General features: G+C 44.3%; 1 long non-coding RNA gene across 2 annotated transcripts; it reads right to left on the bottom strand.

The window, feature by feature from the left end:
• Positions 1 to 38,865: 38,865 nt before the first annotated feature.
• Positions 38,866 to 56,319, bottom strand: LOC140209571 (uncharacterized). 2 transcript variants are annotated; one of them, XR_011889019.1, is made up of 4 exons: positions 56,157 to 56,319; positions 48,632 to 48,734; positions 40,339 to 40,496; positions 38,866 to 39,102 (listed from the first exon to the last, which is right to left on the bottom strand). It is a non-coding gene; the product is annotated as an uncharacterized lncRNA (long non-coding RNA). The 2 variants fall into 2 exon arrangements; XR_011889020.1 differs by lacking the exon at positions 56,157 to 56,319 and adding an exon at positions 49,492 to 49,589.
• Between the last annotated feature and the right edge of the window lie 15,770 nt (positions 56,320 to 72,089).

Genomic DNA, 72,089 nt, shown 5'->3' with positions numbered 1-72,089 from the left:
TCCAGTATGGCATCCTACCCCGAATCCCATGGCCGTTACTGGTATATGACAACTGTGGAGTTGCTGGAGAGAAAGGTCAGTAGCTACTTTCGAAGGTGGCTGGGCCTACCTCGTAGTCTGAGCAGCGCAGCACTGTACGGAAGGTGCAATAAGCTGCAAATTCCCTTCAGCAGCCTGGACGAGGAGTTCCGGGTTTCCTGCACAAGAGATGTGCTGCAGTACAGGGATTCCAAAGACCCTAAAGTGGCAGCAGCAGGCATCCAGGTACGGATGGGCAGGAAGTGGAAGGCACAGGAAGGGCTGGTGGTACGCTGAGACACAGGGCTCTGGTGAGGACAGTGCCAACTGGGCAAGCGGGGCTGAGCTCCATTTCACAACCTCGCTATGACAAGGCCAAAGGCAAGGACAGACGCCAACTAGTCCTGGAGGAAGCGCGGCCTGGCGTTGAAGAGGAGAGGAATAGGAGGGTGGTGGGCATGCAGCAGCAGGGAGCATGGACAAGGTGGGAAGGTGCGCTGGAGCAGAAAATCTCCTGGTCTGACATCTGGCAGGCAGAACCCCAGTGCATTAGATTTATGAACCAGGCTGTCTATGATGTCTCGCCAAGCCCTGCAAACCTCCATGTCTGGGGCAAGAGCAATGCACCAGCACGTCCTCTCTGTCCAAGAAGAGGAGCACTGAGGCACATCCTTAGCAGCTGCCCTAAAGCCTTGGGGGAAGGTCGCTAACGGTGGTGTCATGACCAGGTGCTGAAGGCGGTGGCAGAGAGCATTGCGATAGCCATGACCACCGGCAAACAGAGTGGTCAGAGGAAGAACATCTCCTTTGTCAGAGCCAGAGCACAGTCCCCACATCAGCCCAGACCAGCATCATCATCAGGCCTGCTTAGCACCGCAGCAGACTGGCTGCTTCAAGCTGACCTGGGGAGGCAGCTGAAGTTTCCCGACCAAATAGCAACAGCTTCACTGAGGCCAGATGTAGTCCTTTCTTCAGTGCCCTCGAAGCAGGTTGTCCTCATTGAATTGAACCTCCCCTGGGAGGACCGCATTGAGGAGACAAATGAGCGGAAGCGGGCCAGGTACCAGGAGCTGGTGGAGCAGTGCTGGAGGCAGGGCTGGGAGGCTCGCTGCGAGCCCATCGAAGTCGAGTGCAGGGGTTTTCAGGCTGCTCACTCTGCAGAGTCGACACCCTACTTGGCATCACTGGGCTGGCAAGAGGAGAGCTACAGGACCATCATAGAGAGCCTCCAGATGGCTGTGGATCAGGAGGGGTGATCAGTGGGCCAGTGCTGCTGGGACACAAGCTGGGGTCTGATCAACCCCGGCTGGGCCGTCTGGGCGAGGGGGTCTGATGTTGAAAGACCCGAAACACCCCACGACCCCAGGTTACATCAGTGATGATGTGCCCCAGCACATCGGCAGCGTGTACCTCAGGATCACTACACAGAATGTAAATCACGTTTCTCTTTGCAATCATTTGCTTTAAGCACCACGTACGTTAATTTGAAATCTATCAAAGCTCATTTTCAATAAATTAGTTCTCTCACCAGCATAGCTTCAATGGATGCACAGTTCAAAGCTAATTTCTCCATTGTAGAGCAACACTTACTGGGAGCAAGAAAGAGGACTGTGATTTTAAAATCTGATGAACAGCGAGCCAGCCTATTCCTGCAGAATTCAATTTGTGCTTCGATCCATTTTCATTAAAGTTCAAAGTACATTTATTATCAAAATATGTGTGCAGTATTAGGGGGAGCAGGATGGAGATACATCTTTACCAAAGGGGGTGTAAGGAGCTCCTTCTCTCCACGGGCAAGGAGTAGCACCTGCTCAGCCCCCGACCGGCATCATGAGAAGCCATGGGAGCCAGCGGTCACATGGCAGCTGGTGCATATCGCAAGTCCTGGTTATGTGACCACTTACCCCAGGCAGACAAGTATTGACAATGGCTGGGGTCACCCACCTTATAAAGACACTGCCTGGAAGACAGCAATGGCAAACCACTTCTGTAGTAAAATTTGCCGAGAACAGTCATGGTCATTGGAAAGACCATGATAGCCCACATCATACGACATGGCACATAATGAATGGACGTATAGAGTATACAACCTTGCGATTCGTCCTCTTGCAGGCAGCTATAAAAGGAAGAAACCAAATAGAACCCTCTTAAAGAACTCCCCCCCGACACACACACACAACAAGATCATCAGAGGTGCAGTAACAAAAGAACAAATCATGCAAACATCAAATAGTGAACAAATAGCAAACAGAGCGTTAAACATCAAACCACAGAATCCCCGAAAGTGAGACCACAACCATGAGCCACAGAGGTGAATGAAGCCGGTCCAGCCAACCGAAGGCCACAGCCACCAACTCAGTTGGTTCAGCACTGTGTCGATGATCGCTGGCCACAACCCTACACACCTAGCCCCATGCCGAAACATTTCGATCAAATAGTGAAGCATGAGGCTGAAGATAGCTAACAGCAGAGAAAGTCCGTGTTGTTGAACACCTAGTGTCCTCTGTATGTCTATAGAATGGAGTATGATACCACTAATTAACAGAATGGGTGCAGCAATGCTATTCTGAGCTCAAACAAGCTGAAAAGAGAATGCACTGCCCTCCCACTGGGAGTTTATTCACAAGTGCACTGCCCACTAGGGTTAGTGGAAGGATGTGGAGGCTTTGGAGAAGCTGTAAAGAGGTTCGCCAGGATGCTGCCTGGATCAGATGGTTTTAACTGTAAGATCTGAGGAGAAGTTGTACAAACTTGGATTGTTTAGTCTGAAGCATCAGAGGCTGAGGGGAAACCTAGGGAAAGTACAAGTATATGAAAGGAGAGAGGCATAGAGAGAGTAGATAGCCAGCAGCTTTTTTCCCAAGTAATATATAGTGCCAGAGGGCGTGCATTTAATAAGAGAAGGTGTAAGTTTAAAGAAAATGTGCTGGGCAGGATTTTCTCACAGAGTGCTAAGTGCCTGGAATGCATTGTCAGGGGCGGTGGGGGAGAGAGGGATACAATATACGGTTTAAGAGGCTGTTAAACAGGAATATGAATATGAAGAAAATGGAGGAATTGGTCATATGCAGGTAGAAAGGATTTAGTTTTATTTGACATTGTGCTTCTCACAGACTTCATCAGTAGAATGGTTAGTCCGTGTGTTGTACAGTTCCATCCTATTCTATTAGACAGTGCACTGCCCACTGCAGTTGAATGAGCTCAAACAAATTAATCTGCTCTGCTGACTGTATCTACTGTTGGATCTCAATCATAGATCAAAAAAGTATCCCTTTCACCATTGTTGAAGTTCCTGCCTATAAGCTAATCAGTTCAGTACTTTTGTGTATAGATCCCTGTGGGCAGACACTGTTAAATCACTGGGGAGGGATAACAATAGTTCTCAGTCACCCAGTAATTGCTTCTCGATGTCATCAGTATTAACACAAGCTAGAGAAAATTGCTTAGAGATTTATTGCACTGCCATTTTCAACATTTAGTGGTTTTCCAGGATATCATTGTTTTTACGTTGGCTTGAGTGGCCCAGTGGTCATTCCTGGGCCATTCCAGAAACACCCACACTGGTTCCATAAGAATTTTCAGGATAATCTCTTCAATGTACATTGCTGAGTGATATCCTTAACCCAGTTTTCATTCTGTCACTTTCTTCTGCCTTCAGGAGAATTTTAGACTATTTGCCCCTCTTGCAGTTGCTGAGGTGGAATATTCTGAGGGGGAGGGTATTGGAAAGAGCAAGAGGGAGATGAAATTTGATGAAGCAAGTCAGACAGCATCTATGAAAACAAATAAGCAGTTGATGATTTGGATCAATTTCACTGGTTCAATTTTATATCAGAGAATGTATACAGTATACAACCTGAAATTCTTACTCTTCGCAAACATCCACAAAACAGACAAATAAACAAAGAATGAATGACAGAAACATTAAACCTCAAAAGCTCCCCTCCACCCTCAAGCAGCAGCAAAAGCATTAACCCTTCCATCCCCCTCTCCCCACTTGTACCAGCAAAAGCAATGACTGCTCCCAACCCCACCAAGCAAGCAACAGGAAGGGCCCCAAAGAGACAATGACCTAGAGCCCATCAAAGAGCTACAGTCCATAAGCCAGCACTTTGGTGTTTCAGTCAGCCTCCCTTTCTCACTAGCGAGGGAGAGAGAAGTCACTCCTGCAACAAACAAGAGCGGGAGACCAGCAGTTCACTGTTTCGACTTTACAGTCTTTCGTGTTGCTTCTGCAAGTCCCCGACTCGTGGACCAACAGGCTCTCACCCACCATCGAGAGAGAGAGAGAGAGATCAATTGAGCACAGGGGCTATCTTCCGACAGCAACGCATGCCATCTGAGGAACCGGGTTTTCCACTCCATGGGGTCGCACCGCGAAGGCACATGTCTTCTAGGCTGCACCAGGAGATATCGAAAGGTCAGACTGAATGGCGAATCCAAGAATGAGGACACACCGCATGAGGAGAGCCGTAGTTTCAGGTGCAGCTGTAGATCACAGACTCTGACAGGACCCCAGCCCCCTTGAAAGCAAAAGAGGATCACAAGAAAAGAAGAATAAGCTGTTTCGCAGATGAACCGAAAGAAGTCGCCTGGGTCTGAAAAAACCTCTGGCACCATGTTTCCTAGCTCCTCTCACTCTTCTTCAGGATTGGAAAGGAAGGGGGAAGATGACAGAATAAAAAGGTTGAGGAAGGGAACGAGACTGGCCTGAAGGTGATAGGTGAAGTCAGGTGGGTAGGAAAGAAAAAGGGCTGCAGAGGAAGGAACCTGATAGGACCGGAGAGTGGGAAAGGAGAAAGGGAAGAAGGAGGGGATCGGGGGTGGGGGGGGTGGGAGATGATAGGCAGGTGAGAAGCAGGAAGGGACCAAAGTGGGGATAAGAAGAAGAGGGGAGCGGTAGGGATTTTTTTACTGGGAGAAGAAATTGATATTTATGCCATCGGGTTGGAGGCCACCCAGACAGAATATAAGGTGTTGTTCCTCCACCCCGAGGGTGGCCTCATCGTGGCAAACCATGAACTGATATGTCGGAATTGGAACTAAAATGTTTGGTTATTGAGAAGTTCCACTTTTGATGAAGCAGGTGTTTGACGAAGCGGTTCCCCAATTCACAACAGGTCTCACTAAAGTGGAGAAAACTGCAATGGGGCCTCTGGATACAGCATATGACCCCAGTAGGTTTACAGGTGAAGTGTTGCCTCACCTGGAAGAACTGCTTGGGGCCCTAAATGGAGGTGAAGGAGACATCGAAAAAGGGGAGGGAGAAATGGACCTAGTGAATTTAAGAGTAGGGTGGACGTTGGAGGCAAAGTTGATGAAATCAACAAGCACCACAAGGGTGTATGAAGCAGCACCACTGGTTCAATGGTTCATTTAATATCAGAAGGTGGATATAGTATACATCCTGAAATTCCTACTCTTCATGGATATCCACCAAACAAAAAAAAACCTGAAAGAATAAATGTCAGAAAAGTTAGAACCCCAAAGTCCCCGTCTCCCCTCCCATGCACAAGCTGCAGCAAAAGCATTAACCCTCCCCCCACTTGTTCCAGCAACCCGTTCCCCAACACACGAGCAATAGCAAAGCCCCCAAAGAGCTCATGATTTAGAGTCCATCAAGAAACAACAGTCCGTCCCAACACTTTGGTGTCTCTCACTAGCAAGGGACAGAGAGGTCACTCCTGCAACAAATGAGAGCAGGACACCATTGGGCTGCGCACCCCAGGCCACACAGTGAGTCCGAGAACTCGCTGGTAGAGAACCACAGCTTGAGCAGCACCCGCAGATCACGGACTCCGACAGGACTCCAGCCACCTTGAAAAATAAAGGACAAGAGAAAAGAAGAGTAAACTGTTTTGCAGGCGAACTGGAAGATGTCGCCTGGGTCTGCAAAACCTTTGGCACCAACATTTCTAGCCTTGCCTTGCAGTTGTCAATCTAGTGGAGAAAGAGTTGGGGAGCATTACTAAAGAGGGCTTGGAACATGGAACGTTCTACGTAGTTCGACAATATTTGATAAGTTGGCCTAACCACTGGAATAAGTTTAAATTGTATAACTGTGGCAAACTTTTTTGAGAGCATATGCCCGAATTGGTAATAATCTTCTAAAATATTCTCCAGCATACCATAGTAATTTTGAGCAGAAATTATCATTGATAAATGAATTAGTAACAATAATTATGGACTTTTTAATGAAAAATTATTCATCCTGTGCATTCGTTGTTTTGATATCAATAAAAGCATGAGACAGATTGAAATAAACGAAGCATTTTAGAAAACCTATTCAAAAATTATTAATATTAATCTTTAAAAGACAATTGGAAAATAACATCATTTCTAAGTAGTATAGTAATCGTACCTCATGTATAACATAAGAAACATTGATGTTCAGTATTGACTCACAAATGAAGAAAAACTCTTGGCAGAGCGAAGCCAATGTCAACGGGCCCAACCGTCTACTAGACAAAACTGATACACACATCAGCTCTGCGAGGATTTCAAAACATCCTGCAGTCTCCCAGATGGCCACAATCTGCACCAGGTGCGTCGAGCTGCAGCAGCTTAGGGACTGGGTTAGGGAACTGGAGATGCAGCTCGATGATCTTTGTCTGGTCAGGGAGAGTGAGGAAGTGATAGAGAGGAGTTACAGGCAGGTGGTCACACCGGGGACTTGGGAGACAGATAAGTGGGTTAACAGTCAGGAGAGGGAAGGGCAAGAGTCAGATACTAGAGGGTACCCCTGTGGCTGTCCAGCTTAGCGATAAGTACTCCTGTTTGAGTACTGTTGGGGGGGATGGCCTACCTGGGGGAGGCAACCGTGGCCATGCCTCTGGTACAGAGTCTGGCCCTGTTGCTCAGAAGGGTAGGGTAAGGAAGAGGGTGGCAGTAGTGATAGGGGACTCTATAGTTAGGGTGTCAGACAGGCGATTCTGTGGATGCAGGAAAGAAACACGGATGGTTGTCTGCCTCCCAGGTGCCAGGGTCCGGGATGTTTCTGACCACGTCCATGATATCCTGAAGTAGGAAGAAGAACAGCCAGAGGTCGTGGTATATATTGGTACCAACGACATAGGTAGGAAAAGGGAGGAGGTCCTGAAAACAGACTACAGAGAGTTAGGAAGGAAGTTGAGAAGCAGGACCTCAAAGGTAGTAATCTCGGGATTACTGCCTGTGCCACGTGACAGAGTATAGGAATAGAATGAGGTGGAGGATAAATGAGTGGCTGAGGGATTGAAGCAGGAGGCAGGGATTCAGATTTATGGATCATTGGGACCTCTTTTGTGGCAAACGTGACCTGTACAAAAAGGATGGGTTGCACTTGAATCCAAGGGGGACCAGTATCCTGTCTGGGAAGTTTGCTAAAGCTATTGGGGAGAGTTTAAAATAGAATTGCTGGGGGGGGGGGGGATGGGAACCAAACTGAGGAGATGGAGGAAGGGGAGGTTAGCTCACAAATGGGGAAAGCTTGGAGACAATACGAGAGGGAAGATAGGCAGGTGATAGAGAAGGGATACGCTCAGACCGATGGTTTCAGATGTGTCTATTTTAGTGCAATGAGTATTATGAACAAAGCAGATGAGCTTAGGCATGGATCAGTACTTAGGGCTATGATGTTGTGGCCATTACAGCGACTTGGATAGCTCAGGGGCAGGAATGGTTACTCAGAGTGCCAGGCTACAGATGTTTCAGAAAGGTTAAGGAGGGAGGCATAAGAAGTGGGAGTGTAGCACTGTTGATCAGAGATAGTGTCACGGCTGCAGAAAAGGAGGAAGTCATGGAGGGATTGTCTACGGAGTCTCTGTGGGTGGCAGTTAGGAACAGGAAGGAGTCAATAACTCTACTGGGTGTTTTTATAGACCACCAAATAGTAACTGGGACATCAAGGAGCTGATAGGGAGACAGATTCTGCAAAGGTGTAATAATAACAGGGTTGTCGGGATGGGAGATTTTAATTTCCCAAATATTGATTGGCATCTCCCTAGAGCAAGGTGATTAGACAGGGTGGAGTTTGTTAGGTGTGTTCAGGAAGGTTTCTTGGCACAATATGTAGATAAGCCTACAAGAGGAGAGACTGTCCTTGATCTGGTATTGGGAAATGAACCCAATCAGGTGTCAGGTCTCTCAGTGGGAGAGCATTTTGGAGATAGTGATCACAATTCTATCTCCCTTACTATAGCATTGGAGAGGGATAGGAACAGACAAGATAGGAAAGCGTTTAATTGGAGTAAGGGGAAATATGAGGCTATCAGGCAGGAATTAGGAAGCATAAATTGGGAACAGATGTTCTCAGGCAGAAATGTGGCAAATGTTCAGGGGATACTTGCATGAAGTTTTGCATAGGTACGTTCTAATGAGACAGGGAAAGGATGGTAGGGTACAGGAGCCATGGTGTACAAAGGCTGTTGAAAAGCTTACAAAAGGTTCCAAAATCTAGGTAATGACAGAGATCTAGAAGATTATAAGGCTAGGAGGAAGGAACTTAAGAATGAAATTAGGAGAGCCAGATGGGGCCATGAGAAGACCTTGGCAGGCTGGATTAAGGAAAACCCCAAGGCATTCTACAAGTATGTGAAGAGCAAGGGGAAAGGAGAATAGGACCAATCAAGAGTGACAGTGGAAGAGTGTGTATGGAACCGGAGGAGATAGCAGAGGTACTTAATGAATACTTTGCTTCAGTATTCACTACAGACAAGGATCTTGGCGATTGTAGGGATGACTTACAGCAGACTGAAAAACTTAAGCATATAGATATTAGGAAAGAGGATGTGCTGGAGCTTTTGGGAAGCATCAGGTTGGATAAGTCACTGGGACCGGATGAGATGTACCGCAGGTTACTGTGGGAGGTGAGGGATGAGATTGCTGAGCCTCTGGTGATAATCTTTGCATCATCAATGGGGATGGGAGAGGTTCTAGAGAATTGGAAGCTTGCAGATGTTGTTCCCTTATTCAAGAAAGGGAGTACAGATAGCCCAGTGAGTCTTACGTCAGTGGTTGGTGAGTTGATGGAGAAGATCCTTAGAGACAGGATTTATGAACATTTGGGGAGGCATAATATGATTAGGAATAGTCAACATGGCTTTGTCAAAGGCAGGCCATGCCTTAGGATCCTGATTGAATTTTTTGAGGATGTGACTAAACACATTGATGAAGGTAGAGCAGTAGATGTAGTGTATATGGATTTCAGCAAGGCATTTGATAAGATACCCCATGTAAGGTAATTGAGAAAGTAAGGTGGTATGGGATTGAAGGGAATATTGCTTTGTGGATCCAGAACTGGCTTGCCCACAGAAGGGAAAGTGTGGTTGTAGATGGGTCATATTCTGCATGGAGGTCGGTGACCAGTGGTGTGCCTCAGGGATCTGTTCTGGGACCCCTACTCTTTGTGATTTTTATAAATGACCTGGATGAGGAAGTGGAGGGATGGGTTAGTTTAATTTGCTCATGACACAAAAGTTGCGGTGTTATGGATAGTGTGGAGGACTGTCAGACGTTACAGCGGGACATCAATAGGATGCAAACCTGGGCTGAGAAGTGGCAGATAGAGTTCAACCCAGATAAGTGTGAGGTGGTTCATTTTGATAGGTCAAATATGATGGCCGAATATAGTATTAATGGTAAGACAGTTGGCAGTGTGGAGGATCCGAGGGATCTTGGGGTCCGTGTCCATAGGACACTCAAAGCTGCTGTGCAGGTTGACTCTGTGGTTAAGAAGGCATACGGTGCATTGGCGTTCACCAATCATGGGATTGAGTTTAGGAGCCGAGAGGAAATGTTGCAGCTATTTAGGACCCTGGTCAGACCCCACTTGGAGTACTGTGCTCAGTTCTGGTCACCTCACTACAGGAAGGATGTGGAAACTATAGAAAGGGTGCAGAGGAGATTTACAAGGATGTTTCCTGGATTGGGGAGCATGCCTTATGAGAATAGGTTGAGTGATCTCAGTCTTTTCTCCTTGGAGCGACGAAGGATGAGAGGTGACCTGATAGAGGTGTATAAGATGATGAGAGGCATTGATCGTGTGGATAGTCACAGGCTTTTTCCCAGGGCTGAAATGATTAACAGGAAAGGGCATAGTTTTAAGGTGTTTGGAAGTAGGTACAGAGGAGATGTTAGGGGTAATTTTTTACAGAGAGTGGTGAGTGCATGGAATGAGCTGCTGGTGACATTGGTGGAGGAGGATGCGATAGGGCCTTTGAAGAGACCCCTGTATAGGTACATGCAACTTAGAAAATTAGAGAGCTATGGGTAACTTTAGGTAATTTCTAAAGTAAGTACATGTCCTGCACAGCATTGTGGGCCGAAGGGCCTGTATTGCACTGTAGGTTTTTTTCTATGTTTTCTCATGTCAACCCTCTCGCTGGTGCCTGTGAGAACTCACACTGCTCCTGTGTAGAGAAATATTATTCACTACTTCAACAGGCAGTTAAGATACTCAGTATGTAACTGTTTTATTCTGGGTGGGGTTTAAAAAATTGAGGGGCAGATCTGCATGCCGTGTGCTAACAAAACAACACAGTTCATCACCTCAGGAAGGTCCAGGTTTATGTTTTATGTTTTTTTTTTAATTCTCATCTAAGTCAAAGTCAAATTATATTTATTACCAAAGTACATGTAATTACATAACCTTGAGATTCATGCTCCCACAGGTGGCCACGAAACAAAGAAACATCATGGATCCCGTTCAAAGAAAACATCAAACATCCAACCCATGAAAAAAGGAACAAATCGCGCAAAAAGCCAGCGAATAACACACAGATTATTAAACATCAAACCGTCAAGTCCTCAGAACTGTCTGGAAGTATTCGAGTTTCATTCGGTTTAGCGCTGTGTCGTTCGTTGACTGCAGGCCGCAGAGCCAATCTGTGCTGAAGTGCCCCAATAAAAGCGGGCAAAATAGCAGAAAGAGAGTAACCAGAAACCGGAAACACATGCAACATGAACGGCAGAGTCCTCCAAAGAGTGAATGCACAGCCATGGGTAGCACCAACGGAATCTTGCAGCATGACGAAGATTCCGGCAGCAGCAAGCGAGAGGGAGAAAGAGACTGGTAAAATGAAGACAGTCAGCGCTGAACACCTGCTCACTTTCCACTCTCGTCTTTGTCATTTTCAATCTTGGCTAACATTTTAATCGGTGAGGAGTAACGGAGCCAATCTTGAACAAATAAAAAGGTTCAATGCTTTTATGCTTAAATAGTTCTTCATTTCTCAGTAAATGGTCTGGAAATTTTACCCAGTTTCACAGTACGCATAAATTGTCAAAAATTTAACAATTAAGGAAATTATTTTCAGATTTTAACATCAATAAGACTAACAGGAATTTGAAGAAGATTCACAGTACAGGACCCTGTACCAGTGCACAAGATTGAAATAAGCTGCAGAAAGTTGTCACCTCATGGGCTCTAGCTTCTATAGTATCCAGGACATCTTCAAGGAGCGATGCCTCAGAAAGGCAGCGTCCATCATTCACGGCCACCATCACCCAGGACTTGCCCTACTCTTATTGCTACCATCAGGAAGGAGGTACAGAAGCCTGAAGGCACAGACTCAGTGATCAGGAACAGCTTCTTCCCCTCTGCCATCTAATTTCTGAATGGACACTGAACCCATGAACACTACCTTACTGCTTTTTGCACTACTCATTTAATTTAACTATTTACTATATATACTTACTTTAATGCACATTTTTGTCTACTATTATGTATTGCATTGAAAGAAATATCCCTGCCACAAAGACAACAAATTTCACAACATGTGCCAGGGATATTAAATGTGTTTCTGATTCTGAAGAGGTCTAGAAATATGTCAGCTGATCAGAAAGGAAGAGAAAGGAAAAGGGATGTACAGCCAACACACATCAAAGTTGCTGGTGAACACAGCAGGCCGGGCAGCATCTCTAGGAAGAGGTACAGTCGACGTTTCAGGCCAAGACCCTTCTTCAGGGACGTTGCAGCTTTTCTCTGGAATACGTGTTCCCAACTTTTTAATGCCATGGACCCCTACCATTGACTGAAGAACCCCAGTTCCAGATAAATGTCATTACGCTGGTCCAATAGGACAGGAAGGAACTTTGTGATGCCAATGGGTCAAGTTCCTTTGCGTGGTGAATGTGTTTGTAAATCAGCCAGTAATGTCTGAATGAGAATCTCATTTCCACATTAGAATATCTACAATCCAGGATCTCCTGCTCTGTGCTACAACGAGGCATCAGTGCCGTGCAAAAACTAATTAACACACATTACAAAATTAAACTTTGGCAACTACTTGAATCCAAAGGTGAATTCAGTTCACCAGGGAGGGGAAGAACTTTCAATAAAAGTACTAGAATTTATTTAAACTGCAATAAATACAACAGATTTTATAACCCAGTACAAGGTTACCAAGAATTTGAACATGATCTCTCATGGGATTTATGCTTTGAAAAGCGGTGTTGTAATATTTAATGTCCATTAATTTTCTTATTCATCAGGCTCACGGTTATTATGCAGAATTTTAAATCCTGAAGGATTTTTGCCACGTTATGTCTGTATTTCATTTTTTTTAATTTCCTACCTTTTTTAAGAATAAAGTAGAAGGGAGACCTAAGCAAGGGGTTCAATCCCAACAGTATTTTCCTGCACTCTTTGATAACAAGCAATCTTGCAACTCATTTTTCTTTCACAAATGGCTATCAGAGCCTTTTAATTCTTTTTGTTTTATTTAACCACCGACTTACAATAAGGAGTAATTTACAGAAACCAATTAACCTACCAGAACAGCCTTGGGAAGCAGCAGGAAGCTGAAGCATTCGGGGGAAACGACGCAGTCCGAGGGAAACGTGCAAACTCTTCTCCTGAAGACTGGATGGGCCCCATTGGCCATGAAGCAACAACAGACCCGCCGTGATCAAATCTAGAGAAAGCAAAGTAGATGGCTTTAGATCATCATCATCAGGTGCTGTGCCCAGTTTGAGCTTTGACTGCCATGGCCCACACACTCCTGTTTCGGGTCAAGTGGATCAATTCACTGGTATTCATTTCCAGTTCTCTGGCTGCTGACTCCATCATCATTTGTCTTTGTCTTCATTTGGGGAGAAGATGGCGGTGCGACAGCAGCGCGTGCGGCCTCTCTGGTGATGAATATCTGTTAAATGTCAAGTAGGGGACCGTGCACAATCCTGATTTGATGGAGACAGATGTGAGTGCACAGCGGAACATCTCGAAAACTTCTGAAATGTCTGCTTTGCTATCGCTGCTACTGTGTGGCAACTGAAGGCCTCGAAATCCTCGGCTTTGTGTGTTTCAGTGGCCGGGGAGAGGTCGATGGCGCTTGGCAGAGGATGGCACTCGGGAGGCTGTATCGGAGAGGCTGGTCGGAGGCTCGGAGTTTTCGGATGGATGGACTCAGGGTCGGCTGTGGTCGGCTGCTTCTGAGGTATCAGCAAGTTGACGGTGCCTGGAGGTTTATGGCAGGGAGTTTCTCCCTTTTGCTGCCACTATCAGGGACTCGGGAGTCGATCAACTCGGGGACTTTGAGACTATTTCTTTTACTGTGCCTATGAACTGTTCTTCATCAAATTATGGTATTGCTTTGCACTGCTGTAACTATATGTTATAATTATGTGGTTCTGTCAGTGTTAGTCTTTGGTCTGTCTTGTTTTCTGTGATATCATGCCGGGGAAACATTGTATCATTTCTTAATGCATATATGCATTTCTAAATGACAATAAAAGAGGACTGAGTGTTCTCATAATCTATCTATCTATCCTCTTGCTTTCTTCCCTTCAACTTTTCCCATAATTACCATGCATTCTAACTCCTCTTTCCTAATCACATGTCCAATGAAGTTACTTTGCCTTTTCATGATCTCATACATTATTTCTCTTTTTGTGTTTGCTCTGTTCATGACATCCTCGTCAGATATTTTTTTCATCCATGATATTCTTTACATCCTCCTCAAAAACCACACCTCTGCTGCTACAATTTGTTTCCTCATTTTACTAGATATTGTCCAACATTCTGAGCCATATAATATAACTGGATAAAAGTAACATTTCAGTACTCCTCACCGGTTGCAGTTTAGAGTCGTACCCTGGACTTTGGCTTTAGATACCCCATCTAAATCCAATGTGTGAAAATCAGAGCAATATTTAAAGTTTTTAAATTCGCTTGACTGCTTATCATTAAGAAGCAGCTAGAGCTGGACTGATACAATGTTCCCACTGATGGGTTAAGTGGGAGAGCTATCTTTTAGCCTGCTAACATGAGCTGAGTTTTTATCAAATTCAAGTTGAAGTTCAATTGAAGTTTATTGCCATCTGACAGTACATATATACAAACAAACAAAACAATGATCCTCTGGACCACAGTGTACCCACACAACATAGATATCACTTACATCACATCAACCAAAATATTACACTACAAATAAGTTAATAGAATATAATTCAAAATATATGTAGCAAATCCCGGCACAGGTAAACAGTAAACAGCTTGCTGTCCAAGTGATGAGACCTCGTTGGTGCCGGGTATTCATTAGTCTCACAGCCTGTGGGAAATAGTTGGTATCGAAGCTTAAGCGTAATGTTACTGTTAGTCACGTTTATGTCTAATTGATATGAGCTGACACAATGACCTGCCAAAGTCGAGTTGAAATGATTCATGCTGGTCTCTGATTACTTTCATTAGTTGACGAGTACAGGAAGAGTTTAACGTTCACAAGAAACTTGAGTCTATATGCAAAACTCCCTAAGTTCAGGGGTGTTTGGCTCTGGAACCTAAAATCACATTTCTCATTGCTTGTGCAACGCTGACCTCTCAGTGACGTATCTCAGCTACTTGTTTCTGCTTAAGCCTACCTCGGTACATTCGATAATAATAAATTGATTTACCAATTTAATACTTAAATAGACGAAGCTCTGGGTGAAACCTGTCATTTTTACAATTTCATTATTTAAAGGGAACAGTACCACCATAGTAAATTTATTTTAGTTTTATCACTATTTAAATTAACAGTGAACAAGATCTGCACCAAATTCAAAGTGAATGCAATTCAATTGTGCAAGTTCATGGTGGGAACATTACGAGTTAAATGTCTGATGATTAAATAAATTGCTTATTCTAGTGAGGCGAAGCTTTATTGCAGCAGATTGTATCAGTCCTATCTTTATTTTCTCTCATGGTTATAAAATGTCATCTCAAAAACCATTTGTGTTCCTTCTAAATGGAATCAATTCATTTTTCATCAAAATCCAATCATCATATCCTTTGAAATTCATGATCCTAACTCCCCGTGTCAGATGGCTCCTCCTTTAGACCTGATGAGCTGTGGATATCAGAATCAACTGCTGTGATGTGGATTTCTCAGGAATCAGTTTCTATCAGGAAGTTAGGAGCAGAATTGCTCTTCCAGGACACTGTAAATCAGTACTCAGATACTCCCCGTCATCACATTGACAGATGCCACTTTCCAGTTTTTAACCACTGTGTTTACCAGACAGTGTGTGTCGTAAATATTACCACAATTGATTATGACCACTACATCATGAGCACAAGATGATGAACTTCATTTGCAAAAAGCTTAATAATCTAAAGATTGGCATATGTTACTTTATTATTCATCGTTATGTGCCGTGTTGAGTGACGTGGGCAATCATGGTGACCATGATTGTTCTTGGCAAATTTTTCTACAGAAGAGGTTTGCCATTGTGTTCTCTTGGGCAGTGTCTTCACAAGACAGGTGACCCTTGTCTGCCCCGCATCAGAGTGGTCGCATAGCCAGGACTTGTGATATGCACCAGCTGTTCATACGACCATCCACCACCTGCTCCCATGGACTCACGTGACCCTGATCGGGGGCTAAGCAGGTGCTACACTTTGCCCAAGGGTGACCTGCAGGCTAGCGGAGGGAAGGAGCACCTTGCACCTCCTTTAGTAGAGATGTATCTCCACCTCGCTGCCCTATTTGCTACTTAAACTATTAAAAAATTAATTTTAATGACAATGTAGTTTACCAACCAAGAAAATTCAGTAATAATTCTGACTCTGTAGAATGCGCATATTTTCATTGATATTTAAATGTCTGCCTTAATGTTACAATATTTTTGTAAGACCAATTATATATGAAATGGCCATAGAAATGGGACCAATAAAGTTTCATTGAGATCTGCACTATTTCTCCCCCCACAGATGCTGCCTGTGCTGCTGAGTATTTGCAGCTTTTGCTGTTTTGTTTAAAATTTCATCTGCAACGTTTTGCTATCATTTCATTTTGTAGTTCTGAATAAAAAACTTACCCTTTCTATGCTCTATGTCCGAGTGGAGATACGTCTCTACCAAAGGAGGTGTATGGCGCTCCTTCCCTCCTCTAGCCTGCAGGTCACTCTTGGGCAAGGTGTTGAACCTGCTCAGCCTCCAGATCAGGGTCATGGGAAGCCATGGGAGCAGGTGGTGGCTGGTCATATGAGCAGCTAGTTCATATCACGTCCTGGTTATGTGGCCACTGACGCCAGGCAGACAACCTCTAAAGAGTATTGATAATGACTGGGGTCACCCATCTTGTAAGGACACTGCCCAGAAGGTGGCAATGGCAAACTACTCCTGTGGAAAAATTTGTCAAGAACAAATCATGGTCATGAAAAGAGTGTGATCGCCTACGTTATATGACATGGCACATAATGATAACAATATTGATGGACAGAGTAATAATTTTAAAAAGGAAATTCCATTGATGTATACTTACAACTGATTCTATAGATACCTTATAAGAATCTATACACTATAAGTTAATAGCAAACTAATTCGCTAATGCTCTTCCCTGTCACCATGGTAACACAAATAGATATAGTAATAATGAAGGCGCATGGGATGTTTGCCTTCGTCAGTCAGAGCCATAAGTACATAAGTCGCTATGTTATAAGACCATAAGATCATAAGATATAGGCTATTTGGCCCATCGAGTCTGCTACACCTTTTCATCATGGCTGATCTATTTTCTTTCTCAGCCCCAATCTCCTGCCTTCCCCCCTATCCCTTCATGACCTGACTAGTCAAGAATCTATCAACCTCTCCCTTAGATATACCCAATGACTTCGCCTCCACAGCCACCTGTGGCAACGAATTTTGAAGATTCACCACCCTTTGGCTAAAAAAATTCCTCCTCTTCTCGATTCCAAGTGGGTGCCCCTCTTGTCTTAGACCCCCCCCCCCACCAGAGGAAATATCCTCTCCACATCCACTCTATTGAGGCCTTTCAACATTCAATGGGTTTCAATGAGGTCACCTCTCATTCTTCAGAATTCCAGTAGGTAGAGGCTCAGAGCCATCAAATGTTCCTCATATGATAAGCCTTTCAGTCCCTGAATCATTTTCATGAACCTCTTTTGAACCCTCTCCAATGCCAGCATATCCTTTCTTAGACAAGGGGCCCAAGGCTGTTGCAGCTATCTATATCGAACTTCAGACAGGCACATTTGTGTGCGGTTCTGTTTGCCACACTCCAGGAAGAACCTGGGAGCTTTGGAGAAGATATAGAGGGAATATAGAGGGAATAGAGGGACGAAGGGTCTCGGCCCGAAACGTCGACTGTACCTCTTCCTAGAGATGCTGCCTGGCCTGCTGCATTCACCAGCAACTTTGACGTGTGTTGCTTGAATTTCCAGCATCTGCAGAATTCCTGTTGTAGAGGGAATATACCAGGGTTTTGTCTGGATGGCACTGTACCAGGTAAAGAGAGCAGTCGGACAAACTTGAGTTGTTCTTTATGTCTGGAAAGTCAGATAAGTTTATAAAATTATAAGAGGCAAAGACAGGAGAGACATCCAGTCTTTTTCCACATCATTTACTGGAAGCACAAGTTTAAGGAGAAAATTTAAAGGAGATGGTATGAGGCAAACTCTTTTTATACAGAGGTTGGCAAGTGCCTGGGGCATGCTGCCAGAGGAGATGGTACATAAATCATAGAACATAGAACAGCACTGGAGAAGGTTTCTCTCTGCACAATTTCTAAGCAGACCGTGATGTTAATTTAAACTAACATCTATATTCCTCCGTTCCCTGCCTGTTCATGTGCCTGCCGCATGACTCAAACACTTCTATCAGATCTGCATCCACTACCTTCACTGTTCATATGTCCAGTGGGATATTGGACAGATACCAGTAAATGGGAGTCACTCAGGAAGGCACCTCAGTTGGGCTGAAGGGCTGTTTCCTTGCTGTGTATCTCTGTGACTGAGGTTTTCACCCATACCATTTATATATATATCACAACAAAAGTCCCAGCATTGATTCCTGCAGAACAAAGCTCCAGTCAGTATAGCACACCTCCATCACTACTCTCTCTATTCAATGGCCAAGCCAGTTTGGAATTCAGTCTACCAATTCACCTGGATCCTATGTGAATTTGTCCACTCACCTTGAGGGACCTTATCAAATGTCTTACTACAGTCCACGCAAACATCCTTACTGGCCTTCTTCAATCATCTTCATCACCTCCTCATGAAAACCCAGTTACGTTTGTAAGACGTGACCTGTCCCTTACAATGCCATCTTATTTAGTAAGCCCTAATAAGGCTATGCTTTTCCCAGTAGATTTGTTCTCTAAGAGCCTTTGCTGATGTAGGGCTCACTGGCCTGTTCGAAGCAGTTCAACAGCAATGTTTAAAGGGCATTTTGACAGCCACCCTCCAAGAGGATCACAACCTTGTCGTAGGGTTTGGAGGCTTGTGTGCCCCAATGACACGGAGAGCTATGTTGGCTGGAGTCAAGGCCATGTGCTTTGGCTGTTGGTAGGGTCACCCATGCCAAACAGGTCAAAGGGCAGAGGCCAGACAAGGAGTGGTCCACCAGTCCTCCTGGTTCGGGGGTTCAGCTCAGGACTAGCAAATATTGTTATGGAAACAGCAACGAAGAATCCTTCTATATCTATGTGCGACAGTATGGGCAGACAGAGATGGAGGACCTTCATTGCTGCCCTAAATGCCAGCAAAGTAATGGGCAGTACGTAAGTAGACAGCCACATGAACAGGCAGGGGATGGATGGAGGGATTTCAATCATACTTGGTATATACATAGTGGAGGGCCTGTTACTGTATTGTCCTGTTCTGTGTCCTGATTTCCAAAGCTCGTTTTTGACTGAAGCATGATCATGACCATGACTTGCCCATGATATTTCATCGCTTGTGGATCGCATTCAAGATGTATTTTTACCAGAAGTGAAATACTCTGCCATACATTTGCTACTGCTCATAATTCAGCATTAACAGCATCTGCAAGGCTTCAGACGTTTATCAAGTGATCTAATCGACGCACCTTGTTGTTGAAGGGCATCAAGCTTCATGCTACTGTCATTCAATTAATACCTAGTTTCTTTGTTTATTCCTTCCATCTGGTTTGCATTGAAACACATCTGCAATATGTTCCAGATGATTATTAAGTACAGATTAAGCCGATACCTCAGATGATTCTCAACCATCTGAAGGCTAATTTCATCTCACTTTACATAATTTGAAGCATTTATCCAAGCCTCACTGTCCCTCCTGGAAGCATTTATGAATGTCGAGTAATTGACAAAGTTGGTGCAAACAAATTGAGAAATGCAATAATCATTCGAACTGCTTGAATCCTTCAGAGTGAGTTTCAAATTCATTTATTTATCACATGTACAGAGCATTGAAACATACCATGAAATGCCTTGTTTGTGCAAACAGCCAACACAACAAAACAGCCAGACCGGAGCAATGAGAAAGCAGGTGGTATGTCTGCTAGTCACCACTGCTGTCGGAGGAGGGCCACTCTACTCGATTGATCCCTCTCCCTCCTTCATTGAAGAGTGAAAGCCTGTCAGTCCTCAAGACAGGGGGGCTTGGAGAAGCAACGCGGAAGATTGTAACGTCAGAACAGTAAGTTGCTGTCTCCACTTTCATTGTAGCAGGAGTGACCTCTGTTTCCCTCGATGGAGAGATACAGCCTGCCTGAATACCAAAGTACTGGACTGTAGTTTTGATAGACTCTAGATCTCTGGGTCAGGGACTCTTTGGGGCTTCTGCTGTTGCTTGCATGGTGAGGAGGTCAGTTCTTCTGCTGACTGACGCTAGTGGAGGGGGAGATGCCGTTGCCTTTGCTGTTGCTTGTGCGAAGGGAGTTTGGAGCAGGGGTTTTGATGTTTCTATCATTCATTCTATGGGATTTCTTGTTTTGTGGATGTCTGTGAAGAGTACAAATTTCAGGTTGTATACTGTATACATACTCTGATATTAAATGAAACTTTAAACCTTTGAACCTAAGGATATACTGGAGATAATGGCAAATGTTGCCACACCGTTGGGTGCTCACTGTTAAATAATGAGGCAGTATAGTGATGTGCTACACATATTTAAGGCATCCATTAGTCTTGTGAGACCATGGATCTGCACCTGGAAAGTCTTCACTCTCCAGGGTGCAGGCCTGGGCAAGGTTGTATGGAAGACCAGCAGTTGTCCATGCTGCAAGTCTCCCCTCTCCACGACACCAATGTTGTCCAAGGGAAGGGCATTAGGACCCATACAGCTTGGCACCAGTGTTGTTGCAGAGCAATGTGTGATTAAGTGCCTTGCTCAAGAACACAACACGTTCCCTCGGCTGGGGATCGAACTCACGACCTGCAGGTCGCTAGTCCAATGCCTTAACCACTTGGCCATGTGCTACATACAGAGCTAGAAATAACAACACACAGTCTGTAAGTTGCTCTCAAGACTAGTTTATTCAAACTTCGCAGCACTAGCTTTTACGAAGTTCCGTTCCCGCCCTCTCTGGGCGGAAGCGACATCAGAGGTGCATTACAAAAGTCTCTCCCCGCGCGCGGGCTTTCTCCCCTTGCTGGTGAAGAAGAAGGCCCAGCGCCATTTTGGAGCTGGCCTCTCTGCCATTTTGTGAGCCAGTTCGCCTGCGTAGAAAGTGGGTCGCCACAGCAGAATCCATTAGGTAGATCCTGGCTGTCCAATTTTACTGAATTATTTAAAGAGGTAACAAAATATATTGATGTGGGCAGGGCAATAGTTGTGAATTATATGAACTTTAGAAAGAATTCAAAGTAAAATTCATTATCAGAGTACATGGCAGGAGGAGAAGATGGCAGCGCTACACGCGCTCGCAGCTCTCCAGTGAAATGATATTGTTTCTGTTAAATAGGGGCCGTGAATGATTCTGATTTGATGGAGACAGACGTGAAAGCACAGAGGAACATCTGGAGAAATTTCTGAAACGCCGGTTCACTGCTGTCATTACTGGGAGATCGAGAATCCTCCGGAGGGGAGGCCCCAAAATCCCCGGTTTTGCCTGCTGCTGGCGACCGAGGCTGAGGTCGAATCGTTTGGATAGAGATGGTCCTCGGCACTTGGCGTTGGAGGGCTGATCGGAGGCTTGAAATTTTCGGACAACTCAGAGTCGGACTGTGGTCGGGCATGGCAGGGAGAGTTTTCTTCCTTCTCCTGTTTGAGTGAGATGTGGGAGTTTCGAGAGACTTTGAACTTTTTTACTGTGCCATGGCCTGTTCATCATCAAGTTATGGTATTGTTGCACTGTTGTAACTATATGTTATAATTATGTGGTTTTGTTAGTTTTTCAGTTTTGGTCTGTCCTGTGTTTTTGTGATATCACACCGGAGGAATATTGTATCATTTCTTAAAGCATGCATTACTAAATGACAATAAAAGAGGACTGCGTGTCCTCATAATCTAATACGTCACAACATACAACACTGGGATCCTTTTTCTGCCAGCAAATCTGTAAACAGGATCAATAGACAACAAACTGTGCAAATGCTGATATAAATAAATAGCAATAAATAACGAGCATGAAATAATAAGATAAAAGAGTCTTTAAAACAACTTCCTATATTGGAGAACGGTTCAACACTGAGGCAAACTGGTTCCAAAATTTTCATTGCGAAAGGAGTGTTTATAGAAGGTTGATATTTGGATTCAGATACCTCTGAGAAGACATCTTTGTCAGAGTGGAAAACCCATCCCTGTACAGAGGGGATGGAGTACGATCCCACCTATCAGCTACTCACAATGCAGTCCTAACGTCTCTACCCCGGCATCTCCACAGCAGTTCACACCTCCATTCATGCAAAGATAGGACTAATGACCCTCTCATTACCTCTGTGAGTCTTAACCACCCTCATGTGATTGCTATATCATTAAACAATTCACTGAGTTTATAAACCAGAAAACTACCCACCATGGATTAGAACTGAAGAAGTTTCTTGGATGAGTGGTGAAGCATCTTTTAGGCAATAGAGCAAGTCCAGCTACCTTGATATACCTCTGAGAAGTGGTGTACCACAGGGATTTGCAATGTGCTCTTTGCTCTTTGTAATAAATGTGAAAGACTTGTACTTGGAAACAGAAGTGGGAGGCAAATTTAGTTGACCTTTGGATGATTCAAAGATTGGTGGAATTATTGATGGTGTGGAAGGTAGTCAGGCTGCAGAGAGATATCAACCTGAAATTAAATTGTCCTTTATTATGGCGATACAATCAGTTCCTTGGTAATTAATCAGATGGTAATATGAACATTAACCCTGCTTCTAGAATTATTATACTTTTTCAGGTCATCAGAAAAATAATATAAAACCAATCACAAAGAAAATCATCATCAAGACCCCGATGAAATAAGCCAACCTCCAGTTCTGCGATTCAGTACTGACACTGTGGGCAATATGTGCCTCAGATATCAAGAAGCCATAAATGACAGCAGCATCAAGATTGCTGATTCATTGCTAGGCGTGAGATCATCACAACTCTTCGGCTAATGCCATGGACGCGATGCCTCCTGACTGTGTCTTAGTTCATTCCTGGTCAGAGATGTGGATCTCCAGCTGTCCATGGGATGGAGACAAACCCATGGATTCCTTAAACCAGGAGGTGATCCTGCTCTTTGCACTGGAAGTGGTCTTCACAGTGGAGATCAGACCAGTGAATAAGTGCTGCCAAATCAAAATCCTTGCTCAGGAGCTGAAGGAAACAATGAAAGGTTGAGTGGGAAGTAATTATTTACTTGGCCTCTTAGCTCCTAAGTGGAGCAAAGGCCATCAATGACCTCCCATTTCCATCGGCCTCTGAACTCGATGGTGTGGTTGGAGTTCAACGCATCTGCAATCCATTACATCCACTACACAGGGGCTTAGCCTATACAGCTTCAACCTGTTGGCTGTCCTTACCCATTTCTCCCTCTCACGATGGGGACATAGGGTTGGACTTTGAGAGTCCTGGGAAGTAATACAGGACAGAATTTTCTTCAGCGTGGGAAGCGAGGGGTGACGTCCATGCTCCCGGTATAAGAACATAAGAGATAGGAGCAGGAGTAGGCCATCTGGCTCATCCAGCCTGCCCCGCCATCCAATAAGATCATGGCTGATCTGTCCGTAAGCTCAGCTCCATCCACCTGCCTTTTCCCCATAACCCTTAATTCCCCTACTATGTAAAAATCTATCTAACTGTATCTTAAATATATTTTTTGAAGAAGCCTCAGCTGCTTCCCTGGTATGTAGATCTCTTCCAGCAATCCCATGGATTCTTTCCCATTTCCGATGAGTTGTCCTGCACCTGAAGTAATAACTATTTCTCTTTCCAGAAGTGATGCCTGACCTGCTGTATGTTTCTGGGAATTTTTGTTTTTCTTTCAGATCTGTAGTATCTGCAGTTCTGTTTTAATTTTATTGAGTAGGTAAGACCTTATTCACTGATTGTGTAGATCTCTGTTACCCATTGTATTACACTGAACACTTCTGATCTAAAGGCAGTAGATAATAGTCTTTGCTTTACAGAATCTAATTATGTACAGGTCTTGTGAATCAATCTTGTCCTTAAACATTAATGAATAAAAATAATTTGCATACCTTCATGATTGCAAACATGCATCACACTGCAATGATCGATCGAGGATGGCACTCGGGAGAACTAGTTAATAATATCACTATCCTTATCTTCCCTCACACAGACATAGCCAGAGAAAACTGCTAACACAACAGGATTTGCTGTCCAAAGTCAAACTCGACTTTATTGCCATATGTACAAGTACATATGGGTGCCGGGGTAGAGATACGTCTCTACCAAAGGAGGTGTAAGGCGTTCCTTCCCTCTGCTCGCCTGCAGGTCACCCTTGGGCGAGGTGTAGCACCTGCTTAGCTCCCTGATCAGGGTCACGTGAAGCCATGGGAGCTGTTTGTGGATGGTCAGCTGATGCATATCACAAGTCCTGGTTATGCGACTACTGACACCAGGCAGACAATCTCTGAAGAGTATTGATATTGGCTGGATTCACCCATCTTGGTACTTTGGTGACTTGCTGAACCTCCTTAACTTTCTAAGACTCCCATGTAATTGCATCTATATGCTGGCCCCAGGATAAATAATTTGATATTTTAATGTCAAGGAATTTAAAGCTATGGATTCTCTTCTTTGCCAGTCCCCCAATGTAGACCGGCATGTAATCGCATTCCTTCCCCATCCTGAAGACAATTATCAGCTCTTTAGCTTTACTCAGGTGTTCCCTACCTAGGGCGCCTTGCTTAATGGTATTAGCCTATTTCATTGAAAGGTTAGGAACCCCCGGCTTTACTAATGTTGTGGAACCACTCAGCCAGGTGTCCTCCTTCGCTCCTGGAAGCTGACTGTTCATGACCCATGATTCATCCAACACTTGCATCATCGGTGAGTTTGTCCAGAATGTTTCCACAACACAGTGAAGCAAAGAACTTTTTAAAAACTTTTTCACAGACTGCCACAGCCCAGCTTGATTCGTCCTCGATTACATACCAAACGTCACTGCAATTTTACGCAAACTGTGCAGCAGGTGGGGAAGAGCTCAGGGGGCAGTCAGTGGGAAGAGGAGGCAGAGGAAAGAAGGGAAGTGTGAGGCAGTGGGGGGGGGGGTCTTCACTGCATTCACTTTAATGCAAGGAGCCTCACAGGCAAGGCAGATGAGTTGAGTGTGTGGATCAGCACACAGGTTACCGATGCAATCATAGTACAATAGTTGAAGAAAGGGCAGGACTTGCAGGATAGCAAAATTCCAGCCATGACAGAGGGCAGTGCAAAAGGGTAGGGGGTTTTCCCTGCTCATTAATGGGAGCAATAAAGTAATGCTAAAGGAGGATGTTTTGGTGGGATCAACCTGTCGACTGTAGGAAGAGAACAAAGAAACAAGAAATGAAATACATGCAAAATGCTGGAGGAACAGGTCAGAAGGGGAATGGGAAGTAGAATTGAAATGGGTAACCACCAGGAGATCTTCCTTTTTGCGGCAGACAGATCAACCGTTTTTAACAAATTGGTCCCCAATCTCTGTCAGCTCTCACTCATGTAGAGGAAGCCATACTGGGAGCAATGGATACAATAGATGACCCCAACAGATTCACAGCTGAAGAGTCACCTCAGCTGATGCGGCCTCCTCTACTTTCCCATTCCCATACACATTGGTCCATGAAAATAACTCAGAAAATGTGTAGCTTGGGTGGTTGATGGCCGGGTTGAATTGTTCTCTGGCCTTGGCAACTTATTTGCAAATATTTTGTCACCACACAATGATATCCCCTCATATAGTGATGAAACGTTTGAAATGGATTACCAAGATTGGACAACTCAACGCAACAATGTTGGCCCATAGTTTGCTTTAAAGCCACGATGAGGCCAAACCCAGGTTGGAGGAGCAACATCTCATATTCCACCTAGGTAACCTCCAACCCAACTGCATGAACATCAACTTCTCTGACTTCCCATGATTTCTTTCCCTTCCCTCTTTCTCTCTTTTTCCATTCCCCACTCTAGTTCCATTCTCTTCTTCCCACCTGCCCATCAGCTCCCTTTAGGGCCCCTGCTCATTCCCTTCTTCCATGGTCCACTGCCCCCTTCTATTAGATTTATTCTTCTTTAGCTCCTCAATATATTATCTCCTGACTTCTTACTTCATCCAGCCTTCCCCAGCCACCCACCTTCCCCCTCACCTGGTTTCACTTCCCCATCCCAACCCCTAACTTCTTATTCCGACTTCTGTCCCCTTCCATTCCAGTCCTGACTAGAGGCTTGTATGAAAACATTGACCGTTTATTCCCCTTCATAGATGTGTTCCTCTAGCACTTGTGTGTCAGTTAAGATCTCTGGGATCTGCCAATCCCTTTGTGTTGAAAATGGGGACAGTCATTTTGATGGAGTGATGCTATCACCTTCCAGTGCAAGAACAGATTTGTGGGGAAATTGCAGTGGGGTGTAAAAGCAACAGTTGTAGCTGTGGGAATTTGTAACATTCCCAATATTAATAGGCATTGCCTTAATGTAAGGGTTTAAATGGTGTGGAATTATCAAAATGTATTTGGAAGTAGTTTTTAAAGAATCCAACAATGGGAGGGGGGACTGTACTTGAATTTACCCTAGGGATGAGGAGGGGCAAGTGATGGATGTGTCTGTGAATGAATTGCTCAGAAATAGTGACCAGAATTCAGTGGGTTACAGGTTAGAGTTATGGAGAAAGATAAGGCTGGTTGTAGTGGTTAAGTTGAGAGAATGTTAATTCCAGCAGTAGATGTCAGGACTTATCAAAAGTACCTGTAGATTTTCAGAAAGTGAATATATTCATCATCCACTGATGTGACTGGTGCATTTGTCACACTGTCCAGCCAAAGGTCAGATCTCTAAGACTGTTGTACACCAAGAACCACTGTGAAAAACAGGCTGTGGTTTCTCTGTCATTACTGTTGAAGATTCAGACTCAAAACAATGCTTTATTGATCTGTAATTAAGATTACAAACTCAATCTTCATCCATTGAGTAATGTTATGAAGGTTGATAATAATATAACATGATATGCTCAAACAATATCTCATGCTGGTTGTCCGTCATGTCCAATGATGGCCAGAAACCAGTGCAGGAGAGCTTTTAAAGTGGAAAGGTCATTGCACTGTGGCAGTTCCACTCTTTCAACCTCAAAAGTCATGTCCAGTGGTATGAAGAAGTGTCATAACATGACTTCTCATGTACCTTGTCATGCCCTTCACTCTCCATGGAGTGTTGCAGTACCAGCTTCCAGATCACCCAGTCCACCAGAGCTGACGTTACATACTAGTACAGACATGTCCCTATCTCACCAGGGTACGAGGCTGCCGACAACCCTCACCTGCCTTAGCCCACCTGTTGAAGCAGTATAGCAAGGTGTGGCCACTTTCACACGCAAACAGCAACTTGGAGCCACATGTGAGATCTGAGTGTCTGGACCAAAGGTGAGTGAACTGCTCCAGAGTGGACACAACAAGCCCCTTCACCAGAGGTGCTACCTCTCCCTGGACACCCTATACACCCCAATATCATATGCAGAGATTTCTCAGTTAACGGAAAAGTGAATTCTTGATTTGGCATCTCAGCGGAAGGTACTGAGAATGCAGAGAGAAAGTTTTGCACTGTAATGTCAGACTCCTTCCTGGGATCTCCTCAAGGTTAGAGTTCACTGATGAAACAAGCAATGTGAGCAAGCAGACATTCCTGTTTGTAAGAAAAGATGCTGCAAGATTAAAAAAAGAACTTTCCTCCAAACCGCATGCCAGGTAATCAGTGTCACAAGAAGAGTTCCTGCTGGAATACATCGAGCTAATCCTCATACTGGAAAGCTGTCCTGACTGCCCAGGCAGAAAGAGGAGAGGACTTGTGGGAATGAAGGAAGCTGACAGGAGTGGCAGTCCCAGTAATGATTGCCTGGGATGGGAATGGGAGCCCAGCACCAGGGGAGGGGAGCAGATGGCGAATCTACTGAGCTGATTTTTTTTTTGCTGAAAGCATTGGTGACAGAAGACAGATGCCACTGAATTTTTATTCATTTGCTTCAGAGATTCAGAGATTAAAAGTGAGATCCTTCTTCAGGAATTAAAAGCCTATTCTGAAACAACACACAAAATTCTGGCTCGAACGAAACATTCTAAATACTTTGTAAATATGGAAACATGCAGGATGTTACTTGCCCATGCTGTGAGAGAAATTTTCTATTTATCTTCATCTGGTCTGCTGAACACAAGTCCACTATGGTGTTCATACATTCTGCATAAGAAGGTTACAAATACTTGAAACCTTGAAACCCATTATCTCTCAACATCATTGTCAAGAATATCTGGAGCAAGAACTTTATCTCACTCACCACCTCTTCCAGCTACAAGGATTTCATATTAACTTCTTTGACTTTCTCGTCTCCCACCTAAATATTAGAACTTTTATTTGTAGCTGTCTGTCCAGCTGGTTGTGTTCTGGTATCTGCTGATGGTTTCCTCCAATGGCATTACATAAAGGACATTTGGCCCATTAAATCAAGGCAGGTTCTCAGAATAGTCCCATCAGTCCAGTTTCCCATTGATGTACCAAATTCTTGCTCACATCATCGTCCCCCAATTATCCAATCACCCATTTACACAGGGACTCACTCACAGCAACCAATTAAGCAGAGAGATAGCAAATGAGTGGCGAACAGAAAGATTAAGGTGTTATGAGCAGGTGCTCCAATAGTTAAGGAGATAAGTTATACATTGGCTGTTGTTTCTAAGAGTAAAGTTTTGTTACGATTTTCCAGGGTGTTGGTGACGCTATAGCTAATGGGGAAAAGCTCCCACTACCCATTAAATGCTCCCAATGGCGTGCACCTCAAATAGCCTCTGACATCCAAATCCAGCTCCCAGCTTTCATGTGTCTCAGCTACTAAGCTTGGTGGAACCATTTCTACTGACAGGAGAAAGGGGCAAAGGCAGGTGACTGGCGCCTTACAACCAGTCGCTTCAGGCAGATGGGGTTGTCAGCCATGGTTGACAGCTCATCTAGCAGAAGGAAAATTCTGATCTTAAACCTTCGCTGCCTTGCAGTTATAATCATTCATGGGAAGGCTTCAGGAGAAAACCCCAAGAGAAAAATCTGGAGTTGGAGTTCTTACGGCAGTCTTATGTTGAATTCAATGCTGTCTGGCAACTCATTCAACACTGCTGATGCCAAGCTCTATCAGTCGCTGTCATTCCTTTGATTTAACCACTGCATGGAGAGGGGAAGCCTGCTAGATGGGCAACAGCTTTCTATCCTTATTGTAATGCCCTGGCTTAAGTATCACATAGACAGCCAGTGAATACAGGCCTAGAACCATCAAGTGCTCTTTATATGACAAGCTATTCAATCCTGGAATGATTTTTGTGAACCTCCTTTGAACCCTGTCAGTTTCAGCACATCCTTTCTCAGAGAAAGGGCCCAGAACTGCTCACAATAATCTGTGAGGCCTCACGAGTGCTTTATAAATTCTTAACATTACATCCTTGCTTTTATATTCTAGTCCTCTTGAAATGAATGCTAACATTGCATTTGCCTTCCTCACCACAGACTCAACCTGCAAATTAACCTTTAGGGAATCCTGCATAAGGACTCCCAAGTCCCTTTGTGACTCAGATTTGTTGTAGTTTTTCTACATTTAGAAAATAGTCAACCATTTCATTGCTCCTACCAAAGTGCATGACCATACACTTCCCAACACTATTCCATCTGCCAGTTCTTTGCCCATTGTCCTAATCTGTCTAAGTCCTTCGGTGGCCTCTCTGATTCCTCAAAACTACGTACCCCTCCACCTATCTTCATGTTGTCTTCAAATCTTGCAACAGAGTCATCAATTCCATCAGCCAAATCATTGACATATAACTTAAAAAGAATCGGTGCCAACACAGACCTCTGTGGAAAATCTCTAGTCACCATCAGCCAGGAAGAAAAGGCTCCCTTCATTCCCATTATTTGCTTCTTATGAATCAGTCACTGCTTTATTCATGCTAGAATTTTTCCTGTATTACCATGGCTTGTAACTTGTTAAGCAGCCTCATGTGAGGAAAATAGAGGGATAAGGACATTTTGCTGGTTGGAGGGATTTGTTTTTGGCTTTTTTTAAATTTACTTGTCAGCTGGTTTGGCACAACATTATGGGCTGAAGGGCCTGTTCCTGTGCCATAATGTTCTATGTTCTATTTCCTATGTTCTTGGTTTATACTACCATTGGAGGCAGTTTCAAGAGATTCACGAGCCTTATTTCTGAGATGACACAATTTCCCTATAATAAATGGCTGATAAAAAGGATTTGTAATTTTCTGGAGTTTAGACAACGTTATTGAAAACTTAGAGTAATCTTATTGTAAACTGCAAGATCTTAAAGTATGGTTAGTTGACGATGTCTCTTTAGGACACAGACTGACAATGATTGTCTGCCACATTCCTTCATGGAAAGTCTGTTCTTAAAAGCCTTGTGCTGAGCACTCTGTCATAGGAGTTTCCTTTCTTTCACTACATTTTGTGATTTTGTAAGATACAAAAGCCTGAAAGCACGTCTCACCAGGCTCAAGATCAGGGCTGCACCTTGCCCAAGTGTGGCTTGCAGGCTAGTGGAGGGAAGGAGCACCTTACTCCTCCTTTGATAGTGAGTTACCATCCTTCCTGCCACCCAGAAGGATATAATGCTCATGATGAGAAGGTAGAAAGTTTCAGTATCACCTTCCAGCAATGACAATCACTATCAGCCTGATTGATAGACATTGTTGAATAATTGTGGGAAGAGAGGGTTAAGGGTTGAACATTGACCAATGTCTCAAGTGAGGTAGTTGGTGGCAGAGAACATTTGAAGGAACATTATGGATCTTAGACACTCACGCTAAGTCACTGAACTTCTTCTGACATCGTGTCCATGTCCTCAATACCTGATTGCTTGGATTGATCTCGTAGTGATCTGCACCAAATTTAATTAACCTGATAGCTTTAATTAATGCCAGCGAGGATGGATTGGGCCTCTGATAATGGCCGTGGCCAATGAACAGAATGATTAGTGCTCAGGGCACATTGAAAAGTCACTACTGAGTAGGATGCAGGATGATGCTACCTCACAGACATTTAATTAAACAGATCCAGGTTAATTCTACATCATGATAATGGTGCTCACCCCAGAATCTATTGAACTTCAGAAGACAATTTACCTGAAACATTCCCCATCTCCACAGCCACATCTGTGAGATGTAGATAATCAAATCTGTGGGATTTATTAGCTTTTAGGCTCATTAACTTTACAAGAAGTTTTTTTTTACTAGTACTGATTTCTTTTATTTCCTGTTTCGACAGTAATGTTTTTTGTTCCCTTTGTCTTCTGTGAGACAGACATAAAATATTGTTTATTTCTGCTGCCATTCCCTTCTTCCTCATTGTAAATTCTCTTGTCTCTGTCAGTAAGGGATACCATTTCCATGCTGCATGGTTATACAACTCAATTAAACAAAGGAGTCTGTACGTTCTCCCAGCAGCCACCTGGTTTCCTCCAGGTGCTCCAGTTTCCTCCCACAGTCCAAAGACATACCAGTTGGTTGGTTAATTGGTCATTGTAAATTGTCCCGTGATTAGGCTAAGGTTAACTCAAAGATTGCTGGGTGGTTTGAAGGGCCGTAAGGGTCTACTCCTCGCTGTCCCTCAATAATTAAAATTAAAATAAATTAATAAAAATAGTTCTCTCTTCATTTACCTTTTGTTTAGATGAAACTGGTCTGTTTATTCCATGAACTACTCCTCAATCCATATGTGTTATTTTGGTACTGTTTAATTATTTCTAGGCACTTAAATCAAAGATTTTCCATAATTCTAAATCTACCAAATCATCCTGTTTATCATTACACAGCACCCTCAAAAATCTCCAGTAGATTTCAAAATATAATTTTTATCTATTTATTTTAAATTTTTATTGAGATATACTTCTGGCCCTGCAAACCACCCAGCAACCTGAGATTTAACCTCATCCTAATAACGGGACAATTTACAATGACCAATTAACCTACCAACTGGTACATCTTTGGACTGTGGGAGGAAACCAGAGCACCCGGAGGAAACCCATGCAGTCACGGGGAAAACGTACAAACTCTTTACAGGCAGCAGTGGGAATTGAACCCAAGAAACTGGTACTGTAAAATGTCCTTTTTATAAATTCAGGGGATCTGGCAGGGAGCAACAATGCAGAATGAGCAAACTGGTGAATTGTTTTATAGGCGGCTAAGGTGCTACAACCGCCCATTCACCTCTTCCCTCTCCTCCATTCAGTGCCCCAAACGACCCTTCCAGGTAAGGCAACACTTCACCTGCGAATCTGATGGGATCATCTATTGTGTCTGCTGCTCACGATACGGCCTTCTCTACGTTGGTTAGATCCATCGCAAATTGGAGGGACTGCTTCATGGAGCACCTCTGCTCCATCTGCCAAAGGCAGAACTTCCCAGTGGACTAACATTTTAATTCCGATTTCCATTCCCATCCCACCATGTCCCATGTCACATCCTATGGCCTCCCCTTGTGCCAAGATGGGGCCACACTCAGGGTGGAGGAGCAACACTTTATATACCATCTGGGTAGCCTCCAACCAAATGGCATGAATTTCAATTTCTCCTTTTGGTAAAAAATAATCCCTCTCCTCCCCTCTTTTTCTATTCCCTACTCTGGCTCTTAACTCTTCTCACCTGCCTATCACCTCCCCCTGCTTCCCCTCCTCCTTCCTTTCTCCTATGGTCCACACTCCTCTCCTATCAGATTCATTCCTCCTCAGCCCTTACCTTTTCCACCTACCTGGCTTCACCTATCACGTTCCAGCTAACCTCCTTCCCCTATGCCCCACCTTTTTATTCTGGTGTCTTCTCGCTTTTTTTCCAGTCCTGACATAAAAACATAGAAACACAGAAAACCTACAGCACAATACAGGCCCTTCGGCCCACAATGCTGTGCTGAACATGTACTTACCTTAGAAATTACCGAGGGTCACCCACAGCCCTCTATTTTTCTAAGCTCCATGTACCTGACGTAGGGTCTCAGCCCGAAAGGTCGACAGTTCATTCCTTCCCCTAGATACTGACTGAACTGCTAGTTTTTCCAGAGGTTTGTGTGTGTTGTTTTGTTTTATAATTGCCACATGTAGCGAAGTTCTGTGAAAACCTGGTCCTGCATGCTGTTCATACAGATCAATTTATTACACAGTGCGCTCAGCTAGTACAATAGCAGAATGGGACTAGAGTGTAACAACCAACAGCAGAGAAAGAGAGCTGTGCAGGTAGCCAATTATGTGCTTGGTCATTCAAGGTACATTGTGAGGTCAGGAGTACAATCTTATTGTACTAGGCAACCATTCAATTGTCATAACAGGGGAATAGAAACCCTTCTTGAGCCTGGTGGTGTGTGCTTTCAGGCTTTTGTATGTTCTGGCCAATGGATTGTTGTATGAGCAGCTGGTGCATGTCACTAGTCCTGGTTATGTGACCACTGATGCCAGGCAGACAATCTCTGAAGAGTATTGATAATGGCTGAGGTCACCCATCTTGTAAAGACACCGCCCAGAAGAAAGCAATGGCAAACCACTTCTGTAGAAAAATTTTCCAAGAACAATCTTGGTCAAGGAAAGACCATGATCATCCATGTCATACAACATGGCACATGATAGTGATGCCTGATAGGGGGGAGAAGAAAAGAGAATCTGTGGGGTGGGTAGGGACTTTGATTACACTGGGTGCTTTATCAAGGCAGTGAGAAGTTCAGACAGAGTCTTTGGAGGGGAGGTTGGTTTCCCTGATGTTCTTAGTTGTGTGTCCACAGCTTTCTGCAGTCTTTTGAGGGAGCGTCACCAGTGCTGGATGAGCAGGCTGGAGTTGTATTTGTGACTGTGATGTGAAATGTGGTCTAAAGGTGAATTCCAAATGACCAAATAATTCTTCTGCCAACAACAATATCATTCATCTCATCCACCCAGCAGTGAGTTATCCATTTAAATACTTACACAATAATAAATACCTTTCAGAGCTAATGTGTATGCCATGATTTATAGAGCTAATAAGATGCTCAGTACTATATGGGAAGTTTCATGCAAGTTCGCTAAAGTTACAAAGTTAACATTTCAATGAAGCAAGAGCTACAACCAAGCCAACAAGCTCTGCAGCGTTTGAACTAAAACTGTGAATAAAGAGTTCAAAATACCGGTCTCACCTGGGAAACAGGCCCTTCAGCCGATAGTGTACTTCTGAGCTAGTCCCATTTGCCTGTACTTGGCCCGTATCCTCTAAACCTTTCCTATCCATGTACCTGTCAAAACATCTTTTAAATGTTGTAACTGTGACTGCCTCTACCACCTCCTTTCATGGCTTAACCTCTGTCCTCTGTGTGAAAAGTAACCACTCAGATCCCTTTTAAATTTTTCCTTTATCAGCTTAAATCAATGCCCTCTAGTTTTAGATTCCCTTGCTTGGAAAAGAAAGGGTTATGAAAATCTGCCTTATCTCTGTTCTCATGACTTTACAAACCTCCATAAGGTCACCCATTAGTCTCCTTCACTCCAGGAAAACCAAATCCAGCCGATCCAGTCTCTCCTTGTAAATCAAGCCCTCTGATCCCAGTAATGTCCTAAATCTTTTCTGCACTCTCTAGTTGGCCTATGACCACACTATGTTGAATCTCTCTGATCAGCTCTTGCCTTTCCAAGTGAGTATTAATCTTCTTACTGAAAATTGTTTACAGTACCTTCCGTACTACTGATGTGAGGCTCACAAATCTATCATGTACAGACATTGCTACTGTGTTCTGAGGGACATGTTTACTCTCCTCCAGTCAACTGCTACCTCAGCCGTGTCCTGCAAGCATTCGAAAATCCCAGTCAGGGCCCGCAGTCTCTTTCCTTGCCTCCTCGAGCAGACGAGGATCAATTCCATCTGGTTCTGGGGAATTGTCCTCCTTTAAGCCCACAAATGTATCTTTTTTCTCTGTAACCTTAAACTTGTAACTGCCGGTGAAAAATGATATCGTATCTGTTAAATAGGGGCCATGGACCATTCTGATTTGATAGAGAATGGACGTGAAAGCACAGAGGAACATCTGGAGAAATTTCTGAAACGCTCGTTCGCTGCTATCATTACTGCGCGGTCGGGAGTCTTTCGGAGGGTAGGCCTCAAAATCCCCGGCTTTGCTTGCTGTTGGCAACCGAGGTTGAGGTCGAATCCTTCGGACAGAGATGGCGCTCAGTACTCGGTGTCGGAGAGCTGATCAGAGCTCAAAGTTTTTGGATGACTCACAGTCGGACTGTGGTTGGCTTGGCAGGGAGAGTTCTTCCTTCTCCTGTCTGCGTGAGATGTGGGACATTTGAGAGACTTTGAACTTTTACTGTGCTCATGGACTTCATCAAGTTATGGTATTGTTGCACTGTTGTAACTATATGTTATAATTATGTGGTTTTGTTAGTTTTTTCAGTCTTGGTCTGTCCTGTGTTTTGTGATATCACACTGGAGGAAATATTGCATCATTTCTTAATGCATGCATTACTAAATGACAATAAAAGAGGACTACGTGTCTTCATAATCTAAAAAAAACTATACCCTTTAACTTTAGCCTCCACGACACCGGGAGAAAAATTATTACAACCATTAACCTTATCAATGGTACCTTAAGGTTGTTATAGTCAGGTGTGGTAATCAGGACAAGCTCCCACTTCCTATTAAGTGTTCCCAGTGGCATGCGCCTCAAATAGCCTCTGACAACCAAGTTTAACTCCTGGCCTTCACGTATGGCTCGGCTACTAACCCCGGGGAACCATTTCTACCGATAGAAGAGGCAAAGGCAGGTTTACTGGCACCTTAAAGTCAGTCGCTTCAGGCAGATGGGGTTCTTCAGCGGTGGTTGGCTGCTCATCTAGAAGGAAAACTCTGATCTCAAATCCCCACTGCCTTGCAGTTGTCCCATTCATGGGAAAGGCTTTGAGAGTAAAGTCTGAGGGAAAAATCCATGAGCTGGCGTCCCTAAGGCAGGTCTATGTTAATTCAATGTCAACTGGCAACTCCGTGACACAGCCGGTGCCGAACTGTATCAGTCTCTCCTGTTGCTTTGGGTCCATCAGATGCGTAGAGAGAGGGAGCCTGCTACATAGGCGACATCTTGCTCTCCCTGTCGTACTCCCCCAATCGCTGCTGCTTCTTTAGTGCACCAGGATGCCAAAAGCTTTGTGCAATTTGACTGTTCTTTCTGGACTTGCGGAACAGCAGAGTCCAAGATCAGCAAATTCAACATCCTGGGAATATAGAAAAGAGAACAATTCTGTACAGGAACATTTACACCCTCCATGTCTTGGCTGCCCACAATGCCAGATTATGCTGTTTACATCGCCATACATGTGATCTATATTCCTTAACTCCCCATCTGTCCATGTGCCCATCTAAGTGTTTCTAAAATATTGCTGTCATATCTTCTTCCACCACCTCCCCTGCAAGAGCTTTCCAGATGCCTACCACTCTTAGTGTAAAGAAACATGTTGCATAAATCTCCTTTAAACTGTAACCCAACCCACCCCAATACCGACCCCCACATTCTGTGGCCAAGCCAATTTTGGATTCAGCTACCAAGTATCCATGGATCTCACTTGCCTTATTATTTTAGATCAACCCACCATCAGCCACCCTATCAAATTCCTTAGTAAAGTCCATGCAGACAATTCCCATTACCCTTCCTCAACAATCATCTTCATCACCTCCTCAAAAAAAAGTCAATGAAGCTTGTGAGGTGACTTTCACTGCTTCAAGCCATACTGACTGCCCCTAGTAAGTCCATGCTTTTCCAGAAGAGAGTAGGTTCTTTCTTCAACAATGACAAAAGAATCATTAAACAACACACACAAAAAGTGCTGGTGAATGCAGCAGGCCAGGCAGCATCTACAGGAAGAGGTACAGTCGACGTTTGAGGCCAGGACCTTTCGTCAGGACTAACTGAAAGAAGAGATAGTAAGAGGGTAAGATAGTAAAAGAATCATTAGTCTGTTTGTGTCTGCTACCTTTCTAACTTTCGGATCGGATCGGATTCTTACTTTTTGTCTTCTTACTTTTTAACTTATTTTTTGTATTTTTTTTTCACAGTAACACGTCGAAGCTGCACCCTCTCTAACATGCTGGTAGAGAGAGTTTTATCTGGGTTTTTAGTGCTGGAAATAGTTACATTCCGACACGCGGGACAGAAGCATGGTCGCATTGTTCATTCCAGGGACCAGCTTGCGCTAATACCGGCCGGTTTAGTGAGCAGAGGGATCACAAAGTTGAGAAAAGAGGACCGGGTCGAGACAACAGAGACTTATGGAGAAGAGGAGTTCAGTGGGTAATAAAATGGACGACTTCACGCCGCCAGCCAGGCGTCAGAGAACATTTCGGAAGTGTAGTGTTATGTGTTTCACTGGAACGGGGCTGCACAAGGACATACCCGAACAAAACTTTTCCATGGACGGCTTCCAGACCGTTCGGGCTGACCGGAAGTGCACTGAGAGCGGTAAGCGTAAAGGAGTTGGGTGCTTACTGTTCTGGCTAACAACAGATGGCGCAATCTGGGTCATATTACGATCGAGGAACGTGTTTGTAGACCGGATATTGAACTTTTTACTGTTGGACTTCGGCCACATTCCACCGAGATACAACACTGGGCGTTCCTGCCTGTGGCCATCGAACTTGCAGCTCCTCCCGTGGAGGGTCAGACACCCTGAGCCGATAGACTGGTCCTGGCCTTTTTTCCATCTGGCATAGTTTGCATTTTGTTGTTTGATTGTTTGTGGTTTTTGTATTGCTATATTTATGCTCTATTCTTGTTTGGTGCGGCTGTAACGAAACCCAATTTCCCTCGGGATCAATAAAGTATATCTGTCTATCTTTATACAGTGGAATGGCTCTGACCACACCCCAGTTCTCTGGAACCTCACCTGTGGAGAAAGAGGATACAAAGACCTCTTTCAAGCCCCTAGCAAGCTCCTCTCTTGCTTCTCTCCACAGCCTGGGGTCGTCTATCAAGACCTATGGACGAACCCACATTCAAGCTTTTCAAGAGGCTGAAAACCTCCTCCTTCTTGATCTCAACGTTTCTGGACAATCAGGACACCCTACACCAACCTTGCTCTGTCCGTCCTTCTCCGTGGTGAATACTGATGTGCGCTACTTCTTTAGGACCTCATTCATTTCTTGTGGTTGGTTGATCAGTTAAGAGTGTACTGGTTATGAAAGAGTTAAGTCGGTTGCTGAGTGAGATGAAACCCGTCAGAATTTGCATTAATTTAGTTCATTTCTACACACTAGCTTGTAGGCATATCACAAATATTACAGCAACAGAAGAATAATGAGACAATGCAGCATTCAGTGTCTGTTGTTCTTTCCTCTTGCTGCAGGATCATTTTCCACGGTTCCACAGAAATGTGATTTGCCTATTTGCCATTTTCTTATGAAAAGCTGCTCACAAAAATGCCCCAACAGACATCACCTTACATCCTGAGAAATATCTGTTTACTCCCTCACTTTGTGTTCTGCTCACTAATCGGTTCTCTGTCCAGGACGGCAGCATACTGTGTGAAGACAGATGGGGTGAGGTGGAGGTGTGCATAGAGGCACAAATACCACAGTGTAAAGTCCAAGCGAATTTTGATATTTCTCTAAAAGAAGGACTTAGATTGACTCAATTAGAGAGTAGTTACATCAACAGATGTTCTGGGTTAGTCCCACTTCCCTTCGTCTTTCTGCTTTCTGCCTCCATACCTTCATTCATTAAGTTACGTTATCCATTATGACGTGGGCGATCATGGTCTTCCATGACTATGATTGTTCTTGCAAATTTTTCTACATGTAGCCCCCTGGTAAGCCTCAGGCTCGCTCAACTCGCTTCCGACTAGGGGGAGCAGCCTTTGGCCCCAGCAAACTGGGTAATCAAGTTTGTGTGGACGCTGTGTGTTGTGTCCCCTGTGTAACATCAGTACCCCGGAATAACATTCAGTCCACAATGTGCGGTTAAACAATTAAGATTTTATATTTAAGTATAGGGTTAGTAGAGAACAAAAGAAAAGGATAACAAATAAAAGGTGCCAATAATCTCATAAACGTGTCCAGTGCACAAATGTTGGAGCTCATGGATTCCCTGTCGCTGATCCTCCTTCGCTCGTCGTCGACCCCTGGGCTCCCGCCCCGAGCCCAGGTCCAGCGGGTCTGGCAACTGTCTCCTCAAGCCACCTCTTCTCTCTTCATCCTCTTCGCGCCTTCTCCCCCAAGCCCGCACAACTAGCAGCTTTCACACAGACAGAGAGAATAACATCTAACCCAATTAGTTAACAAATGAATACAAGTCCCATTATCACTAATTATAATCCAAACATACTGCTATAGAGAACCGCAGTCTCAGCAGTTAACGGTACAGAGAAGCCATTTTATTCACCTTAGCAGTAACATGAAAGAAGAAACCCTTACATACAGAAGTGGTTTGCCATTGCCTTCTTCTGGGCAGTGTCTTTACAAGACGGGTGACCCCAGCCATTATCAATACTCTTCAGAGGTTGTCTGCCTGGTGTCAGTGGTTACATAACCAGGATTTGTGAAATGCACCGACTGCTCATACGACCATCCACCACCTGCTCCCATGGTTTCAAGTGACCCTGATCAGTGGCTAGGCAGGTGCTACACCTTGCCCAAGGGTATTAAGTAACAACTCGTAATGGAGAGTCAGTAAATTGGACCCAAGATTGACTTCACCAAAGAAGATAGGACAGTGCTGGAGTGGTATTTCTCTGAATGGACATCTGTGACCAATAGCATTCCACAGGGCTCAGAGCTGAGACCTCTGTGCTTGTGTTCTATATAAATAATTTGCACACATATATAGGTGGGGGGGGGGAATTGATTAGTAATTTTGTGGAGAAATTGATGTTGTGTAGAGTGTGTCCGTTTGTCAAAGGATACATTATAAAACGGACCAGTATGAACAAAAATTAAATGTGGGCAGAGAAATGACAGAAGTTTAATATGTTCTTAATATTTCATCCAGGTTCCGTAAGATTGTTAAAGCTGAGGTGATAATGGGAACAACCTCCCATTACCTATTAAATTCTTCCAATGGGGTGCATCTCAGATAGCCTCTGACAACTACTTCTAGCTCCTGCCTTCATGTGTGGCTTAGCTACTAAACCTGGTGGAAATGTTTCCACTGACAAGAGGAGGGGTAAAAGCAGGTTCTAGGTGCCTTAAAGCCAGTTGAAATACTAGAGTCTATGCGGGGATAACAAAGTGACGCCGAAGTTCCAAAATTCCCGTAGGGATATCACAAGGTGGCAGTCATAGAATATCCCTGAACACAAGTGGTCGCCACATAACACATTCGAATCCAGGTACAAATTAACAAAAAGAGGTCGCCACAGGATACTCCAGAAATCCAAGTATGGATCCTACAAAGTGACAGTCACGTATCCAATATGCACCGTGTGCCGCTAATTATCACAACCTTCTGGACATGGAGAATTATTAGACTCACCCACAGCTGTAACGAACTCTTCAACCAACTCCACCCAGCTCGTTCTCCCGCTGGTAGCTTGCAGTCCGCTGTCCTTTAACTGCCGAATGTTCCAGCAACCTCTCCGCATCTTGTTAATGACGTCATTCATCCACCTCGTCCAGGCGCCTAAAGTGACGCTTACAGGGTAAAAGAAAACATTGACATGTAATAAAGGAAATCTCAAATGTCCGCTGACTGGCAGCTATACCTACTCATGGGGAAGGCTTCGGGAGTAAACTCTAAGGAGTCCCTTAGACAGTCCTACATTGAGTTTGACGCTGACTGGTAACTCCTGTGACCACCCTGGTTCGAAAATGAATTGGTCTCTGTTGTTCCTTTGGATTCATCAGCTGTGTGGAGAGGGGGAGCTTGCTACATGGGCAACAGCTTGCTCTCCATATCGTACCACCTGGCTTGTGTATCACGGAGACAGCTAGGACATGACATCCATGCTTAACCCCTACCAATGGAGGGTCTCAGTATTTCAGCCAGAGGTTAAATTTGGACTTTTCATCAAAGTCACTGGCCCTTAGAACAATGTTTATGAGGCATTTGGACTGGGATACCAGCCAAATGCTTCCAAGACGACCACAACTTTGCCGTAGGGTTTGGAGGCTTGTGTGCCTCAGTGACCCGGACACCTACGTTAGCCAGAGTCAGGGCTTTATGCTTTGTCTCTTGTTAGGGTTACCCATGCCAAACAGGTCAAAGGATATAAGCCAGACTAAGAGTGGACCACTGGTCCTCCAAGTTCAGGAGTTCAGCTCAGGCCTAACAACCCTGACTGGTTAATCAAAACTGTTCCAGAAACAGCAATGAGGAATCCTTCTACCTCTGAGTGTGACGGTATTCCTGAGTCTCCACCCGGGACATACATGGCTGACAGGAGTGAAAACCGAGAGGAAGTTACATGAAGGAAGCCCTGAACGCCACCAGGACCAAGACCAAAATTAGTTTTGCCAAGGACAGGCAGAGATGGAGACCTTCATTGCTGCCCTAAACACCAGCAGCGTAACAGGCAGTAAGTATGTACAAAATGTATGCAAACGGGACGAGCACGGCTCAGCAAATTGGTCAGCACAGACAAGTCAAAGTCAAAGCCAAGTTTAATGTCACATGGGCAAGTACATGTATGCACAGGCGATGTGCAACAGCTTCAGGACCCTGTTGTGCAAGGCTCAGGACGTGCACCATCAGGTTACTACCCCTCAACCATCAGGCTCCTGAACAAAAGGGGATAACTACACTCACTTGCCAATCCCCTGAGATGTTCCCACAACCAATGATCTCACTTTAAGGACCCTTTATCTCATTATCTCATGTTCTCGTTAGTTATTGCTATTCATTTATATTTGCATTTGCACAGTTTGTTGTTTCCTGCAGAATAGTCGATCTTTCATTGATCCTATTATAGTTACTGAGTCGTGGCTATCCCTCGAGGTCGAGGATGACGGTCTTCGTTCTGAAGAAGCGGCCCACAGAGCGAAGACGCCTGTGCGTGTATTTGTTTAACGTTTACTTGATGTTGCACTCCAAAAAGCACACGACACTTCACAAATCAACCAACTGATTCCAATGGCATGGAAACCACGACAACTGGAGCTGATGGATTTGTGGCAGCCTTCATCCGCCTTCACAGCCGTTCAGTTCGAAGTAACTTCGTCCGCCTGTTCCACCGTTGAGGTCTTGGTTGGATTGTTCTTTGTCAGGGACCTCACCCTCGACCTTACTGCCATGAGTGACCCTACCAGGAGCATAGCTCCAGACGGCATCGATCTCGTGATCTCAGGACCACACAAGCTTCTCCACCACGACAAGGTGACAACCCACAGAGAAGAGTTACTGAGTATGGCCACAGGAACATGAATCTCAGGGTACTTTGATAATAAAATGTACTTTGAACTCTGAACTTTTTCATGGACACTTAGCATCAGATTAGCAGCATTCACATGAAAACATTTTTACAAATAAAGAACACAAATAGCATGTTCAGAGTGCAAGTGGTCACATGATCAGAGTGTTGCTAAAACATAGTGATTAGGTTGAAGAACCAAATATTGGAGGGAAGTAGCTGTTCTTAGACCTGGTGGTGTGAGACTTCAGACTCCGCTACCTCCCGCCCATTGGAAGATGGAGAAGAGTAAGAAAGATGTGAGTAACAGATTTGAAATTTCTTACTAGCTCTTCTTTCAGTTAGTCCTGATGAAGGGTCTCAACCCGAAATGTTGACTGTACCTCTTCCTAGAGATGCTGCCTGGCCTGCTGCGTTCACCAGCAACTTTGATGTGTGTTGCTTGAATTTCCAGCATCTGCAGAATTCCTTGTGTTTGCGTTTTTAAAGATGTGGGTAATTAGAATTAGCATAGGTAGAGATCATAATGAGCTTGGACAGGTTGCGTTGAAGAACCTATTACTATGCTCTGTTTCAAAGACGCAATGACTGTAAAAGCATATGTAGAATGAGATTGCTGAGAAACAAGTCCTGTCTGAAATCTCATGACCTGGGACACAATGATGTCATGATTGACATGAGAAGAGAAAGCTATTTCTTTAAATGTAATTTAAATTCAATTCACCACAAGATACATTTCAATATTTCCAAATCTAGATGGATTTAAATCACTGTGATTTTTTGGCAGGTATAATTATATTGATTGGTGTTATTGATTCCTGCCAGAACAAAACGGTAAAGTCATGGAAACTTACTGGAAAGTTTCAGAATGGCATAATGTTTATTTTAATAAAGCAAATCACTGCAGGATCTTAAATGCTGATTTAAAGAATTCCATGAAGAGACCTCTGTGGCAATGAATAATTCAGTGATTAAACTGGATATTTACAACAGAACAAGTTAAAGGTTCAGTTGGAACATTACTGAAAAATAGTCAGAAACCTACAATTTCAGAATTAAAACCAGACTTTAATATAATTTTGACTTATAGACTTGTTCCCCAGTTGTTTAGTCAGTTTATCAGAAAATAAAATTATTTTGTGATTTATTTTTTAAACTTAGTACATAACATTGCTTTTGTTTTATTTCTCTGTGAGAGTCGGAGTCAGAGAACACAGAAAGCAGCACTTCAGCCCTGCAGATCAGTGCTGGCTTCCCTGCCCATCAACCCTATTCCATCTGCCTGCTTTAGGGCAGTTTTAGGGTTGGCGGTGAAAGATTTAACAAGAACCTGAGTTGCAACGTTTTCACAGTCTGGATATTAGATACTGTATATGGAACCAGCTGCTAGAGGAAGTGGTTGAAGCGGGTATAGCAGGTATACATTTAACTACTATATGTGGGCGGGGTGACGGATGACAAAGAGTTTAGAGGGTCATAGACCAAGAGGTGGGAAATGGAATTAGCTTGAATATACATCTTGGTCAGCCAAAGGGCCTTTCTCTGTGCTGTATGACTCTAAAACGGTACAGACCTTTCAGCCCAAGATGACTGTGCTCACTATGCGGACAGTTTAAAATGTATATCTGCCTGGACATGATGCATATCAATCCACTTATTCTATGCCTGTTCATGTGCCTGCCTAAATGCTTCTAAAACATTGCTACCTTACATTCTATGACCATAAGACATAGAGGCAGATTTAGGCCATTTGGCCCATCAAGTCTGTTCTGCCACTTCATTCTGGCTGATCTACTTTCCAGTTCAGCCCCAATCTCATGCCCTCTCTCTGCAATCTTTCATGCTCTGTCTAATCAGTGCCTAGCAGCCTCCTTCTTAATGTGTTCCAAGTTCCCACCACTCTCTGTGTGAAAAATCTTTTCTCATAAATCTGCTTTAAACTTTCCCCCTTTCCCCGTAAAGCTATTTGGCACTTTCATGCTGGAAGAACTGGCTATCTACTCTATCTACCTGGCTGATTCCCCCCTTTTAATTTTGCGAACTTCCATCGGATCTTCCGTCAGCCCCCGACACTCTGGAGGAAACAAATGCAAGTTTGTCCAATCTTTCCTTGTAGCTAACACTCTTTAATCCAGAAAACATACCAGTGAGTGTCTTCTGCACCTCTCCAAATCCTTCCTGTAATGTGGTGACCACAACTGTATGCAGTACTCCAAATCAGATTAGATTAGATTCAACTTTATTGTCATTGTGTCGAGTACAGATATGCATTGAAATGCATTTAGCATCTGACCAGAAATGCAAAGAATAGTATTATTTACAAAATAACTGTGAACAAAAAAAGTGTTACAGCACACAAATATAGAAGTTCTGAGACAGTACAATACGGATGCAATACTGCTTAGTATTGTGGCTTAAACAAGGTTTCATACAGTTACATTATGACTTTCTGATTTTTATACTCAACCCCCTGACAGATGAAGGCAGGTGTTCTGTGTGCCTTAACCACCCTGTCTACAGGTATTCCTTCTTTCAGGAGCTATGGATTTCCACCTCAAGATTCCTCTTCAAATCAATGTTGCTGAAGGCCCCGTTATTTACTGTATACTTTCCTCGTGCCTACTTCCTTCTCCCAAAGAGCAACACCTCACGTTGTCTGGACAAACCATTTCTCTGCCCATAGCTCCAATTGATCTATATCATGCTGATGATAGTCTTCACTATAAATCCACCAACTTATTTTGTCATCTATAAATGTCCTAATCAGTTCATCTACGTTTTCATCCAAATCACAAAAAAAACAGATCTCTGCAGAACACCACTGGTCACAGACCTTCAGTGAGAATAACATGCCTGGACCGTTATGTTTTGCCTTGTATGGCTGAGACAATTTTCAATATAATCTACCAACTCAGTGTGGATGTCATGGGTCCTTATCGACTTGGTGACATGACATCAACATTTCACTCAATGTCAACTAAACAAAATAACTGGCCACCAGCTTTAAACACCTGCTCCTTTCTACTTCAATGGTGTTAAGGTTGAGAGGGCTGAGTAATTAGGCTCCTCAGTGTGATTCATCAATAGTGTCTCTCGATCCTATCACACTGATGTCACAGCCAGGAGAGCTCACCAATTCCCCTACTGCCTCAGGAAGCTGAAGAAATTTGACATATCTTCAACAACTCTGGCCAATTTTGATAAGTGTACCGTAGAAAGCATTCTGGCCGGATGCATAATGCCTTAGTTTGGCTACTGCATGTGATCACGAGGAACTGCAGAGGACTGTGGACACAGCGCAGCACATCACAGGAATCAGCCTCCCCTCCATGGACTCTGCCTACACTTCTCACTGCCTCGGCATAGCTCCCAGCTTAATCCACGACTGCACCCTTACTGGATATTCTGTCTTCTCCCCTCTCTCACTGGCAGAAACGGTAAAAGCCTGAAAGTACGTATCACCAGGCTCAAGACCAGCTTCTTTCCTACTCTTAAATGAACTTCTTGTACGATAAAATGGACTCTTGGCCTCACAATCCCCCTCATTACGGACTCACACGTTACCGTTATCTGCACATAATTTTTTTGGTAGCTCTTACACTTTATTCTGCATTCTTACTGTTTCACTTTATTTTAGCTCAATGCACTGTGTAGTGATTTGATCTGTATGTAGGGTAAGCTTTTCACTGCATCTTGGTACAAACGACAATAATAAATTGAATGCAAAACCAAAAACAAAAGCAACACGCACAAAATGTTGGAGGAACTCAGCAGGCCAGGCAGCATCCACGGAAAAGCGTACAGTTGACATTTCGGGCCGAGACCTTTCATCAGGACTACAGGAAAAAAAAACACTAAACTCTCTCTGCAACTGGAAATGAATACAATGTTGAATAGATTAGCTTATGTGTATTGGCGTTTAGGGCAGCAATGAAGGTCCTCCATCTCTGGTGGTGTTCAGGGCTTCCTTCATCACGTCAGCAGCTTCCTCTCAGTTTTCACTATTGTCAGTCATGCAAGCCCCAGTTGGAGACCGGGAGTACCATTGAACTTAGATGTAGAAGAGTTCTTCATTGCTGTTTCCGTAACAATTTTGTTTGACCTGTCATGGTTGTTAGCCCTGAGATGAATGCCCAAAACCTGGAGGACTGGTGGACCACTTTTAATCTGGCCTCTACCCTTTGAACTGTCTGGCATAGGTGACCCTACCAAGAGCTAAAGCATAAAACCCTGACTCCAGCCAACATAAGGAACACAAGCCTCCAAACCTCAACCAGATTGTGGTCCTCCTAGAGATACATGTATGGCGCTGTTGCTTAAAGAGGAGCAGGTAGCTTGGTCAGTGTAGCCAAACTCTCCCAAACCGGAATCATCCTCAGCTGGAATTCACAGACTTGTTTTCTCAATTTCATATTGTTAGGAACAAACAACTTTAATAATTAATTAAACATATTTACAGTTAAACATTCCATTTTCACAGCTTGGTTTTTGATTTCCAAGTATTTAATAATTAAGCACTGAAGTCTGCTGGGAGGTAACGTATTAAAATAAATATTTGTGTAATCGGTCTGATCAAGGCTGCAGCATCCATGAAGCATGGGAGCTTATATGTCACATCAAAACTCACGATTGATCAGCTCAACTGTGCATTGCCTTTATGAGGCAAGGGAAGAACCAAACTGTTAAATATGTTAAATAATTTAATATTGATAAACACATTGTGATGTTTCTACTTAAATACTTGCAAGTGAATACCAGGGTGAATTCTGAATGGTGTCTAGCAGACTATACCTCTGAAGTTTTGCAGTTCCTGTTTAACGAGTAAACCTCGACGCTGTCAGCGGTTGGGTTCCGTAGCAAGGTTTATTCAATGTGGATCATAGAATTGGACTTCTAATTCAGATTTAAGACCATAAGACCATAAATTATAGGAACAGAATTAGGCCATCTGGCCAATTGAGTCTGCTCCGCCATTCAATCATGGCTGATCCTTTTTTTAAATCTCCTCCTCAACCCCAGTTCCCGGCCTTCTTCCTGTAACGCTTAATGCCACGGCCAATAAAGAACCTATCAATCTCTGCCTTAAATACACCCAACGACCTGACCTCCACAACTGCACGTGGCAACAAATTCCACAAATTCACTACCCTTTGGCTAAAGAAATTTCTCGCATCTCTGTTTTGAAAGGGCACCCCTCTATCCTGAGGCTGTGCACTCTTGTCCGAGACATTCCCAACATGGGAAATATCCACTGCACATCAACCCCCTCATCCTTCTAAATTCCAGCGAGTACAGATCCAGAGCCATCAAATGTTCCTTGTACGATAACCCTTTCATTCCTGGAATCATCCTTGTGAACCTCCTCTGGACACTCTCCAGTGCCAGCACATCTTTTCTAAGATGAGGAGCCCAAAACTGTTCACAATACTCAAGGTGAAGCCTCACCAGTGCTTTATAAAGCCTCAGCATCACATCCTTGCTCTTGTATTCTAGACCTCTTGAAATGAATGCTAACATGGCATTTGCCTTGCTCACCACCGACTCAACCTGCAAGTTAACCTTCAGGGTGTTCTGCACAAGGATTCCCAAGTCCCTCTGCATCTCAGATTCCTGGATTTTCTCCCTGTTTAGAAAACAGTCCACACATTTATTTCTACTACCAAATGCATGACCATGCATTTTCCAACATTGTATTTCATTTGCCACTTTCTTGCCCCTTCTCCTATTCTAAGTCCTTCTGTATCCTACCTGTTTCTTCAACACTACCTGCCCCTCCACCAATCTTTGTATCATCTGCAGACTTGGCAACAATGCCATCTATTCTATTATCTATATCATTTATGAGCAGCATAAAAAGCAATGGTCCTAACACTGACTCCTGCGGAACACCACTAGTCACTGGCAGCCAACCAAAAAAGGATCATTTTATTCCTACTCGCTGCCTCCTATCAATCAGTCAATGCTCTAACCATGTTAGTAACTTTCCTATAATACCATGGGCTCTTAACTTGGTAAGCAGCCTCACGTGTGGCACCTTGTCAAAGGCTTTCTGAAAATCCAAATATTCAATATCATTCAATATCTATCCTACTTGTAATCTCCTCAAACAATTCCAACAGGTTCGTCAGGCAGGATTTTCCCTGAAGGAAACCATGCTGACTTTGTATTATCTTGTCCTGTGTCACCAAGTACTCTATCACCTCATCCTTAACAATTGACTCTAACATCTTCCCAACTACTGAGGTCAGGCTAACCGGCCTTTATGATGTTTTGATGTGTTCTAGCTCTGGCTGCTCTTTGTTGTTACTACTTTGGGGCGATTTGTGAGTGGGGGCACCCTGCAGATATTAAACATTGAGCTGAGCTGAATTTAAATAAGCCTTTTGATTTTGTGTTCCTAAATTCCATGCTTTCACTCACCTTTTTTTTGGTTGCCATTTCCACAATTTTTTTTGTGCGAAGGGGAGTGGGTTTGATGTTTGATATTTCTCTTTGGGCGGATTGATTCCATGGTTTCGTGACTCTATGTGGGGAAGATGAACTTCAGCTTTGTAAACTGCATACATACTTCGATAATAAATCTACTTTGAAGATTGAACTTTGAACTTCAACAGATCAATTGTCTCTTTGTTTGAATCATTGTCATGCTTTTCTTATTCTTTTCTACCCGTTTATACAATTCCTATAAATGTGAGGTCACATTAGTAACCAGTATTTGCTGCAACTCTCTCCCACAGCCACCCCAGTATTCTCATCCCACTCAATTCTGGAAAACTCTCACATAACATGGATTTTCTGTATGGGTCATACAACACCGCTCTTCATTCTAGTGCATCTGATCCTTTGCCTCTTCCCTTCCCCCAGGGTTCCTCACCATTATGGTCTGGACCCATTATTGCTATCTCTCACTCTTTTGCTCAAATGCAATCCTTTCTGTAATTATACTTCCTGGATCAACACACAAATCTTTTACGTTCTTTGAAAAACAGCAAAAAAAAATAGAATTGTACTGCATAGATACAGGCCATTCAGCCCAACACACCCATGCCAACCTGTAGACACCTTCCTCAATCAATCCCAACATCCAGGATCCCTTTGCACCTGAGTGATTGAAATGCCCCTCCAGACATTTCTTAAACCCTGTCAGTGGCTCTACTTTCACCACTCTCTGCAGCCTGTGTTCCAGATACTCACTGCTCTCCAGGTGAAGGACATCCCCTTTACATCCTGTCTAAATCTCTTCCCCTTACTCTCAGCCTAAGACCACTAGTGTTATCTACCTCTGATAGAAGGAAAAGCTTCAGTGACAGAGGACTTCAGTCAGGGACCCAGACAGGCATTTCCGTGGCCATATACATGATTCCAGGATGCTGCATTGCCTCTCTGGAGCCAGAGTGAAGGATGTCTTTGAACGTACACAGGACATTCAGAGAGGGGACCTTGAGCAATGAGAACATGGTTCAGAAAGGTACCATTGACACAAGTTGGAAGAAAAATGATTTAGGGAATTAAATAGATTTTTTTAAAATAAAGACCTTAAGCTTGTAATCTCAATTTTGTTCCCTGAGCGAGCAAGACAAGCGATAGGAAGGGAGAAAAGTTAAATACATGATTATGGAGCTGGAACAAAGAGAGCTTCAGTATATGGATTATTAGGCCTTCTTCCCAGAACATCCCCATATAGAATGTCTCTGATTAACTCTGCCTTCCCAAGTGAGCATTAATTCTCTCCCTCAGAATAACAACCCGCCTCTTTCAGCATTCCAAAGAAGTCCTTCAGCTCTGCCGTGGACGGTCTCAAGCCTGACTGCAAAAGGAAGAGGTTTGGGTGTGGAGCTTGCAACCCCATCCCGTAAAGACCCAGCGTTAAAGAAATGCCAGCAGAAGCTCCAAGGACCTCATCCCTGAGACAGAAAGGATCTTCGTCTGGAAGAGTCATAGATGGGCTACACCTACACCTGCTGAATGGATTGGTTCATGGCATAAAGAAGGTTGGGAACCCCTGGCTTAGAGGAATATGGACTGAACAGAGGAAATTGGGACAAGCTAGGTGGGCAGCATGGTTGATTTGGCTAGTTGGGCTGAAGGGCAGGTATCTGTGGTGCATTGTTCTGTGAATCTCTTCCACTGTATTCTTTCCAGGTACATCAGCAGCCTCTTAATACTTCTCTTATGCTGTATCCAGTGAGTGGTTTTGTCTGCATTGGAAGATTGAAATGATTAGATGACCCCCATTGTGTGAAGAACCACATGCTTCGCAGTCTTTACCTGTGTTTCTAATCACGTCACATTAATTTTCTGTTCCAGTCTCACTTGCAATTCTCTGCCCACGGCCCTTAAATTGTTCCAAGCCAAAAGAACATCATCTCATCCCCTGACAGAGTGGCTTAAAGATTTGCCCAATTTGCAGTGAATTCAACAATTTCAGATGAAAATTTCCCTGTTTCCATTTACACCTTCACAAACCCATCATTGCTTTTCAGTTGGTTCATCTGCAGGCACTTCCACCTTCTCACAAGCCCTTTGCTCATCTGACTTTCAGCCCAGTACAGACCTGACCTGCTCATGCATCTCCACCCTCCTCCTCCCCCTTTATCTGGTCTCTTTTCTTGGTTAAAAAAAATATTTTCTGCTTGTCTATCTTCTGTCCTCTGTGGTAAAATGCCAAAATAGTCAATGACCTGAAATTTTACCTATGTAAACTGCCCTGCTAAGCATTTTCCTTACTTTCTGTCTGTACGCCAGATTTCCAGCATCCAGTTTATTTTATTTAAATTTTTGTTTTTTTTTTATTCTTCACACTTTTTTTCTGTCTTTGGAGTGAAGGAGGTTGAGAGGTGACTTGATAGGGGTGTATAAGGTGATAAGAGGCATAGACAGGAAGGACAGCCAGCGCCTTTTCCCAGGGTGGCAATGGCTAATTCAAAAGTCCATAATGCCCGCTCCGGCTGATCCAGGTTTCATGTCTGCAGGCTCTGTGCCACTTATTCTGCTATGTGCTGAACCGAGCCTGAGGACGTGGGCCTACACCGGCTGATCTGAGCTTCGTGTCTGAAGACTCACTTTTGTTCCAAATGCCAGTTTTGTTTGCTTTTATTTTTTTTTTAACACAGTGTGTTTTTTTCTCTCTCTGCACGGTGGGTGTCTGTTGGTCTTTTTTTTAATATAATGGGCTCGTTTGGGTTTCTTGTTTCGTGGCAGCCTGCAAGGAGATGAATCTCAAGGTTGTATAATGCACCCGTACTTTGACAATAAATATATTTTGAACTTTGAACATTTATTTTTAAGACATATGGGGATGTCAGAGGTTTTTTTTTACACAGAGTGTGGAAGTTGGTGGAATACATTGCCGGGGTGGTGGTAGAGGCAGATATGTTGGGGACATTTAAAAGACTTGTAGATAGGCACATGGACAACAGAAAAATGGAGGGACATATACTGTAGGTGGGAAGGGTTAGAGTGATTTTGAAGTTGGTTAAGATGCTGCCACAACATTGTAGGCCAAGGGGCCTGTACGGTGCATTTTTATGTTCTATGTAATGCTTGACTGGCTGTGCATTTCCAGCATTTTATAAGCTTATTTCCTGTACATTATTACTAGATAGGTAGGTACAAATGGGATCAATAAGATCCAAGCCCCAGCTCAGTCATGATCTCATTGAATGCTTGATAGGTTCAAGACCCCCAGAATTTTGTTGCTGACCCTGAGGAGGAAATGAGAACTTGGTATTGTAGACTTGTAGATCAAGGTGATGATTTTCTTCATCGGTTGTTTTGTCTTTAGGGTCTGGTTAGTTAGAGGTCAGAAAACTCAGCAGGACAAATATGGCGAGGTAGGGGAACAAACATGGTTTTGAAAGCTTCCTGAGTATCTTTAAGGCTGCTGTTGTGTCAAAATGGAGAAAGTTTTCGGATTCAGCCCTGACCTGTTTGTGACTGTCTACCATCTTTTTATTGGCTCACAGACTGGCTTTATTTTGAGCAGGCTGCCTTTGCAATTTTTGTTTCAAATTTAAGTTGAGCAGGAACAGTCTGGATGACAGTCACTCCTATTGTTTGGGTTCAATCGATCTTTGTGTCTGAAATATTGAAGCTGGACTGACTCACACAGTCCCTCAAGATGAAATTCAGGGCCTCCGGCAAAAAGAGGCAGCTTCAGTTGACAGATAATGGTTCCACATGCAGACAGAGAGCTGGCAACAGTTTCCCACTAAGAGAAAGAGCCAGACTACAAAACAGCCACACATAGAGTATTTGCTACACGCAGACACAACCAATACACCAGATCTGTAATATACGCAACTGCCCATCCCCAATCCTGCCACTGGCTTTGGCAATAGGGAATGTGTTATTTGGTCTGAGTAAGGTGGGGCTTGGGGAGACTACTTATTCACTGAGTGTTCAGAAATTGTAGCTCAACTTAGAACAGACATTTGGATGGAGAAAAGACATCTGTAACTTGGTGGCTGGGGCCACGGCTATCAGCTGCTGGACCGTCTTCACTTGCCTCGGTGGCCCGTGGCTGTGGACTTATTTTTGAGGATTCTGAGGTTTGATTTTGAATGTTCAGTGTGTTATTTGTTTGATTTTTGTTGTTTGTATGATTTGTTCTTTCTTTCACACATTTAATAGTTGTGTGTGTGTGCACGCACATGTGGGGGGGGGAGGTATTCTTTAAACAGGTCCCACTGTGTTTCTTTGCTTTGTGGCTACCTGCAAGAAGACGAATCTCAAGGTTACATAATGCTTACATACTTTGATGATAAATGTACTTTGAAATGTGGGTTGAAGATACAATTTGAATGTACAGGGACGTAAAATGTTGCAAAGAGCAGTGAACTCTTCCCGGTTCCTCAAGGACACATCCGTGCCCCCCCCCCCACCGCTGCTCCACCATCTGTAGTATCTACAGGAGGCACTGTATCAAGAGGGAAACAACTATCATCAGCGGTCTCCACCATCCAAGTCATGCCATCTTCTTGCTGCTACCATCAGGCAGACGTTACAGGAACCTGAAGTCCCACACTACCAGGTTCAATACCAGTTACCTCTGTTCAAACATCTGTTTGTTCAAACAAATGGCAGACCACTAGGAACACCACAATTAGCATCACTATGACTGTTTTAATCATCTTGCACTAAAATTGACTTATGTTTTTGTGATGATTGCATTTTGTTATAGAAATTGTATGCAATTAATGAATAATTTATGTTTTTCTTTTGAATGTTGTTTCTATGATGCCCTGGGCCTAATGAATTGCACCTGTGCATACACGGACGTGTGCATTTGACAATAAGCTTGACTTTGACATTGAGGTACTCCAGAATTTGAGATGGGTTGAGGAGACGAGTAGGTCATCAGAAGAGAGCATTTGGTGTGCTGTTCAATGTCTTCGGCTCACATATATAGCTAGGGTGCTCCAAACCTTTGCACGGTCCTGTATTTGTCAGCATGGAGCAGAGAGTGAGTTTGTAAAAATGGTGGGAGCACAAGATGTTGAGAACAGTGAGGGCAGAGTGCCGCAGGAGGGGTGTGGGGCAGGACAGGCAGCAGTCGAGTAATGCCAGGCCCTGGGGATGGCGCTGGTGCAGAGACACCAGGCAGGGTCATTTGATTCAAAACAGCTGGTTTATTGATCATTACAGAGTGTCAAGATGTTGAGAACAGTGAGGGCAGAGTGTCTCTCTGATGCTTCCCTCTCCCTTGCCCTTTTCCCAACCATGATACCCCTCTCCCTGCCCCCTTCCCACTCTCAGTCTACAATAGAGACCCCTATGAGAATCAGGGTCATCATCACTTACATATGTCATGACATTTGTTTTTTTACTGTAGTAATATGGAAAATTACTACAGTACTGGTCAAAGGTCTTGGACACCCTAAATATATATCTATGTGCCTAAGACTTTTGCACAGTACTGTGGATCTCAATACGCTCAAGGAGTTGGGAACAGAACGTATAAATAACCCAAGGATTTGTGGCACTCACCCAGTGTAAGTGGAAGAAACAAACAAGGAAATGCAAAGCTTTGCAAAGTCTGCCAACAACTCTTTAAGCACAGACATGATACATGATATTTAGAAAATAAGTAACAACACTTTTGAAAGAAATTATAAAGAGTTTATCTGGAAATGACAGACCATTCACCTGGGATAAACATATAGCAGAGCATCAGGAAACAAGGAATGCTTCCAGATTAATCCAATTTAAAATAAATGAATTCAGCATGAATTTAAGAGGAAGTCATTCATTACAAAAATATGTAAAATATAAGTAAATTTATGCAAATGTGTGCAGTAAATACACTCCGTGGCCACTTTATTAGGTACAGGAATGGAACTCGGTGAGGCTTCTGTAGCTGGAGTCCACCCACTTCAAGAATCAATATATTGTGTGTGTTCAGAGATGCTCTTCTGAACACCAGCGCTGTTAGACCATAAGACCATAAGACAAAGGAGCAGGTTAGCCATTCGGCCCATTGAGTCTGCTCCACCATTTTATCATGAGCTGTTCCATTCTCCCATTTAGTCCCACTCCCCTGCCTTCTCACCATAACCTTTGATGCCCTGGCTACTCCGATACCTAACAATCCCTGCTTTAAATACACCCAATGACTTGGCCTCCACTGCCGCCCATGGCAACAAATTCCACAGACCCACCACCCTGTTACGTGTTACTGAGTTACATTTGAGTTACTGTCATCTTCCTGTCAGCTTGAACCAATCTGGCCATTCTCCTCAGACCCTTCTCATTAACAAGGTATTTTTTCCCACAGAACTGCCACTCACTGTTGTTTTTGTTCCACACAATTCTCTGTAAACTCTAGTGACCATTCTGTGTGAAGATCCCAGGAAATCAGCAGTTTCTGAGATACCCAAACCTCCCTGCCTGGCATCAACAATCATTCCACAGTCACTTAGATTACATTTCTTTCACATTCAGATGTTTAGTCTGAACAACAACTAAACCTCTTGACCACGTCTGCATGCTTTTATACATTGAGTTGCTGGCACATGATTGGCTGAGTCGATATTTGTATTATTGAGCAGGTGTACCAGGGCACCCAATAAAGTGGCCACTGAGCGTATGATCCAAGCTGTGACACTAGTCCGCGCTTCATTAGAAGGTTTCAATTAAAATTAAGTGTAAAATGTCCAATGAATGGCCTTTCTCCCGTGACCCAGCTGAATTTGCACACTTCAACTGATACCAACTCTGTGGCACTCGACTTGTTTAGAGTTTCAAGCAAGGAGAGGGAGAACTATCCAGGACTCTCACATTTAATTGCTGCTGCTGATGTTTTGATGTGCTCCCATGGGTAGCATTGGCTAAGGTTTCAACTCCCTTGCAGTTCTCAAGTTCCAAATGAACATCACCTCCGAGATCATGAATCACCAGAAGACCATACGATGTAGGAGCAAAATTAGACTATTCAGCCCATCGAGTCTGCTCCACCGACTCAATGCAAAGTGAGATCCATAAAGAAGAAAATAATTCATAATACTGTACAAAAGTCTTAGGCTTGTATGTAGCTAGGGTGTCCAATACTTTTGCACAGTACTGTAATAATTATACGTACTGCACTGTACTGCTACCATCAAAAAAAGACTCATTTCATGACCTGTGGGAGTGATGATAAACCTGATTCTGATATGTGTCTCTGCTGCGGACTGAGAGTGGGAAGGGGGCAGAGAGAGGGAGTCATGGTTTGGAAAAGGGGGAAGGAGTGGGAAGCACCAGAGAGACATTCTGTAATGAATCAGAATCGGGTTTAATATCACTGGCATACTTTGTGAAATTTGTTAACTTCATGGCAGCAGTACAATGCAATACATGATAATATAGAAGGAACAATGAATTACAGTAAATATATATATTAAATAGTTAAATTAAAAATAGTAGTGCAGAAACAGAGATAATAAAATAAAAGTGAGGTAGTGCTCACGGGTTCAGTGTCCATTCAGAAATCAGATGGCAGAGGGGAAGAAGCTGTTCCTGAATCACTCAGAGTGTGCCTTCAGGCTTCTTCCTGATGGTAACAGTGGGAAGAGGGCATGTCCTGCGTGATAGGGTTCCTTAATAATGCATGCCACCTTTTTGAGGCAGTGCTCCTTGAAGATGTCTTGGACAATAAACCAAATGCCTGGTGGCTCAGGACTAGGTGTGTCTGCACCCGCACCCACCCCTGCCACCCCAGCACTCCTACTCTACCCCTGTCCCACAGCTCTCCACCTCACCACCCCAGCACTCCTGTTCTAACCCGTCCCACAGCTCTCCACCCCCCCACCCCAGCACTCCTGCTCTACCCCCGTCCCACAGCTCTCCACCCCTCCACCCCAGCACTCCTGTTCTACCCCTGTCCCACAGCTCTCCACCCACCCACCCCAGCACTCCTGCTCTACCCCTGTCCCACAGCACTCCATCACCCCTCCCCAACACTCCTGCTCTACCCCCGTCCCACAGCACTCTACCCCGCCACCCCAGCACTCCTGCTCTACCCGTCCCACAGCTCTCCACCACCCCACCCCAGCACTCCTGCTCTACCCCGTCCCACAGCACTCCTGCTCTACCCCGTCCCACAGCACTCTACCCCGCCACCCCAGCACTCCTGCTCTACCCCTCCGTCCCACAGCTCTCCACCCCCCACCCCAGCACTCCTGCTCTACCCCTGTCCCACAACACTCCACCCTGCCACCCCAACACTCCTGCTCTACCCCCGTCCCACAGCTCTCCACCCCCCACCCCAACACTCCTGCTCTATCCCTGTCCCACAACACTCCACCCCGCCACCCCAGCACTCCTGCTCCACCCCCGTCCCACAGCACTCCACCCCACCACCCCAACACTCCTGCTCTACCCCTGTCCCACAGCTCTCTACCCCGCCACCCCAGCACTCCTGCTCTACCCCTCCGTCCCACAGCTCTCCACCCCCCACCCCAGCACTCCTGCTCTACCCCTGTCCCACAACACTCCACCCTGCCATCCCAACACTCCTGCTCTACCCCCGTCCCACAGCTCTCCACGCCCCACCCCAACACTCCTGCTCCACCCCCGTCCCACAGCTCTCTACCCCGCCACCCCAGCACTCCTGCTCTACCCCTCCGTCCCACAGCTCTCCACCCCCCACCCCAGCACTCCTGCTCTACCCCTGTCCCACAACACTCCACCCTGCCACCCCAACACTCCTGCTCTACCCCCGTCCCACAGCTCTCCACGCCCCACCCCAACACTCCTGCTCCACCCCCGTCCCACAGCACTCCACCCCACCACCCCAGCACTCCTGCTCTACCCCCGTCCCACAGCTCTCCACCCCGCCATTCCCAACATCCTTTGCTCTCACCGGATTTACAAACTCGCCCTCTGCTCCAGGTTGAGAAATACAGTCTGAGTCACCCTGTATGTACTTCAGACTTTTGCATAGTATGGTATCTGAACAATCTATAACCATCCCAGATGACACGAATGACAAATATTTACTCCAGAGCTTCTGCTGATAACTTCATAGATCTCTTCAGTGGCAGTGTGGCTGAAGTATTCAACACACGCTTTAGCCACAGGCTCAGGCCGCTAGAATACTGTGTACACAGCAGCTTGGTTTTGTATTGCTTTAGCTCCTGCTGGGGTTACAGGAGAGTGATTCAGTGACTCAGTGGGAGGGAGAAAAGGGGTTTATGGCCAAGAAGATCCCCATGTTTCACCTTGGGAATCTAAAGCAAAATTGACTCTTCTTCCTTTAAAAGGAATTTTAAATTGGACTGTTTACCATGCTTTGTGATTCCTTTTTTTTTCAATCTTTATATTTGGTTTATTTAAGGAAAACTTTAGATTAAAAGGTGTTGCTTGAAATGTTGAGTACTAAGCCTGAGGAAAGAGAGAGTTTTAAAAACAGAAACAGACGATGAATAAATTGACATGGAGAGAGAGTCAATCATGCAAACAAATTAATAGGAAATATAGAAAGAGGACGATGAGCACCTGTGAGTTTGTAATAAGGTAAGGCAAGGGGTTGGGGGTATGGGTGCAGCTCTGTAGTGTAGTGGCTAGCACGATGCTTTACAGTACAGGCGGCCCAGGTTTGCTCCTGTATGGGTTTGTATGTCCTCCTCGTGGGTTTTCTCCGAGTACTCCAGTTTCTGCCCACGGTCCAAAGATGTACCATTTGCTAGGTTAATTGGTCATTGTAAATTGTCCTGTGATTAGGCTAGAATTAAATCAGGGAATTGCTGGGCTGTGCAGCTCAAAAGGCCGGAAGGGCTTATTCCATGCTGTATCTCAATAAATAATGTTGGATTCATGGAGACAATGGCAGAGGTTGTGATGGGGCATAGAGAAATGGGAGAGGATGTTTTTACCTGTCGTCACTGCTCAGCGTACATGGAGTACAATAAAGATGGGAGAGGGCAAATATCTGATAGAGTCCCGGCCTCACGGACAGATATCCGATAGAGTCCCGGCCTCACGGACAGATATCCGATAGAGTCCCGGCCTCACGGACAGATATCCGATAGAGTCCCGGCCTCACGGACAGATATCCGATAGAGTCCCGGCCTCACGGACAGATACCCGATAGAGTGCCGGCCTCACGGACAGATATCCGATAGAGTGCCGGCCTCACGGACAGATACCCGATAGAGTGCCGGCCTCACGGACAGATATCCGATAGAGTCCTGGCCTCACGAACAACTATGGCATGGTAGCAGACCCTTCTGCCCAATAATTCCATGCCAACCAAAACCATCCAGTCACATTCGTTCATTATGTGCCATGTCACACGACCATGTTTGTTCTTGGCAAGTTTTTCTACGGAAGTGGTTTGCCATTGCCTTCTTCTGCATCATGTCTTTACAAGACGGGTGACCCCAGCTATTATCAACACTCCTCAGAGACTGTCTGCCTGGCATCAGTGGAGCGTAACCAGGACTTGTGATCTGCACCGGCTGCTCCCATGGGTTCTCGAGACACTGATCGGGTGGGAGGCTAAGCAGGTGGTACGTCTTGCCCAAGGGTGACCTACAGGGTAGTGGAGCAAAGGAGCACCTCACACCTTCTTTGGTAGAGATGTATCTCCATCCTGTCACCCCCAATCACATTAGCATGACAATAATCCCACTTACTGTTCCTCCCATATTCTTATCAACTCCCCCCTCCCCCATATTATACCACTTACTAAACACATGGAATGACAAACTAACTCACCAACCTGTCACAGCCCCAAGTGAAGGTGTCCAAGTTTCAGTACGCCAGTTCCGGCCGCTTTAAGAATCAGACTGACAATTACTGCCGGACACATTCCTTCATGGAAAGTCTGCACTTCAAGGCCAGCTGTGGCATTCTCTTTCTAGTACTACTGTTTGTGATGTTGTCTTTGTCTTTGTCATTGTCAGACCTTGCTCTGCACTAGAGCACACCACCGTCCACAGCTCTCTTGTTGCACAGCCTGCATGTGTTTGGGGTGTGGGAGAAAACCAGGGTAAGTCAACTTGGTCGGAGGCAGAACGTGCAAACTCCACATGAGCAGTACCTGATGCGGGGATTGAACTCGTGTCTCTGAAACTGTTGGGAAGCTGCAGCAGCACCTGCTGTACCACTCTTGTTTCATTGTTACTTCCCTTTTTTTTGGAAAGGTTATTCTTACATTTATCAGGGATTTCCCTCTCATGGTAACTAGCTTTTACTTTCTGGTATTGTAGTGGTGGTGTTTTGCAATGGTACCCTATCAATGTCCGTGACCTCCTCGTGCCAAGATGAAGCCACCCTCAGGATGGAAGAACAACACCTTATATTCCATTTGAGTACCCTCCAACCTGAAGGCATGTACATTGATTTCTCATTCTGGTGAACAACTCTCCCCTCCCCGCCTCCATCCCTCTATCCCCCACTTTGACCTTTCATTTCTTCTCACCTTCCCATCATTTCCCCCGGGACCCCTCCTCCTTGCCTTTCTCCTATTGTCCACTCTCATCTCCTGTCAGATTCTTTCTTCCCCAACCCTGTCCTTTCCCACCCATCTGGCTTCCCTTGTCACCTTCCAGCTAGCCTCACTACCCTCCTCCCACGTTTTTATTCAGGCATCTTCCCCCAACCTTTTCAGTCCTGAAGGAGGGTCTCAACCCAAAACTTCCCTTTGTAACCTATGACAACCTTTTACACTCTCCTCAACACCACCGGCCTTCGTATCATCTGCAATCTGAGTAACCCACTCTATCCCTTCCTCCTTCAAGTAATTTATAAAGATTGCAAGATTATTGGGTCACAAAACTCTTCTCTGTGGAACACAACAAGATACTGACCTCCAGGCAGAATGTGCTCCTTCTACAACCACCCTTTGCCTTCTGCAGGCAAGAGAATTCAGAATCTATGCTGCCAAATTTCCATGGATCCCCAGCCTCCAGACTTTCTGGATGAGCTCACTATCCAAATTCCAGCCAAATACTACCTTAATGTTAAACCACTCATGGTGACCACCTTTGGAACTCCGTTCTTTATTTAAATTTGGACCAAAACTGTGAAGAGTTCCAAGATCGTATGTTCCTCACAGAAGCTTAAGTGGGACATCAGTGAACAAGTTACTGCTGAGTAAAGGTGGCATGATAGAACATTTGGTGGCCCTTCCATCACCATATTGGTGAATGATGGCAGACTGGATGGACATAATGAGATGGGATTTGTCCTCCTTAATGGGACTGGAATATCCCTAGGCAATTTCCCACGCTTTTGAGATGCCAATACTATAACTCTACTGGAATAGTTCAGCTAAAATGCTGGTCCTCAGTACTATTGTTGAGATGTTTCTGGTCCTGTGGTCTTTGCAGTATCCAGTGGTTCCAGCTGTTTCTTCCTATCACAGGGGGTCGGTGGTCTGGAAACTGTTGTTCTCTTCCTGCTGTGTGTATTACACACTTCCCACATCCTCCTTCCTACATTCTCCCTCTGAAGCTGTTCGCTTTCACTCATTGAGCAGATCAATCTGTTCCCCTCAGTCACGCTGGATTTACCCCAGCAGAGGCCCCCCCTCCACCCTCCCTGCAGGTTCTTCTGTCTCCTGCACAGTTCTGACAAAAGGTTTCCAACCTGAAGCATTAACTGTTCCTCTTCTCACAGACGTGGCCTCTCTGTGCTTTTTAAATCTCCCGTTGACTTTGCTAACGTAGGAATGCACTCGTGCTTTCTGCAGAGACACCTGTCAAACCCCAGCCCCATCAAACTGGATAGCTCCCTGAAATATGATGGCCTTTGTTAGAAAGCATTACAGGCAAGATTCAGGTTGATGAGGTGGTTTGACATTGAGTTCCTTCAGACCATATTAAAGATGTTACAAGGAGGTATACAAAATAATTTTCCACTGGGGGGCACCGCCCCCGTGAAGTTCAAGCATGCTGCAGGGAATGCGAATCAATATTTTACTCATCGAAATATCTTCATTTCTGCTTATTGCTAAACTGATGCATATTCTTCCACAAATAAATTTAAATGAGTTCCCTCAGATTCCACAGCCCAGCAGGAGTTGTTAGAAATTATTACCACAGTTAGATTTTAATGAATTAGAGGAATTGGGTTACAGTACAATGAAGCAGATCAGACTCTGTGTGTGTCAGTCTAATTACTTCTCCCCTGGTAACTCTGAAATCAGCATCTGATTGAAGAAATACTCCCCCCCCCCCACCAGCTCCTCCCTCTGCACATTTTGCCTACTGTTCGTTGCCCTGCCAGGTGTAAAGTACCTCCATAATTTAAACATTTGGAATTAAACTGTAAATAAAACTTAACAGTGTGACAAAGCTATCCGTGAGAGATTTTATGGCAATGAATTTTCCATGAGCAATGGTACGGAAATCAGCCCTTACCCACTTACACACGGAGGAGAGGCAGCAACTGTAGTTCAAATCACGAGAGCTACACAGTGTAAGACCCTCTTTCTCCCAGAGTCAGGAACTGAAGGTGTGTTTGCCCCAGGAATAAGTTCATGTTGAAAACAAACATTCATTCATCCAGACCGTGGAACTACAGGATGCTCTGACAGGAGGCCATTCAGCCCATTGTGCACATAGGTCCTCAGTGGATACAATTAAACATTACCCACACTGCTGCCTATCCATCGGTTTAAAATGGTGATATGCAGATGGGCAATGGCTTACTAATGGTTCATGCAGCAAGAAAACAATTAAAAAAGGCATTCGTTAGTCTTGCGAGACCATGGATCTGTGCCTGGAAAGTCTTCACTCTCCAGGGCGCAGGCCTGGGCAAGGTTGTATGGAAGACCGGCAGTTGCCCATGCTGCAAGTCTCCCCTCTCCACAACACCAATGTTGTCTAAGGGAAGGGCATTAGGACCCATACAGCTTGGCACCAGTGTCGTCGCAGAGCAATGTGTGATTAAGTGCCTTGCTCAAGGACACAACACGCTGCCTCGGCTGGGGCTCGAACTCACGACCTTCAGGTCGCTAGTCCAATGCCTTAACCACTTGGCCACGTGCCCACAAGAAAACAATTAAACACTTTATAATAACTCTTTTTCTGTGGAAAATTGTGGTAAACAGTCACCACAAACAATGAAGAGGCAAGCGAGGGTGAGGCTGAGTCGAGGGTGGGGGTGTGCGGACGTGATGCAGAGTCCGAGCGAGGTCGAGGAGGAGTTGTTGGAGCAAGATTGAGGCACGTTCAGTACAGAGTCAGAGTGGGAGATGGAACTGGAGCAGAGGAGTTTGAGAGCCCATTCACCTAAACCAAGAGCGAGGTCTGATCGGTCTAAACACCAAGCTGATTTGGAAAGGTCAGATACAGGCCAAATCGTGATGGCAGGGTCCAGGCACAGAGTGTATTGATGCGACAAGGCCCGGATCTTGATCGGTCGACGTTTCGGGCCGGAACCCTTCGTCAGGACTGTGGGTCCTGATGAACGCTTCCGGCCCGAGACGTCGACTGATCTTTTCCACGGATGCTGCCCGACCTGCTGAGTTCCTCTAGCGTGTTGTGAGTGTTGCTTTGACCCCAGCATCTGCAGATTATTTTGTGTTTAGGGCCCGGATCTTAGAGTGAGGGATGACCGATGTTTAAACACCAGGCCAGACGAATTGGAAATGCAGGGTGTCGGGACTGGAGGCAAGGGTTGGGCCATTTTTGCTCACTGCTCCATTCTTCGCTGGACTGAGGCCAAGGCTGCGGGCCTGCTCCGAGTTTCGTATCTGTGAGCTCCACAATGATCTGCCCCACTGTGTGATGAACTGAGAAACTGAGAGTGAGGCTGTGGCCCTTCTCTGGCTGACCAGGATTCGTGTCTGTGGACTCACTTTCATTCCACTGTTGTTTGCACAATCTGTGTTTCTTTTCTCTCTCAGCACGTCGGGTGTTGGTTGGTCTTTTTTAAATGGACTCTTTGTTCTTTCTTGTTTTGTGGCTGACTGTAAGCAGACAAACCTCAAGGTTGTATAATTTATACACACTTTGATAATAAATGTACTTTGAATTTGTACTTCGAATCCATGTGTCCCCTCTTGAATACATTTTGATTTTTTTCATACATGGGTTTGGAGAATTTTAGATCCATTTTACCAGAATCAGAATAAGGTTTAATATCACTGGCACATGTTGTGAAATTTGTTGTCTTTGTGGCAGTGGTACATAGTGATACATAATAGTAGAGAAAAAATTGCACTAAGGTATATATATAATAGTTAAATTTAATAGGTAATGCAAAAATTAAAAAGTTTAAAAAGTAGTGAGGTAATGTTCATGGTTCAATGTCCATTTAGGAATCGGATGGCTGAGGGGAAGAAGCTGTTCCTGAAATATTGAGAGTGCGACTTCAGGCTCCTGTACCTCCTACCTGTTGTAGTAACGAGAAGAGGGCATGTCCTAAGTGATGGGGGTCTTTAATGTGGATGACACCTCTCTTCCTTGAAGATGTCCTGGATACTACAGAGGCTAGTGCCCATGGTGGAACTGACTAAGTTTACAACTCTGTGCAGCTTATTTTAATCCTACCCCCCTCCCTACTCCACACCCAATACCAGACGGTGATGCAGCCATTTAGAATGCTCTCCATGGTATATCTGTAGAAATTTGCGAGTGTCTTTGGTGACATAGCAAATCTCCTCAAACTCCTAATGAAATATAGCTGCTGTTGTGCTTTCTTTTTAGCAACATCAATATGTTGGGCCCAGGATAGATCCTCAGTGATGCTGACACCCAGGAACTTCTGATCTCTCTATGGGTGTGTTCCCTCGTCTTACCCTTTCTGAAATCCACTATCAGTTTTTTTTGCTCTTTGGTTTGGGAACTGCATATTTGAAATTACTGTGAGAAAACCTAATTCTAAAAGTAACAAGGTGGAAACACTGAGAGCTGGAACCGATATTGGGGCTGATGCGCTTTTACACTTCCTTTAAGTATTTATAACTAGGATGGATGTAATATACTTGGTACTGTTTGCAGCTACTTTCAAGCCAATTGTGTCTTAGTAAACCTGAGGTAACAAATTATAGGCTTTGAACAGCTGTCATCTAAGTCCATCTTTCCAACAGCTTAACATAGTCACATGAAAAGATAGCCATGTAGATTAGTGTCAATGGACTTGACACAGAAACTGTTCCTTCTCAGAATCCAGCATTTCATCTGTCTGCCTGGTTGCCTCTTCCACTTGTGAGTGAGATAAAAGATAAAGAAAGGAAAGCAGGAACAACAGATTCAGAGAAACAATTTTCTAATGACCTGGGGGTTGACAATAGCTTAATGGCCAGGAATGCTATAGCAACCAGAACCTGTAGAGAGTTCCTGAAATAAAGATGGGCTGAAATCAAGTCTAATGGAGACAGTTTATATCTCTAAGTAGAAATAAAAGGTTGAACTGCAAGAAAATTTGAAGGGATGATTTTTTCTGAATTATAGTTGGGAATATTTCTCAAGAGACTACTATCATTGAAAATACAGTAAGTTCTTGTTTATCCAGTGTCTGTGGATCTTGAATTATGATCCAATGGGCAAAAAAATTGCTTTTATGAAAATAAGAAAAGCGAGTTTTATTTCTGAATTGGGGAAAAAACATGTTTGGTTGATCTATGTTCATACATGGGGCAGCTCCATGGTTGCCTGATGTAAAGCAACAACCTCTAAAGACTGGGGCTTCCTTGTTGTTATGCAGGGTCTGGGACCAGAGAATAGAAATGAACTTTATTGCCTTTGCTCCAGACAACATGATTGCAGTGCTACTCCAGTCTGTGCAAAACACACATTTACAACGCATGTCTCACAGCTTAATTAAAAAAATCCTATATCTACATGCAACAAGTGACTTTGATAGTCCATAACTCTCAAAGGCCGTTGGACAATCCAGGGTGTAGTAGTATTCAACTGCACAACAGCCTTCGGAAAGAAGCTGTTTTTCAGCCTTACTGCCCTGGCTGAGATATTTCTGTGTCTCCTATCGGTTGGCAGGAGATTGATCAGTGTCCAGGATGGGCCAGATCTTTAACAATGTTACAACCACATCAAGATTTGTAGATTGTCTCCAGGTCCAGCAGTTGAGTCCCAGTATTGTCCTAAGCCGGCCTAATCACCGATTAGAGTGCTTTGTGATCTGTCTTGCTGCAGCTTGAGTATCACACTGTCATTTCGTATGTCAGTACGCTCTCTACTGCACGTCGATAGAAAAACGGCCGGCACTTCTTTGGGCAGATTAGCTCTCCTTAAGCACCTCAGATAATCGCTGTTGTGCCATCCCTGCTATTGAGGTTGTGTTTATGGACCAACAGAGATAAAAATCCTCAAAAATCTGAAACTGGAGACTCTTTCCACTACTTCACCACTTATGAGTAGTGAGGCTTGTTCAGGACATCTTGCTTTCCTGAAGTTAATTATGATTTATTTTGTCTTCCTGATGTTGTCAGCACAGTAGCAGCCTCTGTGATCCAACCAACCAGACTACAATGTCTGTATTGTAGAACTTTATCCACACCTAGGAAACACTTGCCCTTTAGTTTCATGGTTCTATCTAAAAGACTCAGATATTCTGTATATTTCTGTACTTCATGCATTCAAATTCTACTCCACATCTGACCTCAAGTGACTCTAGATTCTGAAAGAATTTTAATGAAGTTGCCTGCTCCTGGGTGAATGTTCAGTGCTTCCTGCAATGTGGCGGTTATTATTACTCTCTGCTTGGTCGCCTTGGGTGCATCCAGTACCTTTAACACGTTGCTTCAGATCGCCCATAATCAGCTGACCCTGAACCAACGCAATGTTTCTGCAGCAAAAGGCTACCTGTTGGGGAACTCGGGGGCTGAGCAGTATCTGTATGGGTAAAGGATTTGTTGACATTTAAGATTGACGCCCTGCATCAGGGCTGAAATTTTTGCAGTTCCATCTCTGCAGTCCATTTAATTATCATTCACTCAGGGTTGATTTTTTTCACAAAGAATTCAGAGAGCTGTAACGTACGAAGCTGCCATACACCCTTGAGACGTTTACAGTATTTTCTATTGCCCAAGCCTCCTTCAATGGCTGAAAGATGTTCCATAAAGGGAGACCTTATTAAACATCTTTGAGCCAGCGACCTGTGATTCTGGTGCAATGAACAAGATGCTGAAAGAACTCAATGGTTCAGACTGCATCTCAAGGTACATTTATTATCAGAGTATGTATACATGATACAACCTTGAGATTCGTCTCCTTACAGGCGGCCATGAAACAAGAAACCCAAAAGAATCCATTAAAAAAATGAAGATTCTGTAGAGAGAAATGGACAGTTGATATTTCAGGTTGAAACTAACCTTTGTGTTTGTGGACGCATTGACCTTAATTACACTTTGACTTAACTCAGGGGCTTTGCCTGTCCCCCAGCGTTATAGAACAAGTCCCATCATGCGCTCTTGTGTCCCTGATACTCAAGCAATGGCAAAGACTTGTCAGTAACTTGTTGTTTTAAAGGAGCAGGCCACTGTGGGCAAAGCTGGTGTATGCACAGAGTCAATGAATGGTGAATGAAACATACCTTAGGCATGTACTGAACTCACTTACCATTGGGCTTTTATACCACAAAAGGACAAAACCCTGCAGGCACCCCCATGTGCATTTGGACAGGGAAAGCAATGGTGTCCTTGCATTAGACTGTAGAAACTTTAATGAGACGTGAATAGTCTGTGTATTTAACTTAATGTCATATCATGGACAGAATCTGAAATAGATTAGATTATGAAGACACGCAGTCCTCTTTTATTGTCATTTAGTGATGCATGCATTAAGAAATAATACAATATTTCCTCCAGTGTGATATCACAAAACACAGGACAGACCAAGACTGAAAAAACTAACAAAACCACATAATTATAACATATAGTTACAACAGTGCAACAATACCATAACTTGATGAAGAAGTCCATAAGCACAGTAAAAAGTTCAAAGTCCCTCAAATGTCCCACATCTCATGCAGACGGGAGAAAGAAGAAAAACTCTCCCTGCCATGCCCAACCACAGTCCGAATCTGAGACATCCGAAAACTTCGAGCCTCTGATCAGCTCTCCGACACCAAGTACTGAGCGCCATCCCTGTCCGAATAGTGAGGAAGTAATTATATTGAGAGAGTAATTATTGTGCAATGGGGGGGGGGGGAATGGGGGTTTCTGGGTTCTGATCTTTCTATCATTCATTCTATTGGGGTCCGTGTTTTGTGGATGCCTGTGAACGGTAAGAATTTCAGGTTCTACGCTGTATACATTCTCTGATATTCACTTGAACCATTTGAAATTGTCACTGTAACTTTCAAAATCTCCAACTATGATCAAAATCCAAAAGAGTGAGACTTAACTATTCTTAAAGTAAATGAATGGGAGCAAAGTTTATTAAACAGTCAATAAAATTAAACAAGCCATCAAAATTAATCACCAATTCTTGTTTAAGATCATTATTACCGTTTCCCAAGTGGAAACATTTTGTATACTGCAACGGTTGTTTTGAATTGAATTGATTTTATTTCTTACATCCTTCGCATACATGAGGAGTAAAAATCTTTATGTTACGTCTCCATCTAAATGTGCAGTGTGTAATCATAGTAATTTATAATAATTTACAATAAATAGAACAGTCAATGTAATATAGAGTACACTCAAATCAGTGAGAGTTCATCAGTCTGATGGCCTGGTGGAAGAAGCTGTCCCGGAGCCTGTTGGTCCTGGCTTTTATGCTGCGGTACCGCTTTCCTGGATGGTAGCAGCTGGCATAGATTATAGTTGGGATGATTTGGGTCCCTGATGATCCTACGGGCCCTTAATACATACCTGTCCTTGAAGATGTCTTGAATCATGGGAAGTTGACAACTACAGATGCGCTGGGTTGTCCGCACAACTCTCTGCAGAGTCCTACAATTAAGTGAAGTACAGATCCCATACCAGGCAGTGATGCAGCCAGTCAGGATAATCTCAATTGTGCCCCTGTAGAAAGTTCTTAGGAGTTGGGGGCCCACACCAAACTTCCTCAACCATCTGAGGTGAAAGAGGCGCTGTTGTGCCTTTATTTTTGCGACATTGAGGGAGAGGTTGTTTTCTTGACACCATTATGTCAGAGAGCTGACTTCTTCCCAGTAGGCTGCCTCGTTATTGTTTGAGTTAAGGCCAAACAATGTAGTGTCGTTGGAAAATTTAATTAGCAGATTGGAGCTGGGGGTGGCAACATGGTCGTGGGTATACAGGGAGTAAAGGAGGGGACTCAGTACACAGCCTGAGGGGCTCCTGTGTTGAGAGTCAGAGGGTCGGAGGTGAGGGAGCCCACTCTTACCACCTGCCGGCAATCTGACAGGAAGTCCAGGATCCAGCTGCACAAGGCAGGGTCAAGGCTGAGGTCTCCGAACTTCTTGTCAAGCCTGGATGGAACTATGGTATTGAATGCTGAACTGTAGTCCAAGAACAGCATTCTCACATAAGCATCCTTCCTCTTCAAATGTGTAAGGACGGTGTGTAGAGCAGTAGCTATTGCATCATCTGTCGATCAGTTGTGTTGGTTGGTGAATTGTAGGGGGTCCAGTTTTGGGTGGTAGCAAGCTGCAGATGTAACCCTTAACCAGCCTCTCAAAATGTTTGCTTATTATTAAGGTGAGTACAACAGGACACCAGTCATTCAGGCATGTTACCTTTGGTCTTTTTCAGTACATGGACAATGGTGGATAATTTGAAGCAGAAGGGCACTCTACACTGGGGGGAGGGAGAAATTAAAAATGTCTGTAAACACACTGCCAGGTGTGCTGCGCACATTCTGAGTACTTGTCTTGGGATGCCATCCAGTCCTGCAGCATTGCGACTGTCCACTCGTTGGAAACATCTACGTACTCAGCCTCAGAGATGACCAGGTTGCAGGTTGTAGCGGTGGCTTTCCCCGGAGGCTCAGAGTTAGCGACATCGAACCGAGCGTAAAAGCGACTGAGCTCATCTGGGAGAGAGGCCGCGATGTTGGCGGCACCACAACGTTTGGCTTTGAAGTCTGTGATGGTATGCAACCCTCACCACAAGTCACGTGTGCTATTCATTGTGAATCTTGACTTAATCTTCTCCCTATATTGTTGTTTCACTGCCTTGATAGCTTTGCGCAGATCACAGCTGCTTTTCCTGAGCTCTGGTTGATCACCAGCGATGTAAGCTCGATGTCGGGCTGTAGATGCTGCTCGCACAGAACTATTGATCCAGGGTTTCTGGTTCGGGAAGACCCTGACCGACTTCTGGGGGACAACATCGTCGATGCGCTTCTGGATGAAGCACATGACTCTATCAGTGAACTTGGAGACATCCTCATCATGGAAAACATTCCAGTTGACGACATTGAAGCAGTCCTGCAGCATGGAGGCCGATTGGTCAGACCAACAGTGGACGGTTTTAACTGTGGCCACCTCTTGTTTCAGCTTTTGCTTGTACGTCGGCAAAAGCAGGATTGAAGAGTGATCTGATTTTCCAAAAGCTGGGTGAAGGAGAGCTTTGTAAGCGCTGCGAAAGGGAGTGTAACAGTGTTCAAGTGTCTTATCCCCACGAGTGCTCACCATGATGTGCTGACAAAACTTCAGAGAGACTTTCGTCAACAACACTTGATTGAAGTCACCAGCACTGATGAAGGCAGCCTCTGGGTGTGCAGTCTCCAGCGTGTTGATTGTCTCGTACAATTCCTTGAGAGCAGGGTCAGTATCAGCCTGCAGCGGAATGTACACCGCTGTGACAATAACAGCTGAGAACTCCCGAGGCAGCCAGTCAGATCTTTACAGCAGTACCAGGTATTTCTGGTCTGGGGAACAAAAGGATTTGAGTGCATCCACATCCTGGGGGTCGCACCAAGCATTGTTGACCATGAAGCATACCCTTTCTCCTTTACCCTTCCCAGTGAGGTTTTACACCTGTCCACCCGGAACAGGGAGAACCCGGAGGGCTCAATGGCATGATCCGGTATCTCCTCCATCACCCAGGTCGCCATGAAGCACCAAACGCTGCATTCCTTTGTTTCCCACTGATAGGAGATTCTTTCAATGTAGAATCATTCAGTGTTGCTGGTGCTTTGTAAGAGACTATTTCAGACAGTAGTGTTCAATGTTAATCCAACGTTTGCCATCTGGAAGTGGGCATCCCACAACAAGAAGTGATGATAGTCCAACCATGTACTGTTGCAACATCCACGTCAACATCTTTAGCATCCAAAAGATTTGCATCGAAAAGCAATTTTACATTTCAAAGAGCATCGCTAATAAAACCATAAGACCACAAGATATCAGAGCAGAATTAGGTCATTTGGCCCATCGAGTCTGCTCAGCCATTCCGTCATGACTGATCTACTTCCCTCTCAGCCCCGTTTTTCCACCTTCTCCCCGTAAGCAAAAGAGAGGGTATACAAGGAAGCCAGAGCTAGTGGGAAGATAGAGGATTGAGAAGCTTTTAAAAACTTACAGAAAAAAACTAAGAAGGTCATTAGGAAGGAAAAGATACATTATGGAACGAAGCTGGTGACTAATATCAAAGGAGATATTAAAAGCTTTTTTAAGTATATAAAGGGTAAAAGAGAGGTGAAGGTAGATATAAGACCAATAGAAAATGATGCTAGAGATATTGTAATGAGAGATGCAGAGATGGCATAGGAACTGAATGTGCATTTTGCACAATGGAAGACATCTGCAGTATACCGGACATTCAAGAGTGTCAGGGAAGTGAAGTTTGAGCAGTGAAAATTACGACTGAGAAGGTCTCAGGAAGCTTAATGGTCTGAGGGTGGATAAATCTCCTGGACCTGATGGAATGCATCCTCGGGTGGTGGAGGAAGTAGCTGGAGAGATTGTGGAGGCATTAACGATGATCTTTCAAGAATTGATAGATTCTGGCATTGTACTGGATGAATGGAAAATTGTAAATGTTACTCTGCTATTTAAGAAGGGTGGGAGGCAGCAGAAAGGAAACTATAGACCTGTTAGCCTGATATCAGTGGTTGGGAGGTTGTTGGAATTGATGCGGATCAGACTCGATCGGCTGAATAGCCTACTTCTGCTCCTATATCTTATGGCCTTATCTCTTTATGCCCTGACTAATCAAGAATTTATCAACCGCTGCCTTAAATATACTCAATGACTTATCTTCCATAGGGCCTGTGGCAACGAATTCCACAGAGTCACCATTCTCTGGCTAAAGAAATTCCTTCTCATCCACATTCTAAAAGGACACCCCTCTATTCTGAGGCTGTGTCCTCTGGTCCTAGACTCCTCCATGATAAGAAACATCCTCTCCACATCCACTCTATCGAAGTCTTTCAACATTTGTTAAAAGAGTTCATCAATAAATAATTAAATTACAAAACAATGAGAGATTTAAGATTTGTGCTGGAATACTGGTTAAGTCTAGTGTAGAAAATTCATTGTCTGAGTTTTGTTGACA

Source organism: Mobula birostris, chromosome 14, assembly GCF_030028105.1.
Source record: "Mobula birostris isolate sMobBir1 chromosome 14, sMobBir1.hap1, whole genome shotgun sequence".
Lineage (NCBI taxonomy): Eukaryota > Metazoa > Chordata > Chondrichthyes > Myliobatiformes > Myliobatidae > Mobula > Mobula birostris.
This window is presented reverse-complemented; position numbering and strand designations above follow the sequence as displayed.